Here is a 72,089-nt window from a genome sequence, read left to right as displayed (position 1 = left end):
GCAAGGTTCTTCGTCATTTTCCCCTCATTCTCCGCATCAAGCACATGTTCAGCACCAAAGGAACAAGCGAGCTTCTTACATGGCATATGAAAAATTGCTCCACCGATGGGGTTATGAGAGTGCCGGCTGACTCGCCGGCATGGCAACACATCGAGCAGACACGGCCGGAGTTTAGAGAAGAGCCTCGTCACTTGAGGCTTGGTCTGGCTAGTGATGGGGTAAACCCATTTGGGCATCGGTCTACCTCATGGAGTTCTTGGCCAGCGGTTGTTGTGAACTACAACATTCCACCATGGGAGTCAACCAAGAAGGGGAACATTTTGCTCTCTCTTCTAGTCCTAGGAAAACACAAGGTGAAGAACATGGATGTATATTTAGCACCTTTGATTGAAGAGCTTCAAGAGCTATGGAACGGCATAGATGTTTTTGATGTATCAAGACCACTTCGTGATCGGCGCACAATGATCAAGTGCATTCTCATGTGGACCATGCATGATTACCCCGAGCTTGGAGAGATTTCTGGTAAGCTTATACTTTGTGACGCTCTTTAATGTCTTTGCATTGGTCACTTTCATGCGGTTATGTCTTTTCTTTTTGTAGGACTATCGACATCTGGACATAGTGCATGCCCAACTTGTGGACCCTCACTCGTGACAGAGAGACCCACTCTACTTGGTAAGGTGATCTACCCCAATAACCATCGCTTCTTTCCGCCCACACATCAATCTTATGCTCCACCGTGCACTGGGATGGAGCCACTCTATTGGACCATGGCCGATTGGGCAAGCATTGGAACGAGCATCACAACACATTGCCTCCTCCCAATGATCCACCTAGGGGTATGTCTAGGTACTCTATTTTCTTATCACTACCCTATTGGGCTTCATTGAAAATCCAACACCTATTGGATCCAATGCATGTGTTCAAAAATGTTGGGCAAGCTATATGGGATCACATAGTAGGCAAGAAAGATTCATTGGGGGCTAGAGAGGACATGGGGGCCATAAGGAGGCTCCCTGCTTCGGCCACACCTCGCATGGGGCCTTGGGGGAAGATGGTTCTTCCAAAGGCACCTTGGATTCTATCAAGGGTGGATCAAGAGAGGATGAAACAAGTCATTGCATCCATCCGTACTCCAACAGGTTATATGCGTTCGCTCAAGGGTGCCTTCACTAAAACTAAGAAAGGAGGATCCACACAACTGTATGGACTCAAATCCCATGATTGGCAGAAGATTCTTCAAGTAATGTGTGTGTGTGTATGTGTGTGTATATGTGAGTGGGTGTGTATGTGGTTTAGGGTTCTGGATACTAATAAGTCTTTTTTTTTGTGCAATAGTTTGTGCTTCCAATTAGCATTAGTGGATTTGCGGACACGAAGGTAAAGACTGCAATATTCAAGGTGGGAGAAGTTGTCAGGTATAGCACATTTGATCCTCCCTACTAAACTTTACTTTGAAGACTAACTTTACTATGAAGATTATGAAGGGTTTTTTGGTTACAGGTTTGTGAGTTCCAAAGAAATCGAAGTTTCAGCCATTCCAACAGCTCGTCTTCTAGCGATTGAAGCAACTTGTGCTATTGATGCATTCCCACGTTCTATCCTTGTTAGCCAAGTTCACCTATTGCTCCATCTTGTTGAGGAGATAGCCATTTGTGGTGTGGTTCACTCCAGGTGGATGTTCTTTCTTGAGAGGTTACTAAAGACCTTGAAAGAATTTGTAAGGCTACGATCACAACCAGAGGTATTCATCAATCTTAAGCCTTAAACCTTATTAGGATTGGATTGTATTCACAACGCTTTTTATTGGTTACTTTAATCACTAATGGTTTCATGTGTTCAGGAAAGCATGGCAGAGGGTTGGGTTGTACAAGAGGCTTTTGTGTATGTCTCTCAATATCTTTTCACAATAGACCCATCATTGCCTCGTTTAAAGACGGAGGAAGAGGATCCAAAAAAACACGCAAACATTCCAAGTGGGAAAGGTTCTCTCTTGATTTTGGATAGGGAATTTCAAGCCATAGTCAACAACCATTGTCTACTCAATGCTCCAATCATGGGCAAATGGGTGGATATGTATGTGGAGGTGCGTACAACGAGAGAAAGGGAGAGGGAAGCATGGAAGAGGTCGCATGGTGGCAGGCGAGCACCTCCCTTTACTAAATATCTTGCCAAATACCCTGGTCTAATTCCAGTTGGGTGGATACACAATGCCATGGGTAATATACTCAATGTGTTTAATGTGTGTGTGCGAGTGTGTGTGTGTATGTCATATCTCTCTCTCTCTCTCTCTCTCTCTCTCTCTCTCTCTCTCATCTATCCTAATTGGTTTTTGCAGGCCCTCACATTCAACTCTATGTGGTCCGAAGGACGTCATTTTCGAACCCGCAAGATAGATGAGCGTCGAACCACTCACGATAGTGGAGTTATGGGCAACTTTGACACGACAACACAAGAGGTGAGGGAATGTGGAACAATAGAAAGGATAATCAAAGTGGATTTCATAACATTTCACAAATATCTCTTTGACTGTTGATGGTTTGCGGGTGAGGTTAAGAGACATGAGAATGGGCTCTATATGGTAGACTCCGGGCAATTTCATCGCGGGAAGACCGACAACTTGGTGCAACCTAGTAGTTGTGAGCAGGTAAAGTCCATGTGCAACTCACTAAAACATTATATGATACATATAAAACTACATTCATGTTGTTGTTTGCTCTATGACCTACAAGTGTTTTATGTGACTTGTATGTATCGAAGATGACTTTGGTATGTTATTCCAGTCATACCACGGAGCAGATCTATCTTTGCAGATACGAACAGAGAGACTTTGGCAGATCCCACCATACCATCTCAAGAAGACGCCAATGATGATGATGCAGTTGAGGTCGAGGAGAACCAACCATTCCCAACAACCAACCATAGTGAGGAGGAGGACGAGGATGGAGAGGATGATGATGATTCAATAGGAGAGGCTGTAGAGGATGAATCAATAGATTTATTTGTTGATTTAGCTACCATGGGGTTGGACATGGATGTAAGCACTTGTAGAGATCTCTTGGAGGATGAAAATTAATAAATATCTTTTGGATTTTGTCTTCTTTCTCTACTTATGCTGTACAAAAGGGCTATTTGTTTATGAACGCAAGACAATACTATTTTGATCATCGTTCACTTGCCATTTCCATATGAGTTCATAGTTGACATAAGATTTTGAGGTGGAAACAAAATATTTTTTGATATACAATCTCATGGAGTGAAAATGAGTAGAGTAAGAGAATCATACCAATAGATGAGGCAAGCAAAGAGCAGAGAGGTACTAAAAATCCCAATGAGAATGGGATTTCTTACACTCCATCAAAAAAGGGGGTACCAATTTCTGAAAAGTAACAAAATAGAATAGGATTTATAGAAAGGGAAAAGTGGGAGAGGAATGGGGGCGGGGCGGGGATTCTTTTTTTATTGTAGTAATATGGGCGGCTATATGTGCGCTAATACATGCAGTAATACTCACGAAAAAGTTGGAAAACGCACCGGCGGGGCTGAAGCATACAATCTCTCTCTTTCTTGAACCTCTCTCTCTCCTGTTATGCGGTAATGCTATGTGGTAACAACAACATTCTCCCATAGTGATCATAAATCTTACATTTCAGATGAAGAGTTCAAAATTTTAAAATTAATTCTGAAGTTTATCAATGGGGTATATTGGAGAGATTCTCAACCGTCCAATTATAGAGTAGAATATGAGTCGTTGTAAACACAAAAATTGGAATGTTGTAAAGACTTTGACCTAATGAACCTCTGGACACTTTTTGGCATGACAATTACTAATTGAAGTGTTCGTATTGCACCTATACTTTTTTTAAGTGTTTAAGTGGCCATGTTGATCATCTCTCTCTCTCTCTCTCTCTCTCTCTCTCTCTCTCTCTCTCTCTCTCTCTCTCTCATTTTAAGCTTTGCGTACTAATGTTGTCTTCTTTTCTTGCAGCCAATTAAATGGCCCACGAAATTGTGAATATTTTTCCAAGTGTAAAATTTTTTATTGTTGATGCCTTTGAAGAAAATTTGTTACCTATTGAACGGGTATGGCAATGGGCATGGGAAGTGATTGAGAAAAACTACACTGTTTGGGGGTCATATGTAGATGAAGAGTTGGACACGATTTACATCAAGTTGCTTGATCCCTATTTCTTTCCCAACATTAGGCTCATGCTCTTAAAGCAAGAGCTTGGGTTGATTCGTCATTACAATATTTACTTGAGGTGGCTTCAAAAAATAGATTTAGAGAAGTTTGTAGAGCTCCAACTCAATATCTTGATCCTGTTGAAATAGCACGACTAAGAGTGCTATGTAGATATGTTCCTGAGCCTTTTTGGAAATAATGTAAACTATTTTTTTATGTAATGTGCTTTAGTCATGTGCTTTTATGTAATCTCTCTCTCTCTCTCTCTCTCTCTCTCTCTCTCTCTCTCTCTCTCTCTCTCTCTCTCTCTCTCTCTCTCTCTCTCTCTCTCTGCGCAAAAGGGGTTAAATGTACAAGGAGTACTCTAAAGGCGCCAAATATAGAAAGTGTTGATCGTGTGAGTGTCGATCGTGTGTGTGTCATGGAGAGATGTATAAAGATGCACACACACACAAACACATACAGAGTGAGGTGGTAAGAGCGAGCCCCGCTAGGCAGGGCGTGCGAGCTAGTAAAAAAAATGATGACGCCTACTAGCGCTCTCTATAAACAATTCATTACTGAAAGAGATTCCGTCCACCCACCCTTTCAATTTTTACCCTAGATACCCTTCTTTGCCTGAGTTGCTCCTCCCCTACATCCATCGCCTCCTCAATCCCTTCCTTCCGCCACCTTATCTCCCCTACCTCCTCATCGTCATCCATATCACCGCTCCTCCCAGATGACAAGCTAGTCCAAGGATTGGGTGACAAGGCTTCACCTAGGTGACTTGATACAAATCCTTTTTCTAAGCGCATGCAGTAGAGTTCGGTTGTTGTTGTTGTTGTGCTAGCTGACTTGCTACAAATCCTTGATGCATGCCTCATTGGTCTCTAAGGATGGCGATGGATGAAGAAAGAAAAAGTGCAATTCAACAGCATGAAATCGATTGTCATGCTTCTGTTGCCTCGTGGAAGCCATGCCCTCTTTTGTTCTATGGTGGTTTTGAGAGAAAGAAGGGACAGGCTTGAAGAGAGCTCTCAATTTCCAAGAGACCTCCTATCATCCCTTGGGCCCTTGCAGGCAGGCAGGCAGAGAGAGAGAGAGAGAGAGAGAGAGAGAGAGAGAGAGAGAGAGAGAGAGAGAGAGAGAGAGAGAGAGAGAGAGAGAGAGAGAGAGAGAGAGATAGCTACAACATGTTGCGTAGCTTCAAAAAAGGGGAGAGAGGCGTAGCTCGACCTGCTGCAACAAAGCGCAATGCAGCAAAGAGAAACATGCATGGCAGTGGGTGTATCTTGACTTGCTACAACAAAGCGAGAGAGAAAGAAAATTGTGCATGGCAAGTCGCAACACTGGCTTCACTGCCACACACGCCAAGCAAGTTTTCAAACCCAACTGTAGGTCATAGGCCAACTTTCCTTGGCCTATACACCTTCACATTTTTTACCTCAAACTAATGAGAGATTTATTAATAAAATTCAGTTGGATTCCCTACTAGTAACCTTTTAGTAAAAAAAAAACACATTAATTTATCGTGGAAATTTCAAGATGTGAAGACCCTCTTAAACCCTAATAGCATTAAAGCCACATCAACCATCACAATGTAGTAAGCCTAAGACCATGGAGCACGTGCAGGGTCACACTTCCTACCTTCCCCTTACCCTTTCGATGGATGCCTCCGTGGACTTGCCATATCAGTCTTCCCCTTCCTTTGCTCTTAGACAAAACCAACTAGTTCGCAAGCTCGTCTCCCTTTGGCTCTCCCTCTTTTGCGCAAGCCATGAAAACAGTCCCTCATTGCCCTGCTCTCCCACGAAAAGTTTGGGAATTACAAAGTTGTGGAATGGCAACGGGCGAGAGAAAGAGAGAGAGGGAGAGCCCTCAAAGACATAGACCTTGCATACAATTCTAATGCGCAAATCTTCTCCCCACACTCATGACTCTTGAAGGTGGATCCTTGGCGGTAAAGCAAAAAGAGACATAGAGTGCCTCCATACCAACATATCTCTTAAAATGTGTGTGTGTGTGTGTGTGTGTAAGAGAGAGAGAGAGAGAGGTATCAATCCCATGCAAAAGTCATGCAAGAGCAAGAGAGAGACACTTGAAGGTGACAATTGGCCTCCATCTATATATATATTTATGTATATGTATATATATATATATATATATATATATATATATATATATATATATAGAGAGAGAGAGAGAGAGAGAGAGAGAGAGAGAGAGAGAGTTGGTTCCCCTCTTGCAATTGAAAGAAGAGAGAGAATCTGCAAAAGATTGCTTATTTTTCATCTTTTAAAGATCGGTATCCCTCTAAAAGAACATAAAGAGCGATGCTAAAAAAAACCCTAGATTTAATGTAATCCCATCTAAATTTTTTGAGATTACCTCTAAATTTTAAATTTCAAGTCTGAAGGAGAAAATTAACCATTGCTAGCTTGAATGTGGATGTGAGACTAGGGGAACTAGTGCCTTGGAGTCCACCTCCCAACTTCCCACTATATAGCATGGCTCCTAGCCCTTTTCCCTAGTTGGACTCCCTTTCCACACTGCCTAGCCCGGCCTTGCCCTAGTCTAGTCCGGCCTTGCCCTTGTCTAGTCCGGCCTTGCCCTTGCCCTGACATTACTCCCCCCTTAAAGAAGAGTTTTCGTCCTCGAAAACAAAAGTGGGAAACTTCTTCTTAAGAACACTAATGTTTTCCCAAGTGGCACCTTCCTCAGGTCGATCTTTCCACTTGATTAAGGCTTGTTGACGGTACATGATGACGCGTACATAAATCATGATAGTCAAGAATGCGTTCAAGTTCATGCGGTGAGGTAGGAGGTTCAACAAAATCAACCAAAATCTATTGGTCAATGACATTGTCATCCCCATGTAACCGCTTACGTAAACGGCTTACATGAAACACCGGATGAATACGAGAATGTGTGCGTAGCAATAATTTGTAGGCACGATCACCTACTCGCTTGAGTATTTTGAAAGAATATCATGGAGATAATTTAGGTGTTGGCCCAGTTTTCAGACTTTTTGAATGTGCTAGCACACGTAAAAATACTTCCTCCCCTTCCTCAAAGGTAACTTGCCGATGTTTCTCATCAGCGTACTTCTTATACCGATCCTACGCTTGTCAGACATTCTGACGAGCGAGTTTCAGCATATCCATGTGGTCCTGGAGAAAATCCTTAACCTCTTGGAGTTTTTCGGTTGCCAACCCCACCGTAACAGGTGATCTAGGTTGAAAACCATACATAAGCATGAGAGGACTAAATCCAGTTGTGACATGCTTAGCAGTATTGTAGGCAAACTCAAGAATAGGTAAATATTCTTCCCAGTCTGACTGTTTCTTGCTAATGTATGCTCTTAGCATATCCTCTAGCACTTGGTTAACTCGTTCAGTCTGACCATCTATTTCTGGATGATCGACTGTATTGAGGTTTAGTTGTGTACCCAATCATTTGAACACAGCCCTCCAAAAATGATTATTAAACTTGGAATCACGATCACTGACAATGTTACTTGGCAAACCTGGCTAGTTCTGTAGTCTTAATCGTTGTTTTGGTTGGAATAAACTTACATAGTTTAGTCAACCGGTCTACGACCACCCATACCAAGTCATGACCTCGTACAGTGGTTGGTAAACCCACAATAAAATCCATAGAGATACTTTTCCATTTACCATTGGGAATCTCCAAAGGATGTAAGAGTCCTCCTGCTTTCAAGCGCTCTGCTTTGTTAACTTGACAATTTTGGCAATTCTAGACATAAGCTTGAACAAAGCCATGTAAACCTGACAAATAAAACTGTCGCCGTACGAGAGCATAAGTCTTTCTAATATCGGGTGCCCTACACTTGGACTATCATGACATTCATAAAGAATTTGGTGCCTAATGTCTGTGTCCGTCGGTACACAAACTCTCCCCTTATGGAGTAGGTACCCATTGTCGATGGTGAAATGCTTCCATCATTGTAGTTCATCACTCAATAGAGGAGAACTATGTGTGGAGGTTAACGCTACACTACCATTATTGGAGTGACAAGGATCCCTCATTTGTACATGGCTCCACACTTTGAAATATGCATCATCATGCTCATATTTGCCCTTTATAGAATCCAAAAATTCACTACGAAGTTTTGTGAACAAGAGAGAATTGATCTTCGGCATACGACTTACAGCATCAACCACCACATTGTATCATCCTCTACGATACCGGAGCTTGGCGTCATATTCCTGAAGAATCTCGGCCCTCCTTGCTTTCCGATCCTTCAAATTAGTTTTTTGTGTAAACCATTTGATGCTTTCATGGTCAAACACAATCTCAAACTGAGCACCATATAAATAATGTTGCCATGTTTTTAAGGCAGACACTATTGCATAGAGTTTGCATTCATAAGTAGAGTAATTCTGTTGTGCTGCATCAAGCTTCTTGCTTTCAAATGCAATTGGCCGCCCATCTTATCAGAGGAGTGATCCAATAGCACGGTCACTGGCATTCGTTTCCAAAATGAATGGTTTCAAAGGATCTACAATAGCTAGTATTGGAACTGTAGCTAATGCATCCTTGAGCGTATCGAAACTATGCTATTGAGCGGGTCCCCACTGAAAAGCTTTTCCTTTTCCTTTCAGTTGGTCCGTCATGGGAACAACAATATTAGCATAGTTTTTAACGAACCTTCGGTAAAAACCTGCAAATCCTAAAAGAATCTGTTCCTGATTTTTAGGAGAAGGCCACTGCCGGATTGTATCCACTGCCGGATTGATCCATATGTAACCCATTAGCTGAATTAACATGTCCAAGATAGTGAATTTCTTCTTTCAGATAATTACATTTAGATTCCTTGGCATATAATTTATTTGTTCATAACAATTCGAACACCTGCCTTAGATGTTGTAAGTGTTCTTCTTCAGAAGCACTGTAGACTAAAATGTCATCAAGAAAAACGATGACAAATTTTCCCAAGTACGGCTTCAAGACACTATCCATAAGTGTCATGAATGTTGCGGGCGCATTGGTTAACCCAAAAGGCATAACCAAAAACTCATAGTGTCCAAACCTTGTTCGGAATGCAGTTTTGGGTATATCAGCAAGTCGAATACGTACTTAGTAATATCCTGACTGCAAGTCTATTTTTGTAAAAATACGAGCATGAGTGAGTTTGTTGAACAACTCATCCAAGCGTGGCAATGGGTACTTGTTCTTAACAGTAACCATATTTAAGCCACGGTAGTCTACGCACATGCGCATACTACCATCTTTTTTCTTCACTAATAGGATAGGACAAGCCCATGGTAAAGAACTGGGTTCGATAAATCCTCTGCTAAGGTAGTCAGCAAGCTAACGTTCCACCTCAACAGCTTCAGAGTAACTCATGCGGTAGGGTGGTTTACTGACAGGTTTAATGTTTGCAAGCACATCGATGCTATGTTGCACCGATCGTGTCGGCGGTAATCCTGATGGAAAATCATTAGGAAAAATATCGTGAAATCCCTTTAATAAGTTTTTTTACTCACTAGCAACTTTTGCTTGTTGGGAAGTAGCCATTGGTGGAAGAGATGAGAGAGAAGCATGCGGCATTGAGGAATGTTCAGCACATTCAATGTTAGAGAGAGACAATGAGTAACACAATAAAACTTGATCTATTTCATTATCAGAAATGAGCTGCATAAGCTCAGTTGTACATATCAATGGTGAAGAAGGTACATCCTTCTCTCCTAACAACAACACATGTGCGCCATGGGATTCAAATATCAACCTGTTGTGCTCATAGCTACGCTTCAGTGATGGTCCTAAGCTATGCAACCATTCCCTACCAAGGACCACATCTTCCCTCTCCATGTTCATAACCTGAAAATCCAAGGATGTGGAGTAGCCTTGTACTTCACGGAACAGCTCAGACTTGAGTATCCCATATTTCAGTATCATGTCCGTCATCATTGCTACCTTGTAGCGGTGGGTACTCGGAATTTGAGGCAATTTGGGCTTTCCACCAATCCATAATTGATAAAATTATGAGTAGCACCATCATCTACCAAGATGTGCACCTTATGCCCTTGCAGAGTTCCGTGCATACGTACTAACTCATGTGGTCCAAAGGTCTGTTGCCACATGGAAGCTGTGAGACAGCATTCATGCACCACCTCGCTGTGTGTTACTTCCACTGTAGAGAATTGTGAGGAAGACTCAAGAGGCAGCAGTTGCATCGTGTGTACTACTTTCTCCTTGCCATGAGCAGCAGACTCCCCCTTAGGACAATCCTTTTTGCCATGACCGCTTCCTAAACATTGAAAACATAATTTCTCTTTCTTAGCTTTATCAAAGTCCTCAGGAGAGAGAGGACCTCTAGACCCCTTGGGTTTTTTAGATGCTTCTGAATTGGCTACTATAAATTTTCTTTTATTGTGCCCATACTGTGTGCGTGTATTACCATGTGTATTAGCAGGCACGTGATTATGATGTTATTTCTTTTCATCTTGATCATCGTGAACATGTGCTTTCATTATGGCTTCCTCAAGTGTTTTAGGGTCGTGCTTCTTAAGCTCTGGTGTTAGCCCACGGATAAACCCACGTACTTGCTAAAAGGTGTCTAGGCATTCCAACTTGAGGATAACATCCCGATAGTGAGATATATATTCAAGTAATGATGGGTATTGGCGCATGGAACACGTGTCCCAAGCCGTCCAATTCCGATCTGCCTCATTTGTAGGCAAGAATTCTTTGTGAAACATAGTTTAAAAGCCGCCCAACTCTGTGGTATGATATTCTTCTCCTTGACAGACATCCACCATTGGTAGGCTTTGCCTTCCAGAGTTAAACTTGTTTGTAGTGCTTTGACTGCGTCCGGAGTACGTTGTCAATCCCACTTGTTGAGAAAGATAATCACTGCATCCTTATTGCGATCTCGGTCCTCTTCCTTAAAAGTCGGTGGTTTGGTGTTTTTCAACAACTCATCCACCTCTTTTGCAGTGAGAGTGTGCAAAGCATCGGCAGATGGACCTTGTCCATGATCAGAAGGGCCTTGCCCCTGTGTAGCAACGTGCTCATGCATGTGCGTGTTAGCAGGACCCTTGGACTACTGTTGCATTAATTGGATCACTAACGTGGATAATTTAGTGACGTTTTCATTTGAAGATGCAAAATTTCCTTCCATGACTGATATGCGTGTCTGAAGTGCACGAAATTCTTGAATATCAAGCAGTTCATAAGTGTCGTCACCCGTCGTAGCGTCGCGGGCACTCTCCATGAGAGCATCCAGCCGCGAGCCATCATGGGCAGGACTCAGTGTATTATGCTCAAAATCAAAAGTCATATTGATATCGGAATCCATGGCGACACAGTGTAGTGGAAGGAATAGCAAGAAAAATACATGATGTCGATAAGATGTTCCATAGATATGGGATGTATCGCAACCGGTAATTATCGATAAGGAATCCCGTAGACACCGGTAATTAGCCTTGCTAATTTCATTCGTGCTCCACCGGCAATTTCGTTGATAGTCCATTTTGCTTGAAAGCACCTACCACAAAGATTGTTGGTCGTCCGGGTGGCTAGTTTGCTTGAAAGCACCCGCCACAAAGATTGTTGATCGTCCGATCTTTAGGAGACCGTAAATTTACCCGTTGAATAGCACCAAGTTGATTTGACACAGTCGGCAGCAAATTTCAAAGCCCCTATTTGCAGTTCTACACCATCATGTCGTTACCACGAGCTTACGGTGCCTGGGAAACAATCCCGTTCTTTCATAAGCAAAAGGGGGAATCCCTGCTGTGGGTACTGACCCCTAAGTTGATTTGACACAGTCGGCAGCAAATTTCAAAGCCCCTATTTGCAGTTCTGCACCATCATGTCGTTACCAAATTTGGCCACCAACCCTAAGGGTTGGGCGCCCATGTGTGTGAAAAAAAACGCCTATACAGTGATGGTTTTCTTCATAGGCAGCGCGAGATGCAAGAAGCTCTCAGCCCGCCTTGGTTGTTGGTTGAAACCACCCGCCACAGAGACGTAAAATGCCCAGCAGGCCCGCGCGCATTCGGCAAACCCGAGAGCGAGGGGTTTGACGCATGTGCGGATCTCGACCCTTCTCCTCGCAAGCGGGGTTGCTCATCGAAAACTATCTCGTCGAGGACTCTCAAGGAGAGAGCTCCATGGCCTTGCCCTCATGCACATGCAAAAAGTTATCCATGCCCTCCCCAAAATTAGCTGGCTCTTGATACCAATGTGAGACTAGGGGAACTAGTGCCTTGGAGTCCACCTCCCAACCTCCCACTATATAGCATGGCTCCTAGCCCTTTGCCGCAGTTGGACTCCCTTTCCACACTGCCTAGCCCAACCTTGCCCTAATCGCCCTGAGAGTGGAGGGGCAATATTATGGCATGAACAATGAAGGAGAGTACCTTTTTATATGAGGAACATTTATCCACCCTAGTAGGTGCACAACTTGAACTCAATAGCATTTATTTTGACTCGAAAGTAGTGTTGCAAAAGGGGCCACCAATAGAGAGACTCTCGAGTCTCAACACACACAACCTTGACTCAAAAGGATTTACATACATACTACTAGTCTACTACTAGGATATAATAGCAAAGTGAGTACACAACTACTTGTCAAAAGGAAGGTCACATCGGCATTTAAAAACAAAACAAGTTCAAGAATGACCTTTTTTAAAACAATTTAATGAAATGGCTCCAGTAAGGTAGTACCCATTTCTCGATCATCAATTAGTGACAACATCGATGTTCTGTTTGAAATGGATCCATATGAAGCTTCAAGTTGTTTAAGAGTGTTTTTGGACTTTTATGTGGTAAGTAAAAGGTATAGCTCGGAAGACTGGCTTTTGGCAACCCTCGCCATCCGGTCGAGTTCTGCACAATAGTAAGTTTCTAGGTACTTGTAACTAAGTCCGGTTGTAACCTTCTATCCCTTAAGGCTCGACTTCAGCTTGAAGCTGATTTGTATATCTGTTGACGAGTTTACAATACAATCACTCACAATTGTGAGTTTTGAAAAAAAAAAACAGGGAGTGTTTTTGGACTACATAAGTAGTTCTTTGTAAAGGGTTAGATTTTGGGTGTATCTTTGGACCATTGGATAAAACTTAAGGATTAGTGCCACGGCCCACACATGCAAGTTAATCATAATAAAAAATAATAGTGCTATGGCCCACATCATTTCTTTTAGGCCTTTGTGAGAGGGTGTTGACATTTGTGTACCTCTCTTTGTAAAGAGGGCATTGAGTATTGTGTCAAATATTATTTTTTATGCCTTTGGAATATATTGATATCTAAATAGTTTACGAAAATTTGTAAAATAATTGATAATTTTTGCAATTTAACTCTATTTTCGTAAATTTTCTATGCGGATTTTCTCCTTCTCCCGCTCCGCTCCCTTCAGGTTTGGTTTTCCAACCAGCTCAAGGCTAACCTGAGCCACACTTTTCCTGAATTGAGGAATGGCGATGGCGAGAGGGGAGCAGGTCTGTGTCGTGCACGGGGCTAGCTGTTTGTGGGTGGATTGCGTGAGTGGTTTGAAGGTTGCTCGCAGCTTTGTTGTACGATCTTGCTCCATTGCCTTGCTATTGGGCCTACGTTCAGGAGAGAGGAGAGGGAAGTGAGTGCGGGCAAGATTTGCTATTGAGAGCCAGCGTGGGCTCTGCTTTGCTTCTACCTACTGGAACGAGCGGCGATCTATGCCCTGCAGTTATTTTTTCAAGCTCTGAGTTTGGATCGCGATCCATCTAACTTTGGATCGCAATCGACCGGATAACTGTTTGGAATTTGTAGCATCGGGCTCGATCGTGATCGAGGCTCTTGTCTTCTCTTAGGTCCAAAGCCGGCTGCCATATCAGCCTCGATCTAGTGTGCTTCGGAGCGGACTCCTGTCAGCTAGGATAGAAGGCCACTCCATAACGGATCGTGATCCGTAGGCGGGAAAAAAAAAATAAGAAAAAAAAAAAGAGAGAAAGAAGAGAAAAGTGAGGAGTAACCTTACAAGAGCCCTAGGTATCCCTCTATTTATACCATCTAATAGATTAGTGGGCACTCACCAACAAGGTGTGTATATGGTGGAATCTCACAAAACATCAGCCTTAGAATCTTGCAATGAATGTAGGGGCTGAGTTGATGGTTATCGCTCTAACCTCTGACACTTTTTTTTTGCCATGCTTCAAGTGTCACAAATTCAAACATTTTGCTAGAGCATGTCCAGCTACTGTAGTTACAACCCAAACTCAGTTTTCGGCGATAAAGACAACCCTTCAACGAGACACATGGATACTGAGGAAGAGACTCCATAGAAGGATGCTCAAAAGACCCCTGCAGAAGGGTAGCATAGCTCCAACATGGGATCAATACGAAATTTGGAGAAACCAGCTAAAGACCATCTTAGCAACATTAAGACCAGCCCTTGCTATTGCTTTGCATAAACTGCCCAAAAATAATTAGCATTCTCTCTAATTCAGAAGATTGTTCTGTCTCGCACATCTAGAAAGAAAGAGGAAGAATGGCATCAAGTCCTCCACATCTCATGTAAGCGATTCAAATCCAAGGTGCGGGCAGCGAGGCTGCCTAAAGAAGCCTTGCCGAATATTCCCAAATCGTTCCTCCTCTATGATAACATCTTTGAGGTTCTTCGGGATGCTAACTCTGAAAACATCAACATTACAGAGGATAATGGGATTGATTTAATGGAGGAGAACAACCGGAAAGAGGGAACAAAAGTAGAATTTCTGAAGGTTGAAGAGTTTGTACCCCTCTCTCAATAATGGAAGAGCTTGTATTGCAACCATGGAATGTGAAGGGGCTTAAAACCAAGAAAAAGAGCACCCTTTTCTGGGATGAAGTCAGGAAAGACAAGGGAGTTAACTGCTGGTCTATCCAGGAACATCACTTGGATGCTTCTATCAAAATATAGCAAGTTGTAGGAACAAAATTTGTCTTCTTTTCAAAATCAGCGAACATAACTTCATCTGGCTTACGGGTTGGACCTTGCGTTGCAAAATGAAGAAACCCTTGAGTATGCTGCATCACATCAGAATTTGAATCAAGTCCTTGCGACATTGTTTTCGGATAATCTCCCACTTTGAAATTGTTCCCCTGAATAGTTGAAAGATGTTCTGAAACAAAGCCAGAGTTTTGCAAAGCCTCCTTGTCTGATATTGAAGCTCGGCCTCTGCAAAATTCTTGTTGAATGCTGAAATTTGTATCAAAAAGTGTAGAATCTGATTTTGATCCACTCCACCTATCAAAAAATTTGCATTCTGATCCATGGGATCATTTCCACAGTTATTCTCAATCTTCAAAATTGGAGCAAAAACTTGGTCAGCAGCGATGAAATATTAGCAGTGATTTCATTTCCTTTGCTTGAAATATGAAGTTCTGGATATTCAAGGTGACTTCCTTCATCTGATTTTTGTTGATTTTCAGCCCTGTCTTGGTGAGTTGAAGCATGCATGGAGGTCAAAAAATTTTGCAAAAATAATGACTTTTGCAACATCAGAGTGCTCTCTAGGAGGGCTTTGAACTAAAATCTGATTTGATTTACAGGCTAAATTTCAAAGTTGAGACCGTCTGATGCAAAAACAGTGCTTTCACTAATGTTTTCATCATCGTGTTGGTTGTCTGAATGTGTATGGTGAAGAATTTTCCCATTTGGTGGAATATCTGATACCGGCTTAGGGGTATCTATGGGTCCTTGGTGGCTCCTTTGGCTCACTCCTCCCACTAGTACTCCCTTTCCCTGACTTGTTGACACTCCCGTTGGGTATCTCCACTCCTCTTCCTTATCAACACTACTCTCATCAACCTCAAACGCCTCTTCAAATTTCTCTCTCAAATGCAAACATGCCTTTTGCAAACATTTGATTCCCTTCTTGGTAGAACAAGATTTCAGTCTTCTACCCTTATATTCATAAATATACTCCATTGCATCTTCAAGTAGACATTCCAAATCATCTAACTACTCCTCGGCTACCCGAAACTTCCCCATTGATGATGCTTTATGACAACGCTTGAAAACTTGCAAGACCTTTGTGCACAAATCAGCCATACAAAAATACTTGCAAGCATCTCCCTTAGTACAATCTACACTCAAATAAGGACAATCACCCATGATAGAGTCATGCTTCCCACAAAATTTCACAACACTTTTTCTTCTTCTTCTTACCCATTTCCAACAGTCAGAAATCACATAACAAGTTAGCCCTCATATTCAATGCATCACACTGAATTGACACTACATGTAATCTGGAAGTGGAGAGCATAGGATCATACAGTACCTAGATCCACTCCCATCTTGACATATAGTTGCTTCATCATCCTATACAACTTCTAAAATCTGATATTTAGAAGCTTGATCACCCAAGCTTGTAGATGCAATAGGACACCTTTTCATGCCTTCGATGTAACCTTTGGCCTTACAGATACCATTTTTGATGGTTTGTTGCTCAAATTGCATCTTTTTTGTGATGAGATTGTCAGCGATGATATTCCTCGGTGTTTGACCATATGTTTTGGTGGTCAATGGTATGTTGATGATGCTCGTGAAGTTTGGTTGCAAACGGAGGCACCGTTTGGCCATGAGAGCCAATTGATTCTTTGCATGTTCAAAGCCTAGCTCGATGTTTTGACCTACTTGTGGTATCTTGACCATGGAGACAATCACATGGGGTTTTAGATAACCTTAAGGAGTGCCTACTCATGTAGTTTGATGCCAATCTGACGATTTGTTCCATTTTGACTTTTGTAGGCTTCGAGAAGTTAGGGTTTTTCTAGCTAACCTAAAGCAGCATAGGAAGGACACAGATGTGTTCATCCAGCCTAGCATTAACCTCCTATCAAGTCTTGTAGCTATTGGGTTAGCAGTTGTTGAGCTACAATGCCATTTTGGTTTCTTCTCGATGATGCCATGTTGTAGCTTTTGTGAGCTTTTCGCATTAAAGTTAGCATAGAACAAGAAAAGTACATGGTAATGAGCTATCTCTCATGTCTGGTGCCGGTCCAATATCCCCTGTGCGTCATATAGAGCCGTAGAAGATCCACGCGCTCTAGGTCTCTCTAGCTCTCTCTAACTGTGAATAATGAAAATAATCGGTAGTAAGTGGGGTCCAAGCTATCTTATATCGAGGGTCCTCATGCCACTTGCCACAAAATTTAACATGTTCTCCTATCTTGTCATGAAATGCACTTTAGGCTCCAAAATTTCACCATTTGGAATCTGTTTTCCCTATTTCCAAAACAATCGCCATTTCGTTCAAAAACTGGTCCAATCGGGTTTTTTGCAACTTTTTTCATAATTGCACTTAGACTTCACCACATATTTTTCTTGACATACTATATTTTTATTTTGTCATTCTGTCTCCATCTCACTTGATTTTTCTATTTTTCTTTGTTTTTGTCCAGATAATTAACAAAAATAAAAGGAAAATAACTAGATTAACCCCAAAATATCAATAAATAGAAAAAACACATTAAATTGCTATGTACAATCATTGGTAATATTTTTGGCAAGTTTTTCTTATTTTCTTTCATAAAAACTATTAGTACTATTTTTACATATATATACACACCTAGAGGCTCGTTTTTGGCATTTGTCCTCATATCTCTATAGAGTCACATTAGATAAGGGCATATATACTTGGGGTTCACTACAACAAAAAAAGATTCCTTCGACGGAGATTCGACGTGAGACGTTGAAAAGTGCGTCGAAATATTCGTCCCTGTAAAACCGTCAAAATATCCGTCGATATCTGTGTCGAAAGGCTTTGTTTTCGACGCGTATTTCGATGCCCCTACCGACGCGTATTTTGATGACCATATCAGAAAAAAAAATCTTGGGCAGAGGACAGGCAACCTGGCCTGTGCCTAGTGAAAAGATGGACACAGCCACAGCCACATTGCGTGTCCTCTGCCCAAGAAAGCGACAACACCAAAATCAATCGTGCTCCCGTAGAAATTTTGACAGAGTTCCCTTCGTTTTAACATAAACTTTTCAAAAAAAAAACCATATGTATACGCCTCCTACATGATATCCATGTAGGATCTCACATGAGATTTAAGGCACAACTTGATGGAAGAAATGAAACGAACTTTGTGCAAAACCATAACCAAATTAAAACCATAACCATAACCATATTGATCAAAACCATAACGATAACCATAACTATAAACAAAACAATAACCATAACCATGTCTATACAAGAACAGTAGCCATAACCATAAACAAAACAATAACCATAACCATGTCTAAACAATAACCATAACCATGGCTATACAAGAAAGAAACACAGAGATGTGTCTGTGTCTCACAAAACATATATATATAGAAATCCACTGATGACTCCACGTCACAACCTGCCCATAAAAGGACAAGTCACAAAATTAGTATGATATTACTTCACATATACTTAATTAATTAAAACTCACACATATTAACATCACACCTCAATCGATCAGCGAGACTATAAGGCCTCTCAGTCTACAAGCTCTCATGCCGACAGCAAGATCATTCAATATTTCATAAATGCCTCTCTGATATCCATCTGTTTCCTCGTGGCGTGTCGGAGCTCGATGCATTGCAAGATTCTGCGTTTATACAAAAACCAAAGTAATTAAGAATACATGATTCATCGCATTTTTAAAAAAACGCCATAGCTAGGATTGGATTGAAAATGCACAAACTCATAGCGAAAGGTGTCGAAGCCTTCACTGCCAAGATGAGATGTGCCCCTGGTCATCCATTGTACCTCCGCGGCCTGACGCTACTGTCTGAACCGCATGTCTACTGTCGGCTCATCCTCCCTGATCTACGTCTCGTGTGAGATGCCCGAAGGCTTCGGCGAGCCGGTCCTGAAAGCCCGAAGAGCTGCATCTCGATGATGTTTCACGGTGTCCCGTGAAACACTATTGATCCACCTAAGCTCGGAAGCTCCTCTGAACCCGGAGCAGGCTGATACTCTCTCATGATGGTCTCCACTATATAATTGACTTTGCTGCGATCCTGTTCAGGCCAAGGCGTCATAATGGTGGTCAAAAAGTGCAGCTCCGCGAGCTGGCGAACCATGTTAACCTGTCCATTTGCCCATATAGTATATACCTTGGAGGCACTAGGATCGTGTACCCTCCAAGGTGTCCGAGGTCTGCTAAGAGGTGTGTCCCGAGGTGTGCCTGGGTAGGACGGGGGTTGTGAGCGAGGAGGGTCGAAGCATCTGTGGACCCTCCTCCACAACAACCACCACCTCCACCTGACGACCGTCGAGATCGGCGAGTGCGCCTGTGCTACGGAGATGATGACGTACCTGCCTCTGCCGTACCCCTAGGTGTCGAAGCGGCCGTGATGGAAGACCTCGCAGGCATCGTACCCATAGGCGTCCCTCCTCCCCCATAGGCGTTCCCCCCCCATACATGTCGGAGCCTCGGGTGTGAAGCCCAGAGGCTACCCGTGCCTCTAGCTATCCAATACTGAGACGCATATGCCATCTGACTGGGCGTCATCCGTGTGATGAAGCCCATAAATGCATCCGCACTCATAGAAGCAGGATCTGGATACTGGTCTGCCATACTAAAGTCCTGCACAAAGAAAGTAAAAGAAAGCGTCAGAACACCTTTGTTTAAATTAAGAAAGAGCTTAATTTTAAATCAACGTTGTCACACAAACACTTACAGGCCTCGACTAGTCAGGCATCATCAATAAGATCTTGCATCGTATCATTGTCTATCTCTAACTGCAGACCTAACTCTACCCCAACTCGTTCTGGCAGATTGTATTCATCCATTGCATCTTCATCTACAAGTGTCATATCTGCCTCCTCTGCATCATCCCTCGTGTATCTGTCAGCTTTCTCTGCCATACCTTCCTCCATCTCATCTAATGTCACAGTAGTATCTACGTCGTCTGGCTGACTTTCCTCCTGGAGCTCATGCCATTCAAATACTTGTTTAATTTTGGAGCATCCTGAACCACAAACCACCATTGTCGCTCTCGAGGGTCCGGTACACAGACCACTTGCTCGCAATGTTCGGGGAGAGAAAACGTGTCGCTTGCATCTGTCCAAACCTTTGTGGAATCTATCAGCGCAAGCTTGTTTCCATCTCTGCGTACCTTTGCATTGCGACCAGAAGTAATCACCTTGAACCACTTCACATCCACGGCGGGAGGTTGTAATTGACAAGGCACACAGACCAAGTGCTCCATGACGAGCTTCTCAAGCCAAATGGATTGACTCCATCCATTGCCATGCCCAAACGCAAATTGCGTGGTTCACTCTTAAAATGTGGCCAGGTATCTTCAATGTGCCGCAAGCCTTTGAATCAGTGGGCACCCTAAATGTTGCGTCAGTGGATCTATTCGTAGAATGCCACCGTATCAACTTTGCAATGGAACCACAATGAAAAATCCTTTTTTTCCTCGGAATAATAGGGAAATGCCGCAACACTTTAGCTGGCACTGACTGGCCAACCGCATCTTGTTTGTAGCGCATTGCTCCGCACTTAGGACACGACAGAAAATCTGCGAATTCATTGCGAAAAAGAATGCAATCATTTGGACATGCATGAATCTTGTTGTAGTCCAAGCCAACTGAGGTCAATAGTCGCTTTGCATCTGGCCTGAAGGGGCATTTCATTGCCAGCAGGGAGAAGTTTCTCCCGCAACAACCTGTTTAAGACACATTAAATTAAAAGCTCCCCAAGCACGTCACCGTTGCAATTGGAAAATCTATTTTGTAAGTTACGTACCTAAACAAAGTAGTGACGCTTGCATCTGACCACCCGTACGCTGACTACAGATTCAAAAATGACAGACAAGTACGAAGCACATATATTTTGGCACCTTCATAGATTGGTTGACGTACCAACTTTCTCAACATGTCTTCAGGAGATAGGCGCATGTCTTCTGGTGCATCTTTGTTAGCATTCTCCTCACTTGTCTGGAAGAAGGCATCCAACATCTTCTCCATGCCATCATCTTCTGTCTGTAAGCCCTCTCCGCTTCCATCCTTGGCTCTAGAATGGTCGGACCTTCACGAATAATCCTTTTTCTCTCTCTCTCTCTCATAGATGTAGGTGTTATGTCGCGAAAATCAATGCCCGTTCCGTAGGAGTAGTATCGTAGATTCTTTACGGTTTCTCTAGCAAACTCTCCGTACTTGTGCACATGCTCATTACATATCCTACGCTTGCGCAGGATTTGATACTTGCAGAGCGTGCATGAGCATGCAATCTTTTCCTCCATGTTAATTGATGATGTTGCCATCTACAATGATTATGAATGTTGTTTTAATATATATACTCCTCACAATGTAAACTACCTCGCATTCTCTAGCCTTGCCCGATCTCCGCACACCTCGGTCCAGAGGTGTACGGAGATCAAGACCACCGGGTCAAAATCTCATCTTTATTGGTCAAATCCTATATGGGTAGACACATACGTGCTCTCCCAGGTGTACATGACAATGCATGTAGGGGGCAAAACCCCTTTGTCTCTTTTAGTTCCATAGTTTTTCTAGAGGGAGAGAGAGAGATAGAGAGAGTTTCTGTCCTTTTCACACAATTGGTCAGCCAAGCTAACTCTTTCACGTCGACTTTCTCTATCTACTAGTATCTCTCTCTCTCTATATATATATATATCCATCTCCGTAGCTATCTCTAGTTAATGCTCTCTCTCTCTCTCTCTCTCTCTCTCTCTCTCTCTCTCTCTCTCTCTCTCTCTATCTATCTATATATATATATATATATATATATATATATATATATATATATATATATATATATATATATATATATATATATATATATCACTCTCTATCTCTCTATTTCTCTCTCTCTCTACGTACCCTATCTCTCTTTCTGTGTGTGTGTGTGTGTGTGTGTGTGTATTTCTCTATTTCCCTCTCTCTCTCTCTCTCTCTCTCTATCTATCTATCTATCTCTCTCTCTCTCTCTCTCTCTCTCTATTTCTCTCTCTCTCTCTCTCTCTCTCTCTCTCTCTCTCTCTCTCTCTCTACTTCCCTCTCTCTCTCTCTATCACTCTCTATTTCTCTCTCTCTCTCTACTTCCCTCTCGCTCTCTCTCTCTCTCTCTCTCTCTCTCTCTCTCTCTCTCTCTTTAATTTCCTACACACACACACACACACATCTCTCTCTCTCTCTCTCTCTCTCTCTCTCTCTCTCTCTCTCTCTCTCTCTCTCTCTCTTTAATTTCTTACACACACACACATTTCTCTCTCTCTTTCTCTCTTTAATTTCCTACACACAAACACACACATTTCTTTCTCTCTTTCTCTCTTTAATTTCCTACACACAAACACACACACATTTCTCTCTCTCTCTCTCTCTCTCTCTCTCTCTCTCTCTCTCTCTCTCTCTCTCTCTCTAGTTTCTTACACACACACACACACACATTTCTCTCTCTCTCTCTCTCTTTGATTTCCTACACACACACATACATTTCTCTCTCTCTCTCTCTCTCTCTCTCTCTCTCTTTCCTACACACACACACACACACACACACACACACGATGTAGCTTGAGAGAGAGAGAGAGAGAGAGGGGGGGGAGGGGAGAGATCAATAATACCTACGTTGCAGGTTTCCTAGGGCAGATCTGTGTGCGCACTCGCGCAGCCAAAATGACCGCCTGCGTATGGATTTGGTTTTTTTTCCCCAAATTTTTCCCGTCAATATATGCGTGGAAATACGTGTGGAAATACGCGTGGAAACACCCAGCTTTTGGCAGACATTGCCACGTGTATTTCCACGTCTGTATCAACGCGTATATCGACGAGCAGTATGCCCGTCGAAAAGCGTGTGGAAAGGTATGGTGCGTCGAAAGCTGGGTATTACGTTGTAGTGGTTCACAAAAAAAAAATCTGCAATCAAATGCAATAAAACCCAAAAACATAGAAAAAATGCCCTTTTAGTACTTTCTAAGTCTGTCAGGTTCGCATTGAGAATGCCTCCCCCCGTCCTAGTTGGAGTCCTCCCCGACGACGGTGTATCGACCTCGGGTTTGTGTTGTGCTTGGGTATCAATCTATGATAGTGTAGGCCATGTAATGTGGTACTATATGCATACTCGGTCAATGCATGTGAAAAATTAATGATGTGTGAGAGGAGGGTATAAGCGATCTGCTTATTGGAATTCTATGTTGAGTTTTTTAATTTGTTATTTTAGTACCAATACTAGAGTGGTGAAAAAAGATCGTGCTAATTGTACCGCTTGTTGTTTGTTTGATAAGGGATGCTCTTGTACTTCTGGTCCGTCTTGCCACTTTTGTTCACAATCTTGTTTGAATCTAATATGCGCATCTGGCATTTGTGTTGGCCTTTGTTTAAGTACCCAAATTTGAGTTTGGTGTTTTTGAGCATGCCATAATTGATTGGGTACCCAAATTAGCTTCACATGTTTTTGTGGCTGATATGGTTTTGGTGTTGGTGGGACTTGAAGGGTTTTACTAAAGGGAGTTCCTTGTTGTGTCTCTTTGGAATCCAGATTTAAGTTTGATTATCTTGTGCAGTAATCAACTTCTTTGGCACCCAAACCTCATCATACTGTTGGGTTTGTTTTTAGGGTTTATCACTTGTCTTTATTGAGGTAGCTTTAATCTTGGTTTGATAAATTGTGCAACCTCAGCCTTCTTAACTTAGCCTTCTTGTGTTGTTTGTGATTGCAGTGGTTGATGTTTCCTAGCGGGTTTTCCGGATAGATTTCTTATACTATTCTTGGTGCTCGTCTCTGTAGTGGTAATCTCCTTTGTTTGCTCTTTGTAATCCATTACTAATGTGTTGAAAATAAGGATTGTTTTCCCTTAGATCTTAAAACCGTTACCAATTGTTTGTTGTTTGGTTTTTTCGTAAATGGAACCACTTGATTTTCTTTTGCATATAGAATGTTGACTGTATTCAAAGCGTCAATCAATTTTTACATTGTATTTTCTCTGCCATGGCCAACTAAGCAATAACGGATGTTGCACTCGCTTATCTTCTACCATATAAAACTTATGTGGATAGAGTTATTGATTATTCTAAACATGTATCACTGTCCATCCCATTGCTTTGATTGAATTCTCTGAATAACTTTGAATGTACTATTGTGTTGGTTGAAGCTCTTCCTAGATTTCCTTGAGCTTCAAAATCTAGGATTGCATTGGCCTCTACTTGATTGCCTCCAAGATTGATTTTTATTGTCGGATCCAGTGTATGCTTCTCTTCAAAATTTGTCACTTTGATTAAATTGATTCGTAGTGGTTGTCCTGGCTACTATTGTTATTGTAGAAGCTTCCATTTTGCCATGTGCTCCTTGGCTTTGTCTAGAGATTCTTTGACTATGTGCTGCTTTTCTTGAGATCGTTTCTTTTTCGCATGTATTTGTTGAAGCATGTTGTGGGATAGTGATAGATGATACTTTTTAAGCCAAAAGTAACTAATCCAATTAGGAATTTCTTCACCATCCAATGTAGCAAGCTTGACAGCCCCACTTGGTGATATATTGGTGATCAACAAGGGTCCCATCCCTCGCTTTTTAAGTTTTTTTGCATGTTGTTCCAATGTATAAACCAGGACATAGTCTCTTGTTTTAAACCCTCTCAAGCATACATGCTTATCAAAAAGTCTTCTTTTATGAGCGTAGATAGAAGCCACATCTTTCAAGCGAAGCTTATCTAGTTTCTCTAGGTCATCAAGCGAAGATAACTCATGGCATGTCTAGTCAAGTTGTTGAGCCACTCTTAGTGTTGGGATCAAGCATTACATAGGAAAGACAACATTAACAACAAATACCATGTTGTATGGTGTTGTTCCAATAGATATTTTGTAGGCTACCCTATAAGCCCACAATGTAGAGTGCAACTATTGGTCCAAATCTGCTCTTGAATTTGATATTATTTTGGTCAAGACAGTGCATACAGTTTTATTTGTAGCTTTAGCCTGTCCACATTTTTGAGTGGTTAAGATAATTTTTACCGTCTTATCCCCTGAAAAATGGCCTCCATTGAGTCCTTCATGTGCTTGCTCTAGGAATGGTAAATACATGCTTTTGGTCATACATATCCTGAGTTAATTTTCCTTTCCTCTCTTATACATTTGATTCTCCATTAGTCCAAACTCTTGAACCTCTTTTTCTATGGCTCTTTGTCGTGCTCTAGAGGTATTTTCAAGAAACTTCCTCGTTGTTAGGTAGTCAATTATATATTGGCTCCATTTTGGTGAAATTGTTACTTGAAACAGTGTTGTATGTTCTACCGCTGTTTTTAGACCTCCAGGATGCACAACTTAATAATGTACATATGAACATCAATGCACATATTTGGCCAATAAATTCCTAACAGTGCTCTATCTTTGCATAGAGACGATACGACATCGTATATAAAATGTATATCTATATACATCAAAATGTTATGTCATCTCTATGCAAAACAAGGAGCACCTAGACATCTATTTGAGTGCTTTGTTTTTTAGTAGAAGCAACATTATATGCTATATGGAATGTTTTTACTTGAAGACATGATATATGAAATTTCCAATGTGTTGCGTTGCCTCTATGCAAAAATAGAGAACATGGAAATACGTTCACCGAGTGCTCTATTTTTGCATAGAGAGGAAAAGATATGGTTGCGTTGCCTCTATACAAAAATAGAGCAAGCGGACAGCCTTCCGGGTACTCTATTTTTTCACATAGGCGACATATTATCATGATAATTAAAGACTCAATGTTATCAACCTTTTTTCCAAGTATGTGATATTTTTAATTTATTTTTTTCCTCCTTCTGCAAAAAAGGCTTCAAGGAAAAGTTTAGAGAAGTTAAAGAATTATATGATGATAGGTTGATGGACTTTTTATATCGAGTGAAGCAATTGTTAAAGTTTGCCTATGTGAAAGAAATGTTCAATGTTCCTTTTGATATGAAAGGTTTTTTGCAAGGCTTTAGCAATGAAATTATTGACTATTATAAGGTTTTTTCTGACATTACCAGGGGCACAAGATTGACAACTTTCTGCACTTCAATGATATTTTTAAAGCAGGTAGCTTAACACCACACACGGGCTCAAAAAAGTTGGCACTACTCCAAGATGATTGGAAGAATGTACCAAACCCCTGTCAGTGGCATGGAAGGCATGGATGCAAGATTGTGGTTGAACATATTCTCTTTTTTCTCTTTTTGACTCTTATTCTATGAGAGGAGGGAGAGTCCAAATCTCCGCAAAATAGAGTAGTTGTGAACGTTCAAGATGTAAAGGAGACACCTAAAGATTTCAGAGAGAAGATGAGGAGGCTTGAAAGCAAAGAGATGGATGTTGTAGAGTTCAAGGCAAGGAATATCACTAAGGTGGAGGACCCCATCTATATTCTAGAGAAAGAGCTTGATCCCTTGATCTACATAGTAACCATGCCCACCTACAAAATAAATATTTGCTCCTACATGATATACAAAACCTCTTTGATCTAAGAGAGGACTACTACCTTGCTATTTTGGCAGAGTGGGTAGAGCATGATAAAGGCTTTGTGGACTACAATACACCATGTCCATTATCATTACTTGAAAGAGAATCTAAGAATTTTATTGATTATCCCATGTGGGGGATATGCACTAGATATTGTTCAAAGCTATGGAGAACAAGGGTTACCCACAGATGAGGAGTTCCAATAAATTCAAAAATATTGAAGATTCAACACATGGGCAAAGAAGTTTCAAGGGAGAGTATAGAGAATAAACTAATATTTTCCATTGACCTTTGGAAACAGGACATTTTTGAAGATGATGAAAACCCTGAGGTAAAATGGTACATTATTTAGGATATTGATACTTCACTGAAACTTCATTTCTATTAACCGATTTGATATGTTTTTTTGTACAGATTGATATTGTAGATCTTGACAAGTTTCTAGGGAGAGGGAAGGGCTCCTGACCTTTGGATCTAAAGAGGGATCAGAGTTTGGTCTACCTACCATAGGAAGCTTTCCCAATCACCCACTCTCCCCATACTTGCACTAGTGGCTCTATCAAGGGTGGTAGGTTCACATCCAATAGGATTTGGATTGGACAAGATCATACTTCTTGAGACTCAAGAAGCCATTAGAGTTGCTGGAGTTGCTCCAAGATTTATGGGCTCAAGAAGTGCATACTTTGGCACAATGGCAAGTTATATCCTTGCCTCTTTTGGTGGCTTGCCAGCATTTGCAGGGTTACAAGAAGCAGGAGTACTTGAAGTGGAGGGGGAAAAATGAAAAGCCTGATGTTGGCACAAGCAACCATAACTGGTCCTTGTATTATTCTCCATTTTCTTCCTTGCCTCTCTCCAGTGGAAAGCCATTGTAAAAACCTCTGACTTGCAGATGGTCTACTGTATGCATCCTTCATTTTTTGTATACTCCTATGTATAGCTGCAACAATATCAAAGTTGTCCTATTAGCTTTCTGTTCTCTTGTAATCTTGTTCTAAGCCACAATTGTCTGTAAAACCACTAGAATATCTCAAGCAAGCCATTAGCTTTTTGAGCTCCTTCAGCATGTCATGTGTCTTTGAAAAACTTGGTTCTTGCCTAATATTGGGACTTCTCCATACGTTGAGTAGACCAGATTGACAGGCTTCCATATTTCTTTACAAACCATGGAGTGTGATTGTAGATAATGTGTTGCAAAAAAAAACCAAAGATAATCTATTTAGCAACTTATGCAAGTATTGAAGCAGATTAGTAGAATCAAAATTTGTAGTTATTACCATGTAGTGTGTGAAGTGCTCTGAGCTCCAAGCACTTGTCATAGATTTTTTAAATTTGTTCAACTCTTCTTAAAGTTAGAGAGGTCCTTCTTTCCTCACTGACTTTTGTTGTAGTAAGAAAAGACTGCATCCAGAGCTTCCCACACTTCTGCCTTCTCATTTCTTTCCCCATCATCACCCCCATGGTCCTTCATAGCACTGTGCATAGCCTTCCATTGGTTGTATTGAACTTTAGATTCACCCCTTCCAAACTTTCCATGAAATCTCAAGAATTTTCTTGCCTTCATCCCACCAATAGGAGCTTTCCTAGGGACACTATTTCCACCAGATGATTTCTTGGGGTCTGACTCAAGCACAACATTCCCCCCATGAAGTCCAATATCATACCATACCCTCACAATGCTTTTTATGGCAGTTTTTCTCGCTGATAAAGATTATAGTTTCCAAGAAAACCCTATATATAGGTGCACAAATTTCTTAATGATTCTACAAAGTGCATGCAATTTGCAGAGGTGGACATTTGAAAGAGGAATATCTAAAATAGCTTGACACATTTTATATGTACTTTGATGTCATTAGGTCCCTCCATGTGCCATTCCAAGCATCTCCATGACCTTGGAATCAATTCTGAGCCTGATGGTTGAACAACTGGTGGCTTTGAAAGCAAGGCCCCCTTACTCTTGATTGCTTCTTGTTTCTATTGCTGAGCTTGAATAGCTTTCGATAACCTAATTTTGACTTTGTCCAAAGTTCCTTGAACTTCATCTTTGTCCAAAGTAGAGCTTCACAAAAAACCATTGATGCCTTTCGTCCTAGCAACCCTAATTGTTTTTTCATTCAATAGGTTGCCAACAAGAATAGGTGGAATCTCTTCACAAAATGATTGTGAAGAACCTCTCGTGTTTCCTTGTGAGCAGTCTCTGGCTGAACCAAGGACCTACTAATAAACACAAGAAAAGACTACAGCACCCAAAGATACCAATTACTTGCAAAACAGATATCAATTTTTTAATAAAAAACAATTTTACTTTATTGCTTTGATTCTTCTGCTAGAACAGCCTCCACCTCCTCACTTCAGACTCTCAATATTCTTCAACTTCCGTTTTCTTTGTTTAAGTCCAAGATTTTTCTTCTTTCTTCTGACTATATTCAATAATGATTGGAGGTTCTTTACCTTCTCATTGATTTCTTGAAATGGATGACTAAGAGAATCCTTGAACTGTAGTAGTAAATGGTTTTTTAGCTTAAGAATGTCCCTCTCTGCTGCAAGGTTTTGTATATAGCTTAATAGCCCTTTCATACCATCTCCTACAAATCTCATGAATGAAGAACAATTGAAGAATGGTAGGGTGCATTTGGTGATGAGGTCTATGGGATACAATCTACCATCTATTTATAGATCAATGTGCTCCTTTTGTTCCAATCTCAATGCTTCTATGGAAGGAGGAGGAGTTTCACAAAGCCTATTTCTTTTTCGGAGAGGGGAATATATATTCACCTTCCAACTCGACATGGAGATGGTAGATACCTCTTTCATTAGGATCAATGGAGATGATGCAGAATATATGATGATTTGGATATGGTGCAAGGAAAGATGCATAGAAAAGTGTAGAGAGGAAAAAATGAGCAGAGAAAAAATTAAAATTGGGACCAAAAGAGAAAAATGGTTCATTGGGAGGGAGAATTTTTGGAAAAGGGACATATTCTCAAGAGATTTGAAAACAACACTACATGTGGGGCTCTGAAAAGTAACATCCGTCCGCTCATTTTTTCAAATATAAAAAGTATTTTCTCTCTCTACCATTTCTTAGAGGCAAATTTGAGACCTCAAACTTCCCGTAATGAAAGTCTGAATCTAAATATGGACAAATTAAAATGAAAGGCAATATGAGAATCTGATCAAATAGAGAAACCTTCCAAAGAGGCTTTCCCCACTGGTTACCATTGCTTTCTAAGCATCGGCCTCCACTTCCATTATACTTGTAATATTCCCTCTCCCCCCCCCCTCAACACACACACACACACACACACAAATTCACATACACACACACACACACACACACACACACACACAAATTCAGAACTTAAATCCATGAGGACCACGATTTCCTCCTTACAATAGCACAACAATGCTTGTTCAATTTTTAAAGATCAACCACCGGTTTATACATTAATGGATATTTCAAAGTGAGCATTAAAGTCGTATTTAGCTTGATTTCTCAATAAACAAGATACATTTTGATACATGATGTTAGCAATACATATGTGGCGAGTAGTCCTATATATATACTTGCCATTTTATCAATAAAAGCGATGAATTGGCTTTGATCGTTAATCTTTGGAAAGGGTGATTTTGGGATTGGGACATTAAGAAACTCACACAACTTGTTCCACCCATGGTCTTTTTCAATGTCATAAATCAGAAGATTATGGGGTTCCACTTGGTCTTTTACATCATGAATATGTCGGAGGTAAGCTTGAATGCATATCTCTCTATCATTGGGCTTACCATTGAAGAACTTATCATAAAGTGATAGTTGAATACATTTGGTTTGCCATGGAGTAATAAGTTTAAATATAGCATACTCATGTGAGCATGTGATTCGTACTATCGTTCGGAAAAAGCTATCATACCACTTGTTAGGATCCCGTATGTTCAAGATAATCTTTGCATTTGGAAAGATCCTCACTAATTGTTTATAAGAACAAGTTCCAGGAAAATCAGCTATGGAAGCATAGCCATCTAAAAGTTTCTCCCAATATTTTGGATTCTCTGCGTAAAAAATAAAAAAATAGTTAAATTGAACTTGCTCATACTAAAGGCTAACAACTTCAATCTAAAGATCATGTAAAACATACCTTGCTAATGTAATTAAAAACCTATTAAACCAATCCTAATGTTTCCATTTAGACAAGACATTCACAAATTTTTGGTTTCACCAATTAGGTTTCCCTAATCTAATCTCAGAAAACTCAAAATTCTTTCAAAACATATTGAGTGCATAAATGAAGGGTGAGTTTAGGAAATGAAAAGAGATGAAGGTGGAAAGTCGAAAGACAGATAAAGGTGAAAAGTAAAAAGACCTTTTGTGTCTATATAAAGAGGTGTTTTTTTTCTCTTTCATTTTTCTTTTAGCGTTTTCTTCTCTTTTCTTTAACGTTCTCCTTGCACACTCTCTCTCTCTCTCTCTCTCTCTCTCTCTCTCTCTCTCTCTCTCTCTCTCTCTCTCTCTCTCTCTCGCGTAACGTTATATCTGTCCTTTTGAGCTAATACTATTGCAAATCTACATGCTTCGTCATTGCCCATTGCTATGTGCTATAGAATAGGGTATCATTGGTTTTTGTGTTAAGGGAATCTTTGAATCAAGAATACCTTTTAATTTTTGGTTTTACCAATTAGATAACCTTCCCAAAAGAACAAAAAAAAACTTCTCAAACCATCTAAAATTTAAGAGTGAAGGGTGATGGTGTAGAAACTTAGAAACTAGAATTAAGTACCCCTATCACCGAAGTGAAAATTGTATGTTGTACATAAAGAGGTTTTGTAGCATGTGTACAATGTGTATGGATTTTAGAATCAATTTCTGTTGTAAATGGGTCATGTAATTAAAAAGCCTTACAACTTCCTTCAATTTTTTGTTTTTAAAAGACTTATTTCAATTTATAAATGGTGTCGTCATAGAAATTATTTTTCAATGTCTCTATGGTGCTTCTCCTTTGTTTTCCCTAAATTTTCTAGATTAAATATCCACGATGAAAAGATTTATATGTACCAAGTAAAGACACAAAAGACATTACCAGTCATAAATGCTTTCATAAAGAGAGTTGCAGTTGTTGGCTTTGCAAGGTGCATACCATGAAAGCATGGAAACCCTAATAAATTCAAAGCTTCCATCAATGACAAGGTGCCCATTCTTGGAAATCCAAATAAGATCACTTGCAAATTTTGTGCTTCCTGCCGCATGGTAGGTTCTAAGTAAAGAAAAATTACAAAGATGTTTTAAATTTCCCTCAAATAGGATCTCTTAATACAGATTGTGTCACTTGTGTGACCCAATACTTAATGGCTAATCTTAATGAATTCTAGAATGAAACTTTTGTGTCATTTAAAACTTAATTTTATTGTTATAGTTGAAGATTTGTCCAAAAACATTTATGACAATGACGGTTGGGTACTTTGAAAAGCTACGTAGTCCATTGTCGGCATTAAAAGCCACAAACCAAGGAAAAAAACTGTCGCATCTCGTGGCAACTCCCACTAGGGAGAATAAGGAAATTGAAGAAAAGAATGGAAGTTTTTTTTTGGGCAAAACTCACGGAGATGTGAGTGAGATTATATCAAGAATAAGAAAAATTTACATTACAAGCTCTGCTCACAATCCCAGCCAGAGCAACCCAAGGATCATAAAGTAGCAAAGTAGACCATCAAAACATCATGGGACCGTACAACCCAGGTCGAATAGTGGAGGCCATCCCCAACATACCAAGAAACAATAAGCATAACAAGAGCCAATAAGCATACCATATACAGCCGATAGGATGGGGGCCATAATCCCCATCAATAAGAAACTTCTTGAGTTTCCACCAACGATGCACCACTGCCACCAGTACACCCAATTCCTCCAGAGGTACTCCATAGAGCTAGAGAGAAGCCATAAAGCCGGGAAGATGAATGGAAACCAGTGCACATGACACACCACCATCCAGGATAGTGCATGGAAGATGAAAGAACTGCAGAAAATAAGCAAAAAAGAGTAGATCTCAATCAGAAGCCACCATCAGGGCCACATCCTAGCAGTCTCTTCAAAGGGAACCAAGCCCCAGCAATGGAGGACCGCAAGAGCACCCGGATCCAAAGAGGAGCACTCCACCTAGCATGGGCAAGACGACGATGCCGCCGTATTGTTCTTTTTTGTGTAGAAGTTTGATAACCCCCGTATTGATCTGAATTGGGAGGACTTCATAGGACACTGCTTCTTCCCAGACAATAGCCAAGATGGGAGACATTACTTCCTTGAAGGCTTGGTAGAGCTCAGCAGGCAGGCCATCCAACCCTGGGGTTTTCTTGGTTTTCAGAGAGTCAATCGCCCGTTTGATTTCCCAAGTCGTGAGGTATGAGTCCAGTTGAGAGGCTACTAGGGTTATCACTCTAGCAACGGAGCTAGAGTCCTCAGGTTTTTCGGTAGGGCTGAACAGGTCAGAGAATTGGGATCTAGTGATTTTCAAGTTTTTGACCTCCGACATAGCTTTTCCAATGGCACCCTGAAGGTAATAAACCTAGTGAGCTAAATCATCATTAGCACTAGCAAACTATCACTCTCTAATCTAAGAAATCTGTCTATGTCTCGTGTCACCACTATAGGTCATCACGTTAAGAAATAAACCTAGTGAAATAAACCATCATCAACACTAGCAAGCTATCACTCTCTAATCTAAGAAATCTGCCGATGTCTTGTGTCACCACTATAGGTCATCCCGCCAAGAAATAAACCTAGTGAACTAAACCATCATCAACACTAGCAGAGTATCACTCTCTAATCTAAGAAATATGCCCATGTCCTGTGTTATCGCTATAGGTCATCACGCCAAGAAATAAACCTAGTGAACTAAACCATCATCAACCCTAGCAAACTATCACTCTCTCATCTAAGAAATCTTTCTATGTATTATCTCACCGCTATAGGTCATCACACCATTTTGTCCATCAAATGAATTCGAAATACAATGAAACTGTATGAGGAGTTATAATTGGCATGGGGACACTTTCCTACAAAGTGTGGAGGCCATCTACCAACAAGGTACCAAAATCATGATTCACCATGATTCATATCTTGAAATTGCAAAAACAGAACAATCTGGTGTATGTTCTCTTTTGTTTTGGAAGGTGGTCATTCTCACGGTGGCACCCTTTATCAACCGATATATCTATGGAGTGGAAGTTAGCTACTTTATGATGCTATGGCTCGGTTGGAACATGGCTGCCTATGTCATTTATTTTGGTACTTAATACACAAAAACTATTGTAAGTTTGGGAAAAGAAAAAAAGAAATATGAGTGATGAGCCAATTACAAAACCAACTCATGATATTGATGACACGCCACTAGGTCCACTACATGCGCAAGTTTTTATTAAATTTTGGAGAACAAGAAGAACAATTTTTAATCGATGTAGATAAAATCTCAAGAGATCTCAAAGATACATCCCATTAGGAAAATTTTGAACTCATTTGTGGGCATTTTAAGAGTGCCACATCATCAAAGTTGTACAAAAGAAAGAAACACGGTAGACCCCTCTAAATATTGCTTAGAACCCCATGATATGACCTATCATTGGAAAGTTCTTGAAAAATGGATTCTAAAGAGCCAAGGTCCGAAAAGTTTGGATGACTTCTATGAAATTTATGCCATTTTTTTTCAATCAGCGAGGTTTTGTTACCGTTATGGTAATCTAAAATCACCTTTTTCTTGATCTACATGAAGGCAATGTCCGATACATGGGAAGAGTAGATTCTAAATATCCAACCTCCGACAAGTTTGGATCTTATTTGCAAAAATTTACCGATCCCCACTTTTTGAAAGCTATGCCACATCAACAATTCTTACAAGGCCCATTTTTGAGTCCAAACTTTTCCTAATGGATGAGTGGTGAGTTCGAGATCTTTTACTTCACAAGGAACCGGGATAACTGCAAAGAGAACTAGTTCAACGACCATATTTATACGAAGGTTTAGGCAAATCATTGAATTTGTTATGGAAAATGCAATTCACAAAACTTGTACATTAAGATGGGACAATTAATTTCAGGAGTGGCAGTAATCTATGGCCTGATAGGGAAGATTTGCAAATGGGTGCAAAAGACTTGGAACATAGGATTCTATAAGAATGACCTTTTCTAGGGAGAGAAGGTGTATAGGAACCAAGTGCTACCTAATGCGACTCAAATTGTTAAAATTTGTTATTTTAATTAGGTTTGAAAGGCTAGAAACTGTCACATCTTCGAAAACACCATGGAACCTGCTAAACTTGTAAACTATTGCTAAAGAAAACTTATCTAGGTTAAGTGTAATTGTTACCATATACATGTGGTAGTGATGTGTGTGAACACACTAGGACCGCCGGGGCATTTTTTCCCTCTTTAGGCGGTTTTTCCCCCCGTGCATTGTATATACGCCCATCACTCTAGGGTTATCTATCTTTCCATTGCACACTAAGTAACACACTCTCTATTGTGTGTCTTGAGCTTCCTTCGTCTTCTCCAAGCTGTGTGTGTTTCTCTGCAACCCTAATTCCAACAATTGGTATCAGAGTAGGTCACGTCCTCCCGGGCTTAGTCACCAGCTGCTCCAGCACACGCCTGCTCACTTTCTCCGATTTCAGTGAGCTTTGGCGAGCGTTCACAGGTTGACAAATATTTTGGGAGAGATCAAAGAGCTCGATCTGCTCAGAATTTTGATTTGGGCTTATTTCGGCCTCCGTTTCCACTACAGGCAGTACTGCACAGGCTATTTTGTCATTTTGTGCAGAATTTTTGTCAATTCCATTTTCTGCATAACAGGTGCCTTATAGTCTTCTACGGTTTGTGCTATATAGCACAGGTTGTTCCCCCTCCGTTTCTCCTATTTTCGGGCAGTTTTCACATCAGGTGCAGCATTTACCATGGCTGACAACAACAACACAGATATGCTCAAGATGTTTGCTGCTGAGGATAGGTTGGATGGGGACAACTACCCTATGTGGGCTTATATGATACAACATGTTCTTGTGTCAAAGGGTGTCTGGAACATTGTGCAGGGCATTGATGTACGTCCTGGTTCTGAGGATGTAGGCGATGTTGAGGATGTTGCAGGTCTTGCTGCAAGGATTGCAGCTGTTAGAGTTGTTTTGCCTACGGCAGAACAAGCTCGTTGGGATGTTAAGGATGCGCAGGCTCATGCATTGATTGCGTTGTCTGTGAAGCGCACCATTGTTCCTCACATCCGTTCAGCAAAATCTGCAAAACAGGCTTGGGATATTCTAGCAGGTCTTTATGCAAGCCACAATGAGGCTAAAATTGCTTTGCTTCGTAAAGAGCTGGAGTCGAAGATTATGCATGAGGAAGATGATATGGACACTTTCCTTGCTAGTGTCAAGGATATCAATGAGCATCTTATTTCTGCAGGTGAAGTCATTTCAGACAGTTCGCTTGTGCACACTGTTCTTGATGCCTTACCAGATTCCTACCAGACTTTGGCTAGTACTTGGAGACTGATGATCCAAGGAAATCCTGAAGCTGTCAAGTTTGATGCATTATCCACATTGCTGTTGCAAGAGTCACTTTCTAGAAAAAACAGGACTAGGCAGCGTGCAGTTGAACAGGCTTTTATTGCTTCTCAAAGAAAAGGTGGTAACAGTAATGCAGCCACTTCTTATGGTTCTGCTGCGAGTGGCAAAAATTCTGTTCCTAATGCTTCTGCTGGCAGTACTTCGTCTGGCAATTCTGGTGATAAGGGTAAAAAGAAGATGCGTTGCCATTATTGTAAAGCCAATGATCACTTGATCAAGTCGTGTCCTAAGTTTAAGGCCAAAGAGGCTAAGAAGAAAGAGGGTGGTTCCACTGCAAATGATGGTTCCACTACAAATGCAACCATTGTTGAGTCTTCTGTGAAAGGAGACTGTGTTGCTGATGTTGATGCAGAATGGGCTTTTAGCGCACTTTATGTACTTTATGCACTTTATGTACCTGGGATCAAGAAGAATCTCTTGTCTGTATCCACACTTGCTAGACTTGGAGTTGTAGTCAAATTTGTGGATGACAGATGTACAGTTCATGATCTCAGTTTTGGTGATGAAATTGTTGCATCTGGCCTTTTGTGCCGTGGGCTGTATAAGCTCACTTTGTATGACAAGTGTGGACAAAATTTTACAAATGCTGTTGGAGATTCAAGGGCTATTTCAGATGCAAAACTTTGGCATGCACGTTTTGGTCATCTGAATTTTGCCAATTCGCTGCGTTTGCAGAAATCTGATATGGTTGCTTCTTTGCCGCCTCTTGAAGCACCTGTCAAACATGTTTGTGAAGGCTGTATTTTGGGTAAGATGTAGCGTTCTAAATTTCCAAAGGATGGTTCAGTTTGGGCCACATGCAGGTTGCAGCTTGTGCATAGTGATGTTTGTGGGCCCATGCAAACTCCGTCCTTGGGCAATTACCTGTACTTCGTGACTTTCATTGATGATTACTCCAGGCATGCATGGGTATTTCCGCTTAAAGCGAAGTCCGAAGTTTTTATGTGCTTCAAACAATTTCTGGCTATGACTGAAAATGTCTCAAAATGTACTATGGGCACCCTCCGTTCCGATCGAGGGGGGGAGTATATGTCTCATGAATTTAATGCATTTCTGGCTAGTCGTGGGATAAAACACCAATGTACAGTGCCTTATACACCTCAGCAAAATGGTGTTGCTGAGAGGAAAAACAGGTCACTGACGGAAATGGCACAATGTATGGTCAAAAGTCAAGCTTTGTCACATTCTTTTTCGCTTGAGCTTATGCATCAGATTGTTATGCTTTGGTTGTGTCTAGCTTACATGATGTTGAGGAGCCTCTGTCTTTTGATGAAGCATAGAATTCAGAAAATTGGATGGCTGCCATGCAATCAGAATATGATGCACTTATAGAAAATGACACATGGACTTTATGTCATTTGCCTCCTAGCAAAAAGGCCATTGGTACAAAGTGGGTTTACAAGTTGAAACGCAAGCCGGATGGTGAGATCGATCGCCATAAGGCTCGACTTGTTGCTGATAGCCGTTTTTCGGCTCTCTGTGATTGCCATAGTGAGTTATCTCAAATCACTCAAACATTGTGGTTACCCTCACCCTTTCACTGTATATAGGTGCGTGTGAGTTAGGGGACTTTTCCCATATCTCCTTACTGAAATAAAAAACCCTCAATTAGCTAGTCATTGGGCTAGTTAGGCCAAAAAAATAAAAAATATAAAAAATATAAGTATATTATGGCCCATGCGCATGTAAATATTTCTTTGTATATAGGGCCTAAATAAAAGATTTTTTCATAATTATTTTGCTATTTATTTAAATATTTCTACCTAGGTGTGTGTTATTTATGCTCTGTACATTGCCTCACCATTACCACAATTTTTCTTACCATTTTTCATACTCTTATTTCCATATAGAAATATTTTCATGTAAGCTTCTCTTATATTTGGTGTAACTCCACCCCAACAAAAATCCAAAAAAACTAGTTTTATTTATGTGTATATTTTTTCACTATTGTGATTTTTTCCTTCCTACATGTATTTTGTTTTTTTTCTAAAAAATTAGAATACCAAAAATATTTATCTTTTTATGGTAGCCTCATAATGAGAGAGATTTCTTTTGACCCCTTTATATTTTTTCCACTTATATTATTTATATTTGACATGTACATATTTTTTAGACCCCTCAATATTTGATTTTCTTAGTTGTACTATTCACTTATATCATGATCTCAACAATATCTTCAATTATAGACCTACCAAATAAGGTCAAGGGTAGGTGGCATGCATACATGCACTATGGAGGGCTCACTCTTGGAGGTATTCAAAAGAATCATCCAAAGAAGGACCCCACAAGGACCTTGTGCAGTGGAAAAAAACGGTCGGTTTTGCTGAATTTTTAAAGTTCACTTGCTCTCCGAATTTGAAAAGGTGATACAAATAAAAGTTGTAGCTCGTGGGCTGAACTTTTGCCTCAAATTTTTCATATTTGTTTGAGCTACGAGCTGTGAGCTATGATTTTATTAGTGGACCCCAGTTTTCCCATGCTATGCAGACACACTCTCTCTTCCACTTTATCATTTTCCTCTTTCACACACACTTCTCCACTCATCATCCTCACCTCTCTCACCACTCCTCTCTGCACCCTACTCACCTTCTCCTCAACCTTGAAGAATAAGAGAAACCATGGTGAACTCATACCTCCCACACACAATTCCATTCCAAAATTGACCACTTAGTCTCATTTTTCCTCCTCCAAATTACCCATATCTATCAAAAAAACCACAAAATTCAGTCTCTTCTCTTAAAAGACAGCATCATGGTGGTTGATTACTCAGCTTCAATTACCTTGTCTCTCAAGGAAGGTCAAGAGTGGAGAAAAAATGTACCGTCAAAGCTAGTGGACCGTCAACAAGCGTCAAAATTGGCCCTACTCAAGACACTTGGAGCATCAACCTTGTAAGAAATCCACCTTTTCTTACCTCTTAAGAGTTTTTCTTCCTTATTTGTATCCTACATGGATACTCCCATTGTAAATATCCAACTCCATTTGTAAATTAATACTAACTCTACTAACACTAACCCACTATGAAAAGTCCTATCACCTCCATTTCTCTCCTCTCTCTTTCCCCACGAACTTCTTGATAATTCCAAGCAAAAGAAATTAGATAAATTGCTGAAAATCTAACCCAACCATGGTTAGAGAAGTAACCCTAGCCTTCAAAATTGCTATAAAAGGAGGGTGTAGCTAGCACAAAAAAGGGGGGGAGAAGAAAGAGCACTATGCTATAGCTTGAGAAGCCAAGCTCAACCTCTTGAGAAGGAGCTCTTGAGTGGAATCTCATTGGCATTAGGCATATGTATGTGTTGTATTAGGGGTGATTAGCAAGGGAACTCTATGCCATTTGTAAGAGAGTGATCATTAAATTGAGAGTAGGAAATCTATCATTTCTCCTACTAAAGTAAGCCCAACATTTGCTGAATCAAGGAGGGTGAAAAGCATGGATACCTTGTCTCCCTTCCAACGTGAAGTCATGGACAATAATGATGTGTAAGTGTCTTGGTGTTTTATTTAAGTTCTTGATAGCTTGTCTCCGGGTATTGTTATCAATTTAGCCATAAATCCCACATGCTGTAAGAGGGCGACAGGGTGGAGAGGACTCCCCTGGCCTTAAGACAGTGATTGGGGTGGCTTTTTTCTTGTGATGTGTTGTGGTGTAATTTACTCAGGCTATGTTGAACAAATACTAATCTCACTTTGATTGGTCATGACAGATTTGTAAGAACACATTAGTGCAATAAGCACCCCCTTCTCCCTTCTCTCTCTTTCTTACATATATATATTTATGTTTGCTTGATCATTAACGATACACTTCAAAGCAGCCCGAGCACTCTCTCTCTCTCTCTCTCTCTCTCTCTCTCTCTCTCTCTCTCTCTCTCTCTCTCTCTCTCTCTCTCTCTCTGTTTTAGTGTGTGAGAGTGTTCCATTGATGTTAGGGTTAGTGTAAATTCCTTGCTTGTTTGTGGGTTGCTCTAACGATTCTCCTCTTTTGCGTCCTAGTTCGCTCTTAAACTAGGTGGTGCCCCTTGTGTAGTTGGGATTTGGCTGTGGGTTTGTTGTTTTGGTTTGTGTTGTGTTGTGCCCTAGCCCCATTGAGCAGCACGGGAGCCTTGAAGGGTGTCTAGAGGTTGCTCTTCTTGTTGCCCGCCCCGGACCGCCTCATTGCAAAGGGTTATGCACAACAAAAAGGCATAGATTATGAAGAGACTTTTGCTCCCACTTGTTGTATGACTACTGTGCGTTTTCTATGTGCATTGGTAGCTCATTTTGGTTGGGATGTACATCAATCAGACATTGTTACTGCTTTCTTGAATGGTGACATATTTGAGGAAGTTTATGTAACGCAGCCTCGCGGTTTTGTCATAAAAGGACAAGAGGATAAAGTGTGCAAATGTAACAAGGCTTTGTATGGGTTGAAGCAATCTCCTCGTGCTGGGTATGAGAAAGCTGACACTCATTTGGTCAAACAAGGCTTTCATAACAGTCCAACAGACAGCACATTGTATGTAAAGCGTGAGGGTGATGTATTTCTCATCGTGGTTCTTTATGTTGATGATTTGCTAATCACTGGACCAAATGAGAGACATATTACTGAATTTAAGGCTGATTTGAATGCTACTTTCAAGATGAAAGATTTGGGGCTGTTGCATCATTACTTGGGTATACAGTTTAAGCAGTGTGATGGTGGTATTGCCTTGTGTCAGAAAAGTTACATAGAGACATTGCTATGTAAGTTTGGACTTGAGGGTTGCAAACCTATTGCCACTCCCATGGAAACAGGTTTGAAGTTGAGTCTACATGATGCTGGCGATCCTGCTGATGTCACTCTTTACCAAACTGCTGTTGGTTGCCTCATTTATGTATGCAACACGAGGCCGGATATTTAGTTTGCAGTCTCACAAGTCAGCAGATTTATGCATAGCCCAGCGTCTAAGCATTGGCAGGCTGTCAAGAGGATTTTCCACTACCTTAGTGGCACTTTACATCTTGGCTTGTTTTATCCCAAGGGGGGATCATTGCCGCCAGACTTACATGCTTTTTCGGACTCAGCTTGGGCTGGTTGTTTTGACACGCGAGTGTCCACAAGGGGTTTTTGTTTTATGCTTGGCAGTTCATGTATATCATGGTTGAGCAAGAAGCAACCTACTGTGGCCACTTTGAGTTGTGAGGCTGAGTACAGGGCAGTCTTCACAGCTACGGTTGAGTGTGTATTGCTCAGACGCCTTATGGCTGATTTGGGTGTTAGACAGGACACTGCCAACACTATCTACACTGACAGTCAGAGCGCATTGGCAGTTGCGAGGAACCCAGTTTTTCATGCTCGCACAAAGCACATTGAGGTGCATTACCACTATGTCAGGGAGAGGCTCTCAGCAGGAGAGATCAGCTTGGTTTATGTGCCAACACAGGACAACCTTGTAGATCTTTTCACAAAGGCATTGTCTCGTGAGAAGTTTGAAGCTTTCCGCAAAGCTTTGGGCTTACTCCCCTTTGTGGATTGATCCTGTCCTCAGGACATGGCACTTCCCTTTACTCATGTGCCAACTCTTGTTCACACTACAACACTACATGAAGATATCGACGCGTATATATCAACGGCCATGCTTTTCCACGTGTATATCGACGTAATTAGCGTGCGTCGCTATATGCGTCGATATATGCGTCGCAGTGTACGTCGATATACGCGTGGAAAGGCTTTATTTTTCACGCGTATATCGACGCGTATATCCACGCGTATAGCGACGCAAAAAAATTTGGGGGAAAAAAGTGAAACCCGCGCGCAGGGGCCATTTTCGCCTGCTCAGATCTTGGTTGAAACCTGCTGCGCAGGTATTATGTCCATCTCTGCCCCCCCCAACCCCTCCCTCTCTCTCTCTCTCTCTCTGTCTCTACATCGTGTGTGTGTGTGTGTGTGTGTGTGTGTGTGTGTGTGTGTGTGTGTGTGTAGGAGAGAGAGAGAGAGAGAGAGAGAGAGAGCGGTGTGTGTGTGCGTGCATGTGTGTGTGTGTAGGAAAGAGAGAGAGAGAGAGAGAGAGAGAGAGAGAGAGAGAGAGAGAGAGAGAGAGAGAGGTGTGTGTGTGTGTGTAGGAAAGAGAGAGAGAGAGAGAGAGAGAGAGAGAGAGAGAGAGAGATAGAGAGAGAGAGAGAGAGAAATGTGTGTGTGTGTGTAGGTAATCAAAGAGAGAGAGAGAGAGAGAGAGAGAGAGAGAGAGAGAGAATTAATGTATTCTTAGGAAATTAAAATTAAAGAAAAAAAATCAAAAAGAGAAATGAAATGAAATGTTATATTAACGTCTTCGAAAGGCCAAAGTGACCTATGAGACATGAGACAAGAAAGTTACAATGGGATGGATCTGATTCAAAGTCAGAGTAAGAAGATGACAAAATAAAATATTATGGAATCCTAAACTGCTGGGTGTGGACTAAACGGCTAAACCAGCTAGCTGGGATAGGTAGATCATAGGAGATCCAGCATCTGTCGTTGGCGGATCACATCAATCTCCTCCATGGTCAGTAGTCTGACAGGGCGTTGTGCATGTCGAGCCTAAGTGACCTAGCTAGATCCTCTGATGCAGCCTCTGTCGATGTTGTGTAGTCCTCCGCAGTCATGGGCGTCTAGATCTCCCTAGCTCAGTCGCTCGTTCGATCAGTAGAGAGATAGGGAAGTAGAGAGCGAGAGAGAGAGAGAGAGAGAGAGATACGAAATAGAGAGATAGAGAAAGAGAGTTATATATATATATATATATATATATATATATATATATACATATATATATATATATATATACATATATATATATATATATATATATATATATATATATAGAGAGAGAGAGAGAGAGAGAGAGAGAGAGATAGGGAAGTGGAGAGCGAGACAGAGAGAGAGAGATAGGAAAATAGAGAGAGAAAGAGAGATAGCTAGCGAGAGCGAGATCGAGAGAGAGAGAGAGAAAGAGAGATAGCTAGCGAGAGCGAGATCGAGAGAGAGAGAGAGAGAAAGAGAGATAGCGAGAGCGAGATCGAGAGAGAAAGAACGAGAGATAGGGTACGTAGATAGAGAAGAAACTATGGAACTAAAAGAGGCAAAGGGGTTTTGCTTGCTACATGCATTGCCATGTACACCTGGGAGTGCACGTATGTGTCTACCCATATAGGATTTGACCAATAAAGACGAGATTTTGACCCGGTGGTCCTGATCTCCGTACACCTCTTGACCGAGGTGTACGGAGATTGGGCAAGACTAGAGAATGCGAGGTAGTTTACATTGTGAGGAGTATATATATATATATATATATTAAAACAACATTCATTATCATTGTAGATGGCAACGTCATCAACTAACATGGAGGAAAAGATTGCATGCTCGTGCACGCTCTGCAAGTATCAAATCCTGCGCAAGCGTAGGATATGTAATGAGCATGTGCACAAGTATGGAGAGTTTGCTAGAGAAACCGTACAGAATCTGCGATACGACTCCTACGGAACGGGCATTGATTTCTGCAACATAGCACCTACATCTGAGAGAGAGAGAAAAAAGATTATGCGTGAAGGTCCGACCAATATAGATCCATGGATGGAAGCATAAAAAGGCTCACAGACAGAAGACGACGGCATGGAGGAGATGCTGGATGCCTTCTTCTAGACAAGAGAGGAGAACGCGAACGAAGCAGCACCAGAAGCCGTGCGCCTATCTCCTGAAGACATGTTGAGGAGGTTGTCACGTCAACCAATCTATGAAGGCGCCAAAATATTTGTGCTTCGTACTTGTCTGGCGTTTTTGAATCTTCAGTCAGTGTACGGGTGGTCAGATGCAAGCGTCACTGCTTTGTTTAGGTACGTAATTTACAAAAGAGATTTTTCGATTGCAACGGTGATGTGCTCGGAGAGCTTTTTAATTTAATGTGGCTTAAACAGGTTATTGCGGGAGCAACTTCTCCCGGCTGGCAATGAAATGCCCCCCTCTAGGCCAGACGCAAAGCAACTTTTGACCTCAGTTGGCTTGGACTACAACAAGATTCATACATGTCCAAATGATTGCATTCTTTTTCGTAATGAATTCGCAAATTGTCTATCGTGTCCTAAGTGCGGAGCAATGCGCTACAAACAAGATGCAGTTGGCGAGACAGTGCCAGCTAAAGTGTTGCGGCATTTTCCTATTATTCCTAGGATAAAAAGCATGTTTCGTTGTGCTTCCATTGCAAAGTTGATGCGGTGGCATTCTACGAATAGATCCACTGACGCAACATGTAGGGTGCCCGTTGATTCAAAGGCTTGGAGGCACATTGAAGATACTTGGCCACATTTTAAGAGTGAACCACGCAATTTGCGTTTGGGCATGGCAATGGATGGAGTTAATCCATTTGTCTTGAGAAGCTCGTCATGGAGCACTTGGCCTGTGTGCCTTATCAATTACAACCTCCCGCTGTGGCTTGTCATAAAGAAGGGTCATTTGATATTAAGCTTGATTGTACCTGGTAAGTTCAAGGCAAAACACATGGATGTTTATCTAGCTCTACTAGTTGACAAGCTCCAGGAGTTATGGCATGGGATCGACATAGCAGATGCGGTTGAACCAGTAGGACAACAGCATGCAAGGATCCATGGACTTCTTATGTGGACTATGCATGATTGGCCAGGATACGGAGAAGCTTCTGGTAATGGTTATTGATTTACAAAATTCTCCCTATTCACAAGCCCTTTGCCTTGGCCTGATTCATGCTTTAATATATGCAGGGCTAACAACTTCGGGATACAATACATGTCCAATTTGTGGGCAGTCCTTGGATGTGCGCTATTCTGCCTCTCTTCGAAAGACAATTTATCAAGGCAACCATCGTTATCTTCCAGATGGCCATCACTTGCGCGAAGGTCAGCTTGGTCGCGTCGAATGTCGTCCTATGCATGTACAAGAGTGGCGTCGTCGATGGGAGCAACATGAGGGGCAACCTGTTCCAGGAATGAAACCTTGGATGTGCGCTATTCTGCCTCTCTTCGAAAGACAATTTATCAAGGCAACCATCGTTATCTTCCAGATGGCCATCACTTGCGCGAAGGTCAGCTTGGTCGCGTCGAATGTCGTCCTATGCATGTACAAGAGTGGCGTCGTTGATGGGAGCAACATGAGGGGCAACCTGTTCCAGGAATGAAACGTTTGTCCATTCTCCATACATTGCCATACTGGGGTGATCTACTAATTAACCATTTGCTGGATCCAATGCATATATTCAAGAATGTGGGAGAGCTCCTCTGGAAGAAAATCATGGGAATGAAAGACAATCGAGCTTCACGAGATGATTTGCAGTCAGTTGGAAAGATGCCAGAGCTATGGCCTTTTACCAATGCAGCTGGACAAAAAAAACTTCCAAGAGTGCCATGGGTACTGCTAAAAAACGAAGAGCGACAAGTGAAAAGGGTGATTTCAAAGTTCAAGACACCAACAGGGTATATGCGATGTCTCAAGACAGCATTCACCTGTGACGATCAACTGTCAGGATTTAAATCGCACGACTGGCATAAGTTCTTGCAATTCATTCTTCCAATTGCGATCAAGGGGTGTTTAACGGAGAAAGTGCCGACCTGCATCACAAGATTTCAGAGCTAGTGCGGTGGATCTCTTCCAAGGAGATACGAGAGCTGGAATCTATTGCAGTCGCAAGGGCTAACTCCATTGAGGCAGTTTGCATGATTGAGAAGTATCTACCCACAAGCTGCCTAACTATCCAAATACACTTGCTTGTCCATGTAGTAAATGAGGTTGCAGTGGCAGGTACAGTTCACAACCATTGGATGTTCTTTCTAGAGCTGTTCATGAAAACACTTAAGGGTTTTGTTCGCCAAAAAGCGCGTCCAGAGGGGAGCATGGCAGAAGGATGGCTGGTGCAAGAGTCTCTTGTATTGACGACCGAATTTCTATCCATTTTTGACCTAGAAATGCCTCGACTGTGGAGCGATGAGGAGGATGCAAGACTGGTGGGAGAGGAGCCGCAAGGGCAAGGGGTGCCGAAGAAAATGAACCTGGCCATGCGAGAAAAGATCATGAAGTTCTGTATACTAAATTCAGCGCCAATGCAAAAATGGCTTGAAAGGTACGAAGAAGAGAAAGAGAGACGCAATAGGGAGTGACAGGATTTTAGGCGAAGTTGAACGACTAGAGGCTTACCCTTGCCAGACTATCTCGCTCCTCTACCTGAATTCCCTACAATGACATGGTTGGACAAGACAGTGAGAGCAGCTCGACAGATCGGAAAACCCATATCTCTAGAAGAGGAAGATCTGGCTATTGGATGTGACTGGAAGTATCATACATACATGGCACTGTGGTCGCATGGAAAGCATTTCAGAACACAAAAAATTGACAGCAGAAGAAACACGTTTGACACTGGGGTAATGGTTAGTTTCATGCAAAAGAACAGGGCCAGTGCTAGAGACACAAATGAAAGCACTAGCAACCTGGATTACTGTGGTCTGGTGTCAGATATCCTGAAAGTAAGCTTCAGGCGGTTTGAGATGTTTTTGTTGGATGTGAAGTGGTTCAAGGTGATTACTTCTGGTCGCAATGCAACGGTACCCAGAGATGGACGAAGGTATGGCACATGAAGCTGACAGATATATGAGGGATGACGCAGACGAGCCAGAATTGACACTTGTAGATGAAGATGCAATGGATGAAGACAATCTGCCAGAACGAGTTGGGACAGAGTTATGTTTGCAATTAGAGATAGACGATGATACGGTGCAAGATCTTATCGATGATGTCTCACTCATCGAGGCCTAGGACTGTAAGTGTTTGTGTGAAGACGTTGATTTAAAATTAAGCTTAAAGTTAATTTAAACAATTGTGTTCTGACGCTTTATTTTACTTTCTTTGTGCAGGACTTAGTATAGCAGACCAGATTCCAGATCCCGCTTCCATGAGTGCAGATGCATTCATGGGCTTCGTTACACGAATGACGCATGCTCAGATGGCAGACGCTTCTCAGTACTAGGTAGCCAGAGGCACGGGTACTACATCTCCGGGCTTCACACCGGAGGGTCCGACGCTTAGGAGGGGGATGCCAACGAGGGGGAGGACGCCTATGGGTACGACGCCTGCTTCTCCCATCACGACCGCTTCGACACCTAGGGGTGGGACAAAGGCGGGTACGTCCTCATCTTCGCAGCACAGGCGAACTCGCCTATCTCGGCGATCGTCAGGTGGAGGTGGTGGTTGCTGTGGAGGAGCGTCCACAGATGCTTCGACCCCTCCTCGCTCACGACCCCCGTCCTACCCAGGCACACCTCTCGACACACCTCTTGGCACACCTCGAACACCTTGGGGGGCATACGATCCTAGTGCCTCCAATCTCTATACTGTACAGGCAGATGGTTCTGTTGACATGTATAGAGTCGGAACTGAGATGCAACAACGGATTTGCCAACTCGCGGAGCTGCAATTTTTGACCAGCCTTCTGACGTCTTGGGGTGATCAGGATGGGGACAAAGTCAATTACATAGTGGAGACCATCCTGAGAGAGTACCAGCCTGCTCCGCGTTCTTCCGTTGTTCCGAGGATGTGGATCAAGGATGTTGCACGGGACACCGGGAAACATCGACGAGATGCAGCTCGGAAGGCTTTCAGGACCAGCTCGTCGAAGCCTTCGGGCATCCCACACGAGACGTGGCTGCAGATCAGGGAGGATGAGCGGATAGCGGACACGCGGTTCAGACAGTAGTGTGAGGCCGCGCAGGTACGACAGATGACCAGGGGGACATCTCATCTTGGCAGCGGAGGCTTCGACACCTTTCGCTATGAGTTTGTGAGTTTCTAATCCAATCTTAACTATGGCGTTTTTTAAAACGCGATGAATCATGTATTCTTATTACTTTGATTTTTGTATAAACGCAGAATCTTGCGATGCATCGAGCTCCGTCATGTCAGGAGGAGTCAAATGGATATCGCAGAGATATCTATGAAGTACTGAATGATCTTGAAGCTTCAGGAGAGCCTGTAGACTGGGAGGCCTTACAGTGTCGCTGATTGCTTGAGGTGAGACGTTAATATGTGTGAGTTGATTTAATTAAGTAAGTATATGTGAAGTAATATCCATACTAATTTTGTGAGTTGTCCTATGTGCAGGTTGCCACGCCTAGTCATTAGTGGACCGGATTTCATATATATGCTTTGTGAGACATAGATACGCTTCTGTGTCTCTTTTTTGTACAGACAGTTATTGTTTTTCTTATGGTTATGATTATTGTCATTGTCATTGTATAGACATGGTTATTTCTCCTATTCTTGTATAGACATAGTTATGGTTCAGGTTTTGTTAATGGTTATGTTTAACTTTCTGGTTATGCTTTTAAGTTATGGTTATGGTTCATTATGGTTATGCTTTTAAGTTATGGTTATGGTTCGTTATGGTTATGCTTTTCAGTTAGTACGGTACCTGTCTTTCATTGGCCTTAAATCTCATGTGAGATCCTACATGGATAGCATGTAGGAGGCGTATACATGATATGGTTTTGTTTGAAAAGTTTATGTAAAAACAAAGGGAACTCTGCTGAAATTTTTGTGCGTGGGAGCATGGTTGATTTTGGTGTTGCTCGCTTTCTTGGGCAGAGGGCAAGAAGTCTGGCTGTGGCTGTGTCCATCTTTTAACTGGGCACAGGCCAGGCTACCTGCCCTCTACCCAAGAAATTCTTTTTCTGTTATGGTCGTCGCTATCTGCATCGCTATGTGCATCGCTATGTGCGTCGCTATCTGCGTCGCAAATAGCAACAGGTTCACAGGGACACGGATATCGACGCACATAGCGATGCAGTGCGTCGATATCTGCGTCGATGACACCTTTTTTTGTTGTAGTGTCACCGCATCACTCCAGGGGGGATTTGTTACCATATACATGTGGTAGTGATGTGTGTGAACACACTAGGACCGTCGGGGCATTTTTTCCCTCTTTAGGAGGTTTTTCTCCCCGTGCATTGTATATACGCCCATCACTCTAGGGCTATCTATCTTTCCATTGCACACTAAGTAACACACCCTCTATTGTGTGCCTTGAGCTTCCTTCGTCTTCTCTAAGTTGTGTGTGTTTCTCTGCAACCCTAATTCCAACACTATTCCCCGTTACAAATTTTGAAATTCAACTCTAAATTTTAAATTTGAAGGGGTAGGGAATGGTCATTTAACGACCATTTCCCATAATATTAATGACCACATGGTGACCAGTGGAGGTCGAGAGTTATTGTGGGAGTCATTATTATGGGAATGACCACCATTCCCAGCTGGCAAGGTCGCTTGGAGGGAGGATAGGCATAGACAATGGTTTACATGCAGAGATTGCACTAGCTGAATCTACAAAGATTGACTACAATAGTTTACTGCAAAAATTACATTCCGTAAGTTGACCTGGCAAACGTTGCTTGGTCGTTCCATGCAATCGTTTGCAAAAGATTAAACAACATTCTGCGTACTGATATGGCATGCATACGAGGGTTGCAACACTTCATTCCACAGGAGAAGTAACAGGGGAGGAGAGCCTAGATCTTCTGCTCCCCTAGCTAGAGACCTTGACGGTGACAAAACTTGCAAAATTTAATGAAATTTAGTGACTGTAAAATCTTCCACTTCCATGTGTTTTCCAAGTTTCTAGAAAAGAAGTGACTTGAACTAACTGCAAAGAACCGATGGAATTAATTAGCCTTGGGATTCCGATGGAATCTACAGATTTGAGAGCAAAAGGATCAACGGCTCTGTGCATCCCTCGGCTAATCCCCTTTCTCGCCATCATTTGCTACTGGCCATCATCATCCTCCATCCATGCTTTGCTTTCGTTGTCTATCGCACCCCACCATCGCAAGATCCTCCTCTTCTTCGAGCATCGTAGAATCCTCCGCTCGATCTCATGCAGGCCATGGAAGCACTCCCTATGTCATGCAGACGACGAAAGCTCTCTCTCTCTCTCTCTCTCTCTCTCTCTCTCTCTCTCTCTCTCTCTCTTTGCTGCCTCCCATGGAATTTTTCACCTTGCAGTGTTTAATCCTTGTCTACAACCACCCAAGAAAGAGAGACACAAAGAGGCCTTCAAAGGGATAACTCAAGATGCCTGCAAAGTTTGAGGCATGTCACTGTCATCGCCTCTACGCCATTGTTGCCTCTACGTTCTCTCCTTGCGGGGGAGTGGACAATGTAGAACAAGCGAAGATGTTTGGGAGATAGTCACACAGGGAGACAATGGGAAGAGCACCCTTCCCCTTTTCTCGTTGCGTAGACCAACTCCCAAAGCCAAGATTTACTCACAATAGAGAGAGAGAGAGAGAGAGAGAGAGAGAGAGAGATGTAGAGCACACATGGAACGTTCAGCCCTGCATCCGATGGCAGAGTGAACGCATTAGGCAGGTCGTCACATTGCGCACATGAGCTGCTCTGGCCAGCGAGCGTTGCCAGCTGACGTATATGGTACAGAGCGCAGATCAACCAAAGAGCTCCACGTAAAGCTGTTGCAGCTTTTGCAGGCCTGGAAGTTCTTCAGGTGATCTCCCGCCATGCGAACGCAGCAAACTGTTGTTGAACGGGTTGAAGGGGGGGGGGGGGGGGCTCCATTGCGGCCACAGCATTGGCTAGCCGTTTCTGTACGCGCAGGGGCGTGGTGGGCCTTGCTGTGCTGGAATGCCCTTTTTCATCGAACCTCCCTCGTGAACGGCGCATGTGCGCACCATAAGAGTCCGCACACAACAAATCGAAGGAGAGAATCCGAGGGAAGGGGCTCGCGCAGAGAAACATTTGAGCATCCACAACTAACTACCCGTTTCCCCAGATTTGCATCCGTTGCTGGTCTTCTCGTCAAGCATACCCCCCCTTTCCCACCTCAAGGCTTTGATCAAGAGCATCTCCTCAGATCCCCTTAATTAAGCACCTCCAAAAATATTGGGCGCAACCTACTAGGGGCACATGTGAATTTTTAAAGAAAACGCAGAGTACTCTGATGTACACGAAAGACGGGAACAAACTCAACTGCCTTTCCACGAGTGAGGCAACCCATTATATTGATAAGTAGAACTAACTACACACTATCTTGGCACATAGGACATGCGTTCACACCCGGTGGGGGGGGGGCGGCGGTCCCCTATCCCCAATCATACCTAGATAGGTATGCGGTGCCTCTCGAGCATAAGCTCATGATGTTGTGCATTGTATGGAAAACATTGTGAAAGACTCCCTTTTCCTACATGAGAAAATTTCTAAATCTTCTTGTGGGGGCTCAATATGTCACACGCTAACTTAGGAAGGCGTTCAAGGCAACCGAGGGGAACGTAGAACATAATTAGAGAACCGCAGGAGCATCTAGCGTGTATCAAACAAGAAAGCCATGGAAGACGGAGACCAAACTCAAGTTCTCTCCACGAGTGAGGCAGCCCATTATGTTGATAACTAGAAGGAGTAGCACACTATCTTGGCACACAGGACATCAAGGCCATCCGGGCACACACCACAGTTTACAAGGAAGAAAGCATGCGCACCAGTTGGAAATTGCTTTGATCGTCCTCCAATCCAATGAAAAAGCTAGCCTCCAACGTAAGTGCACACCTTCCTTGCCAGCAGCTGCGCCATGCCATGCATCATACTGATCAAGAGCAATCCTTATTCACAAAGTCTCTCAAGATCAGCAATGCCCTCACCAAGCTTAGAAGAAGGAAAGCGGAAGCCCGGAGCCACGCCATGGCCGCCATCTACACCTCCGCTGTAGAGAGAGAGAGAGAGAGAGAGAGAGAGAGAGAGAGATTGCCCTCTCTAAAAGAGTCTCTGTATGCAGGTCAAACTGGGCCACAGAGATGGAGATGGCGAGAGAGAGAGAGAGAGAGAGAGAGAGACTGTATCTAGATAGTCACGTCTGCACGGAAGTGAAATCAACTCGGAGTCCCCGTCCACATAGTACATTCATTAATGGGAGATGAAAGTACAGGTTTAGAGAGAGAGAGAGAGAAGAAGAAGAAGATGAGAAGAGAATTTTAACGTCGTAGGGATCTATCCCAAGAGACCTCAAAGATCTATCCCACTAGAGTTGAATTCAAGACCTATTATTCAAGAGAGAGAGAGAGAGAGAGAGAGAGAAATGCCATAACCAATTTACCACACTTGGGTGATAGAAATCTTATACCATTTTCCTCCTCTTATTAACACACTCACATACATACCCGAGAAAAAGAGAATTTTAACGTCGTAAGAATCTATCCCAAGAGACTCAAAGATCTATCCGACGAGAGTTGAACTCAAGACCTCTTATTCAAGAGGGAAATGGAATAACCAATCTACCACACTTGGGTGATAGAAGACTAGCCGTTCTCTCTCCTTGTGTTTTTTTGTTGGAGAGAGAGAGAGAGAGAGAGAGAGAGAGAAGACTGGCCGTTCTCTCTCCTTGTGTTTTTTTGTCGAAAAGAGAGAGAGAGAGAGAGACACAGACATATAGGGAATCTGAGTGGATTTTACTCTCAATTTCTTTTTCAAAATGGGTATCTCATTGGTCGAAGATGCTTTCTCTCTCTCTACATCTGCTACTGTAGGCTTCTCTCTGTCATGCGATAACTGCAGCTAGGGGTCGCCCTCGTTTTTCCTCAGGACTATATGACACGGGCATGGGGACATGGGATCTATGGTGAGAACATCGAGCGTCATAGATCTTGTCGGTACCACAAAAAGTAATCTCGGGTATAAAAAGTAATCTCGGATACCCGAAATTACTTTTGGTCACATTTGGTATAAGAGTAATCTCAGGCCCATACCATCACAATAAACACGCGGGTGCTCGTGGTTAGGGCATGGGAGTCGCAAAGGTGAGGTCAAGGGTTTGAGGGTCGGCCGCGAAGTAATCTCGAGTACCCGAGATTACTTTACTTTGCCGCGCTCGAGATTACTTTGCCACGATCTACGGCTCTCCTTCATCCCATCGTAGATCCCACCCCCTCAATGCCCGTGTTTGATAGTCCCCAGGCTGGTCTTTACGCGAGAAGCACTGCAGATTGTCGAACTGGTGCAAAAGGGGAGTAGCCTTAGTGTGTGTGTGTGTGTGTGTGTGTGTGTGTATGTGAGAGAGAGAGAGAGAGAGAGAGAGAGAGAGAGAGAGAGAGAGAGATGAAAATGGAAAGAGAGAGAAAGTGTTTCCACGGCTGCTTCTTCCCTTTTTCCTTGGCCCTCTCCTTTTCATGATTTTTTTATTTTCTATCAGCTAGCACCGCCTTCTAAAAACAAATGATAACGCCTACTAGCGCTCTCTAAAAAAAGCAAATGATGACGCCTACTAGCACTCTCTAAAAAAAATTCATTACTACAAGAGACTCTGTCCACCAACCCTTTCATTTTTACCCCTGGATACCCTTCTTTGCCTGACTTGCTCCTCCCCTACATCCATCACCTCCTCAATCCCTTCCTTCCGCCACCTTCTCCTCCCCAACCTCCTCATCATCATCTATATCAACGCTCCTCCCAGATGACAAGCTAGTGCAAGGATTGGGCGACAAGGCTTCGCCTAGGTGACTTGGCACAAATCCGACTTCTTCTGAGTGCATGCAGTAGAGTTCAGTTGCTGCTATTGTTGCGCTAGCTGACTTGCTACAAATCCTTGATGCATGCCTGATGGGTCTCTAAGGATGGCGAGGGATGAAGAAAGAAAAAGCGCAATTCAAGAGCATGAAATCAATCTTCATGCTTCTACCACCTCGTGGAATCCATGCCCTCTTTTGTTCTTTGGTGATTTTGAGAGAGAGAAGGGACATACTTGAAGAGAGCTCTCGATTTCCAAGAGACCTCCTATCATCCCTTGGGCCCTTGCAGGTAGGCAGGCAGGCAGGAGAGAGAGAGAGAGAGAGAGAGAGAGAGAGAGAGAGAGAGAGAGAGAGCTACAACATGTTGCGTAGCTTTAGCGAAGGGGAGACAGGCGTAGCTCGACCTGCTGCAACAAAGCGCGATGCAGCAAAGAGAAACGTGCATGGCACTGGGAGTAGCTCAACTTGCTACAACAAAGCGAGAGAGAAAGAAAATTGTGCATGGCAAGTTGCAATGCTGGCCTCACTGCTACCCTTTACTGTCACACACGCCAAACAAGTTTTCAAACCCAACTGCAGTTTGCATAACAACTTTCCTTGGCCTATAAACCCTCACATTTTTTACCTCAAACTAATGAGAGATTTATGAATAAAACTCACTTGGTACCCCTACTAGTCAAAAAAGAATACATTAATATATCGTGGAAATTTCAAGATGTGAAGTGCCTCTTAAACCCTAATAGCACTAGCCACATCAACCATCACAATGTAGTAAGCCCAAGCCCATGGAGCACGTGCAAGGTCACACTCCCTACCTTCCCCTTACCCTTTGGATGGATGCCTCCGTGGACTTGCTATATCAGGCTTCCCCTTCCTTCGCTCTTAGCCAACACCAACTAGTTTGCAAGTTCGTCTCCCTTTGGCTCTCCCTCTTTTGTGCAAGCCATGAAAACACTCCCTCATTGCCCTGCTCTCCCACTAAAAGTTTGGGAATTACAAAGCTGTGGAATGGCAACGCGCGAGAGAAAGAGAGAGAGGGAGAGCCCTCAAAGCCATAGACCTTGCATACAAGTCTAATGTGCAAATCTTCTCCCCACACTCGTGATTCTTGAAGATGGATCCTTGGCGATAAAGCAAACAGAGACATAGAGTGCCTCCGTACCAACGCATCTCTTAAAATGTGTGTGTGTGTGTGTGTGTGTGTGTGTGTGTGTGAGAGAGAGAGAGAGAGAGAGAGAGAGAGGTGTCGATCCCATGCAAAAGTGGCGCAAGAGCAAGAGAGACACTTGAAGATTACAATTGGCCTCCCTATATATATATATATATATATATATATATATATATATATATATATATATATATATATATATATATATATAGAGAGAGAGAGAGAGAGAGAGAGAGTTGATTCCCCTCTTGCAATTGAGAGAAGACAGAGAATATGCCAAAGATTTTGCTTATTTTTCATCTTTTAAAAATCGGTATCCCTATAAAAGAACATAAAGAGAAATGCTCCAAAAAAAACCTAGATTTAGTGTAATCCCATCTAAATTTTTTGAGATTACCTCTAAATTTTAAATTTCAAGTCTAAAGGAGAAAATTAACAATTGCTAGCTTGAATGGAGGGGCAATATTATGGCATGTACAATGAAGGGAAGTACCTTTTTATATGAGGAACATTTATCCACCCTAGTAGGTGTACAACTTGAACTCAATAGCATTTATTTTGACTAGAAACTAGTGTTGCAAAAGGGGCCACCAATAGATTTACACACACAACTTGGACTCAAAAGGATTTACATACATACAACTAGTCTACTACTAGTATATAATAGCAAAGGGAGTACACAACTACTTGTCAAAAGGAAGGTCACATCGGCTTAATTGAGCTTAAAATTTTCAAGGAAGGAGAGGGTATCCATGTATCACTCTTTCCTTCATTTCAAGAACCTTAAGAAACATTTGGTTTGAAATGTAAAAGTGAAGGGTAAGTAGCAAGTATTGTGATGGTAGAAAATGAAAAGACTTAGTTTGAATTTCTTTGTTCTATCAAAAAGTCACAATACTTAGTACTATATATATATTTATAGTATGCAAATGTTTTAGCAAGAAAGCCTTCAATTTTGAAGGGTGATTACTTTTGTTTTTGTAAAGGGTGACTCTACTTTGTAGCTTGAAAAAATAATGAGCAGCGAGCCATGTCACCCGTCGATCAGTTGGTCTATCTCAAACATGTGTGTGTGTGTGTGTGTGTGTGTGTGTGTGAGAGAGAGAGAGAGAGAGAGAGAGAGAGAGATCATGTTTCATTTCTATGGCATTGTCGTGTGGGTCATAGGTCTTAGAGAGAGAGAGAGACGTCTTCTTTATTTGCTGCAGTTGTGTGTGTGTGTGTGTGTATGTCACACACACACACAGAGAGAGAGAGAGAGAGAGAGAGAGAGAGAGAGAGAGGGTCAATCCCATTTAGTCATGCTAAGGAGTGTGTGTGTCTATTTTTGTTCGAAAGAGAGGGTGCCATTGATTGGCCTAGAGAATGCTCTCCCTCCCCTTCCCCAAACTTGATCATGAACACAACCCACCACTTACTTCATGTACAACTTCTCAAATGTTGCTGCAACAAGCCTCATGTAGTCTCCTTTATCAACACCCCTGGATGCCAACAGTTGATCCGCCACAAGCCCCACACCCTTATACAGCCTCAATCCTCTATTGTCCAGGATGCCAAGAGTTTAGATCCAATACATGTCCCACTTGCCACAAGTGCTTACTGAGCCACCTACTCCTCTATTGCTGCTTGTCCACCACCCTTGATCCCGACGTACTCCATTTTTGCATAGTTGCGGCCCTCCACATCACGAGAGAGAGAGAGAGAGAGAGAGAGAGAGAGAGAGAGAGAGAGAGTTCCACATCCATCTCCACACTTTCTTCATCTTTTTTGGCGAGTCAGTGGATTTTACAATGTTGAGAGCTCCAATGTGATCATCCAAGATTTTCAGCTTTCCATGTTTTTACATCTCAAACTCCTGACATAGGCAAGAAAAAAGGGGTTCTGCAAGGGGACATGTGGCATTGCCTGTTGCTACAATGCTCACGGCAACGGTCGTGCAAGGCGGGTCTTCAATTCAGTGTTTGGGAAAAATGTGTCTCAGATTAATATCATGCCGTTTTTCATTTCAAAAATACCGGCTGAGGGCAAGGGGAAAAGGAGAAATTATGTCCCAAAATAGAGAAAAATAGTGTTAAAACTTGCAAAATAAACCTAATTTTCAAAATTTCCTCTTGGAAAATTAAAGGAAAGCAAATTTGTATATTTGAAAAATTATCTTTCCAAAACACTGATGTGATTGCATTGGAGGATGATCATTGCCAATCGAGGGTATTGGCCTTGGTCTTGGAGTTAGCAATCCTTTACTCATTTGAATCCTCCTTGGTGTTGCATACCTAATGTGAGCCCTTTGCCTCCCCCTAGAAATGATGAATCCGGTCTCTTATTGTAGGGCTGCCTGCATGCATGTGCCTCCATTGTAGGACTGTCTCCATGTCATTTTGCTTTCATTTAGAGCCTGGTCACTTTGGAACGATTAAATAGCCTTCCAGCTTTGTTTGCAAGTCAAGAAATTCGGTGGCTTCAAAGATAAATGCTTGATTTGAGTGAGTGATGAGATAGATCTTGAGCAGGTTCCTGCAAGCCGAGAGTGCCTCAAAAGTCAACCAAGTCAACCATGTGAAAGGCTATGCCCCTTTCGAGGCTCTTAACTACCACAATTAGATAGGTAGAGAGAGAAGATCCGACTCCTGCCCGGCTAGAAAGCAAGCTTGCTGTTATACGTGACCGGGCTCTTAGCCTATCACATGATTCATTTTAATACTACAAACTAGACATGCAGCCCGAGAGAGAGAGAGAGAGAGAGAGAGAGAGAGAGAGAGAGAGAGAGAGAGAGATTTCTTCATAGTGACGTGGTTTGAGACCCGTTAATATTAAGACTGCCTAATCCCAACTCTCAGCTATTAAGTTTAAGCAAACCTTATCCAATATAAACATGTTGGCAACAAGTCATCATGTTGCATAGCAAGTTAGAAGAGAGAGAGAGAGAGAGAGAGAAGAGAAGAAGAAGATCACAAGAGACCTAAAAATTTTAGCCGATGAACATTGATTCTTGAGCTCAAGGGCTTGCATGCTCACATACTTATACAAGGAGAGAGGGACATAAATTTCAATATATAGAAACAATCACAGTGACCTCAAAGGTTAAAGAGAGAGAGAGAGAGAGAGAGAGAGAGAGGTTATCCTTAAAGGTCAGATTGACCTATGGGACCAAGTCCAACATGTAAATTTCTTGAAGACTATGGATATAAGGGTGGCCACTAACAAGTTGAATCCATGAGGTGGCTAGGAGAGAAAGGTATGTAGGCCATGTTATGGGCTAAAATTTGGGTAAAGCAAGTTTGATGTGATCAAAAGCTGAGCACTCATGTAGGGTATGATGATTGCACTCTCAAATAGTTAAGGGATATAATTTGCGTACAAAAAGGGACTCTCCTCCATGTAGTGCCTCAATGCTCTATCTCACATTTAAGGGAGTGGGAGCTAAGCCAAATGGCTGCTATGGTATAAAATATGGGTAAGGGAAAGCATGTGAATGGTTGAATACAGTCTTCTCTTTCAAAGAAGAACGTGCATGTGTGCTCCATGTGTGTATTTTGCAGCACGCTCTTTCTTTTAGCATGATGCCCAAAACTCTTGCGAAGAGAAACTATTGAGTGAACTTTTTAGCTTTCATTGCCCTCACATTTTAAGGTGCCAATGGTGCCCAGATGTACAGAAACAAACAATATGTGCCTTACATGCTAGCTAGATTAAGTGTAATCCAGCCTGTAAATTTTGAAATTTATCCACATATAGAGACAAAGTTGCTATAGCCATGCAATCACCCCCAAGTCACATACCCTGTTAAGTATGGAGCCTGATTTACCCTTGTAATTTTCAGTGGTAAAAGCGCACATTTGTAAGGCCCCCATTATGAGAAGAAGCCATCGTGCGTGAAGGAAAATCACTCGCTGAAAACCAAAATTTTCATGGCCAAAAATCAGGGGCAACTTTAGGGGCCTCGGGGACAGAAGCACCCGAGACTTTTTTTTTCCCTCGTTCATTGGCCGGTGGCCAATAGTCAAGTGGCCGGTGGTCGGAAGTCAATGGCCGGTGGACGAATTCAAAAGCGGACTTGTCTTCTCAAGGGTGTCCACACATGGGCGGATTGGAGGGTCCGATTTGGACTTGTCTACACAACGGCGGCTACACATGGCTGACTCTCATGAGAGAGAGCAGCCCTTTTGGCCTATAAAAGGAGGCCATTTCTACACACATTTCATAGTGTGAAGTTGATGCAACAAGGGGGGTGTCAGGTGGTGAGAGCAAAGCAAGGTGGGAGCTCCAAAAGGGTATAATCCCTTTGTAAACTACTTCTTGTTTTGAAATAGTAAAGCCATTGAGTGGTTGCTTTCCCGTGGACGTAGCCCACATTGGGTGAACCACGTATATCGTGTGTAATCTCTCTCTCTCTCTCTCTCTCTCTACTCTATAATCTCGTGCATGTAGATCTGTCTCTCTCCATTAAGTAATCTACTCAATTATCTCTTTAGCTACGTCTTATTTTCTAACAACAGGTATCAGAGTAAGGTTTGCTCGTAGCTAAATTATGTCAAGGAAAGGATTCCTTGAATTGAGTGGGAGTTATGGCGGAGGAAGAGAAGCTCAAGATTCAGAAGTTAAACGATAAAAACTACCAACATTGGAAGATGCAGATTGAAAATTATCTCTACCAGAAGGACCTCTATTTTTAAGTAGGCGGTCTTGCAAAGAAGTCCTCAACCCTCGCCAGAATATTCCTTTTCGTCGGACAGCGGCCGGAAAGTGGTCAGAAAACAACCGTCGGTTGGCCGGTGGCCGGTGGTCGGAAGTCAATGGCCGGTGGCTGAATTCAAAAGCGGACTTGTCTTCTCAAGGGCGGCCACACATGGGCGGATTGGAGCGTCCGATTTGGACTTATCTACACAAGGGCGGCTACACATGGCTGCCTCTCATGAGAGAGGGCAGCCCTTTTGGCCTATAAAAAGAGGCCATTTCTACACATATTTCATAGTGTGAAGTTGATGCAACAAGGGGGGTGTGAGGTGGTGAGAGCGAAGCAAGGTGGGAGCTCCAAAAGGGTATAATCCCTTTGTAAACTACTTCTTGTTTTGAAGTAGTAAAGCCATTGAGTGGTTGCTCTCCCGTGGACGTAACCCACATTCGGTGAACCACGTATATCGTGTGTACTCTCTTTCTCTCTCTACTCTATAATCTCGTGTATGTAGATCTCTCTCTCTCCATTAAGTAATCTACTCAATTATCTATTCAGTTATGTCTTATTTTCTAACAACTGGTATCACAGCAAGGTTTGCTCGTAGCTAAATTATCTCAAGGAAAAGATTCCTTGAATTGAAAGGGAGTTATGGTGGAGGAAGGGAAGCTCAAGATTGATAAGTTCAACGGTAAAAACTTCCAACATTGGAAGATGCAGATTGAAGACTATCTCTACAAGAAGGACCTCTATTTTCCACTAGGCGGTCTTCCAAAGAAGCCCGCAACCCTCGCCGGCATATTCTTTTTCGCCGGAATATTATGGTCGGAAGTCAATGGCCGGTGGCCGAATTCAAAAGCGGACTTGTCTTCTCAAGGGTGTCCACACATGGGCGGATTGGAGGGTCCGATTTGGACTTGTCTACACAACGGCGCCTACACATGGCTGACTCTCATGAGAGAGAGCAACCCTTTTGGCCTATAAAAGGAGGCCATTTCTACACACATTTCATAGTGTGAAGTTGATGGAACAAGGGGGGTGTGAGGTGGTGAGAGCGAAGCAAGGTGGGAGCTCCAAAAGGGTATAATCCCTTTGTAAACTACTTCTTGTTTTGAAGTAGTAAAGCCATTGAGTGGTTGCTCTCCCGTGGACGTAACCCACATTCGGTGAACCACGCATATCGTGTGTACTCTCTTTCTCTCTCTGCTCTATAATCTCGTGTATGTAGATCTCTCTCTCTCCATTAAGTAATCTACTCAATTATCTATTCAGTTATGTCTTATTTTCTAACAACTGGTATCACAGCAAGGTTTGCTCGTAGCTAAATTATCTCAAGGAAATGATTCCTTGAATTGAAAGGGAGTTATGGTGGAGGAAGGGAAGCTCAAGATTGATAAGTTCAACGGTAAAAACTACCAACATTGGAAGATGCAGATTGAAGACTACCTCTACGAGAAGGACCTCTATTTTCCACTAGGCGGTCTTCCAAAGAAGCCCGCAACCCTCGCCGGCATATTCCTTTTCGCCGGAATATTATGGTCGAAAGTCAATGGCCGGTGGCCGAATTCAAAAGCGGACTTGTCTTCTCAAGGGCGGCCACACATGGGCGGATTTGAGGGTCCGATTTGGACTTATCTACACAAGGGCGGCTACACATAGCTGCCTCTCATGAAAGAGGGCAGCACTTTTGGCCTATAAAAGGAGGCCATTCCTACACACATTTCATAGTGTGATGTTGATGCAACAAGGGGGGTGTGAGGTGGTGAGAGCGAAGCAAGGCGGGAGCTCCAAAAGGGTATAATCCCTTTGTAAACTACTTCTTGTTTTGAAGTAGTAAAGCCATTGAGTGGTTGCGTTCCCGTGGACGTAGCCCACATTGGGTGAACCACATATATCGTGTGTACTCTCTCTCTCTCTCTCTCTCTCTCTCTCTCTCTCTCTCTCTCTCTCTCTCTCTCTCTCTACTCTATAATGTCGTGTATGTAGATCTGTCCCTCTCCATTAAGTAATCTACTCAATTATCTATTTAGCTACGTCTTATTTTCTAACAACTGGTATCAGAGCAAGGTTTTCTCGTAGCTAAATTATGTTAAGGAAAGGATTCCTTGAATTGAGTGGGAGTTATGGCGGAGGAAGGGAAGCTCAAGATTGATAAGTTCAACGGTAGAAACTAGCAACATTGGAAGATGCAGATTGAAGACTATCTCTACGAGAAGGACCTCTCTTTTCCACTAGGAGGTCTTGCAAGGAAGCCAGCAACCCTCGCCGGAATATTCCTTTTCGATGAAATATTATGCTCGGAGAGCGGCCGAAAAGTGGTCGGAAAACAACCGTCGATTGGCCAGTGGCCGGTAGTCAAGTGGCTGGTGTTTGGAAGTCCATGGCCTATGTCCGAATTCAAAAGCGGACTTGTCTTCTCGACGGCCACACATGGGTAGATTGGAGGGTCTGATTTGAACTTATCTACACAAGGGCGACTACACATGGCTGCCTCTCATGAGAGAGGGCAGCCCTTTTGGCCTATAAAAGGAGGCCATTTCTACACACATTTCATAGTGTGAAGTTGATGAAACAAGGGGGGTGTGAGGTGGTGAGAGCGAAACAAGGCGGGAGCTCCAAAACAGTATAATCCCTTTGTAAACTAGTTCTTGTTTTCAAGTAGTAAATCCATTGAGTGGTTGCTTTCCCGTGGACGTAGCGCACATTGGGTGAACCACGTATATCGTGTGTACTCTCTCTCTCTCTCTCTCTCTTTCTCTCTCTCTACTCTATAATGCCATGTATGTAGATCTGTCCCTCTCCATTAAGTAATCTACTCAATTATCTATTTAGCTACGTCTTATTTTCTAACAACTGGTATCAGAGCAAGGTTTTCTCGTAGCTAAATTATGTTAAGGAAAGGATTCCTTGAATTGAGTGCGAGTTATGGTGTAGGAAGGGAAGCTCAAGATTGAGAAGTTCAACGGTAAAAACTACCATAATTGGAAGATGTAGATTGAAGACTATCTCTACTAGAAGGACCTCTATTTTCCACTAGGCAGTCTTCAAAGAAGCCCGCAACCCTCACTGGAATATTCCTTTTCGCTGGAATATTATGGCCGGACGGCGGCTGTAAAGTGGTCGAAAAACAACCGTCCGTTGTCCGGTGGTCGGAAGTCAATGGCCGGTGGCCGAATTCAAAAGCGGACTTGTCTTCTCAAGGGCGGCCACACATGGGAGGATTGGACGGTCCGATTTGGACTTTTGTACACAAGGGCGGCTACACATGGCTGTCTCTCATGAGAGAGGGCAGCCCTTTTGGCCTATACAACGAGGCCATTTCTACACACATTTCATAGTGTAAAGTTGATGCAACAAGGGGGGTGTGAGGTGGTGAGAACAAAGCAAGGTGGGAGCTCCAAAACTGTATAATCCCTTTGTAAACTACTTCTTGTTTTGAAGTAGTAAAGCCATTGAGTGGCTGCTTTCCCGTGGACGTAGCCCACATTGGGTGAACCACGTATATCGTGTGTACTCTCTCTCTCTCTCTCTCTCTCTCTCTCTCTCTCTCTCTCTCTCTCTCTCTACTCTATAATCTCGTGTATGTAGACTTGTCTCTCTCCATTAAGTAATCTACTCAATTATCTATTTAGCTACATCTTATTTTCTAACAACTGGTATCAGAGCAAGGTTTGCTCGTAGCTAAATTATGTCAAGGAGAGGATTTCTTGAATTGAGTGGGAGTTATGGCGGAAGAAGGGAAGCTCAAGATTGAGAAGTTCAACGATAAAAACTACCAACATTGAAAGATGCAGATTGAAGACTATCTCTTCCAAAAGGACCTCTATTTTCTACTAGGCGGTCTTGCAAAGAAGCCCTCAACTCTCACCGGAATATTCCTTTTCACCGGAATATTATGGCGGGAAGGCGGCCGAAAAGTGGTCGAAAAACAACCGTTGGTTGGTCGGTGGCCGGTAGTCAAGTGGCCGGTGGTAGGAAGTCAATGCCCCGTGGCCGAATTCAAAAGCGGACTTGTCTTCTCAAGGGCGGCCACACATGGGTGGATTGGAGGGTCCACATTGGATTTATCTACACAAGGGCGGCTACACATGGCTGCCTCTCATGAGAGAGGGCAGTCCTTTTGGCCTATAAAAGGAGGCCATTTCTACACACATTTCATAGTGTCAAGTTGATGCAACAAGGGGGGTGTTTTAAAGTACTAAAGCCATTGAGTGGCTGCTTTCTCGTGGACGTAGCCCACATTGGGTTTACCACGTATATCGTGTGTACTCTCTCTCTCTCTCTCTCTCTCTCTCTCTCTCTCTCTCTCTCTACTCTATAATTTCGTGTATGTAAATCTGTTTCTCTCCATTAAGTAATCTACTCAATTATCTATTTAGCTAGGTCTTATTTTCTAACAACTGGTATCAGAGCAAGGTTTGCTGGTAGCTAAATTATCTCAAGGAAAGGATTCCTTGAATTGAGTGGGAGTTATGGTGGACGAAGGGAAGCTCAAGATTGAGAAGTTCAACGGTAAAAACTACCAACATTGGAAGATGCAGATTGAAGACTATCTCTACCAGAAGGACCTCTATTTTCCACTAGGCGGTCTTGCAAAGAATCCCGTAACCCTCGCCGGAATATTCGTTTTCGCCAGAATATTATGGCCGGCCGGCGGCCGGAAAGTGGTCGGAAAACAACCGTCGGTTGCCCAATGGCAGGTAGTCAAGTGGCCGGTGGTTAGAAGTCAATGGCCGATGGCCGAATTCAAAAGCGGACTTGTCTTCTCAAGGGCGGCCACACATGGGCGGATTGGAGGGTCCGATTTGGACTTATCTACACAAGGACGGCTACACATGGCTGCCTCTCATGAGAGAGGGCAGCCCTTTTGGCCTATAAAAGGAGGCCATTTCTACAAACATTTCATAGTGTGAAGTTGATACAACAAGGGGGGTGCAAGGTGGTGAGAGCCAAGCAAGGCGGGAGCTCCAAAAGGGTATAATCCCTTTGTAAACTACTTCTTGTTTTGAAGTAGTAAAGCCATTGAGTGGCTGCTGTCCCGTGGATGTAGCCCACATTGGGTGAACCACGTATATTGTGTGTACTCTCTCTCTCTCTCTCTACTCTATAATCTTGTGTACGTAGATCTGTCTCTCCATTAAGTAATCTACTCAATTATCTATTTAGCTACATTTAATTTCTAACAACTGGTATCAGAGCAAGGTTTGCTCGTAGCTAAATTATCTCAAAGAAAGGATTCCTTGAATTGAGTGGGAGTTATGGCGGAGGAAGGGAAGCTCAAGATTGAGAAGTTCGACGGTAAAAACTACCAAGATTGGAAGATGCAGATTGAAGACTATCTCTACCAGAAGGACCTCTATTTTCCACTAAGCGGTCTTGCAAAGAAGCCCGCAACCCTCCCCGGAATATTCCTTTCACCGGAATATTATGGCCGGATGGTGGCCGAAAAGTGGTCGGAAAACAATCGTCGATTGTCCGGTGGCCGGTAGTCAAGTGGCCGGTGGTCGGAAGTCAATTCCCCGTGCCCGAATTCAAAAGCGGACTTGTCTTCTCAAGGGCGGCCACACATGGGCGGATTGGAGGGTCCGATTTGGACTTATCTACGCAAGGGCGGCTACACATGGCTGCCTCTCATGAGAGAAGGCAGCCCTTTTGGCCTATAAAAGGAGGCCATTTCTACACACATTTCATAGTGTGAAGTTGATGCAACAACGGGGGTGTGAGGTGGTAAGAGCGAAACAAGGCGGGAGCTCCAAAAGGGTATAATCCCTTTGTAAACTACTTCTTGTTTTGAAGTACTAAAGCCATTGAGTGGCTGCTTTCCCGTGGACGTAGCCCACATTGGGTGAACCACGTATATCGTGTGTACTCTCTCTCTCTCTCTCTCTCTCTCTCTCTCTCTCTCTCTCTCTCTCTACTCTATAATCTCGTGTATGTACATCTGTCTCTCTCCATTAAGTAATTTACTTAATTATCTATTTAGCTACCTCTTATTTTCTAACAACTGGTATCAGAGCAAGGTTTGCTCGTAGCTAAATTATCTCAAGAAAAGGATTCCTTGAATTGAGTGTGAGTTATGGTGGAGGAAGGGAAGCTCAAGATTGAGAAGTTCAACGGTAAAAACTACCAACATTAGAAGATGCAGATTGAAGACTATCTCTACGAGAACGACCTCTATTTTCCACTAGGCGGTCTTGCAGTGAAGCCCACAACCCTCGCCGGAATATTGCTTTTCGCCGGAATATTATGGCCGGACGGTGGATAGAGGATGGTGGGAAAACAACCGTCCGTTGGCCAGTGGCAGGTAGTCAAGTGGCCGGTGGTCAGAAGTCAATGGCCGGTGAACGAATTCAAAAGCGGACTTGTCTTCTGAAGGGCGGCCACACATGGGCGGATTGGAGGGTCCGATTTGGACTTATCTACACAAGGGCGGCTACACATGGCTGCCTCTCATGAGAGAGGGCAGTCCTTTTGGCCTATAAAAGGAGGCCATTGCTACACACATTTAATATTGTCAAGTTGATGCAACAAGGGGGGTGTGAGGTGGTAAGAGCGAAACAAGGCGGGAGCTCCAAAAGGGTATAATCGCTTTGTAAACTACTTCTTGTTTTGAAGTACTAAAGCCATTGAGTGGCTGCTTTCCCGTGGACGTAGCCCACATTGGGTGAACCACGTATATCGTGTGTACTCTCTCTCTCTGTCTCTCTCTCTCTACTCTATAATCTCGTGTATGTACATCTGTCTCTCTCCATTAAGTAATTTACTTAATTATCTATTTAGCTACCTCTTATTTTCTAACAACTTGTATCAGAGCAAGGTTTGCTCGTAGCTAAATTATCTCAAGAAAAGGATTCCTTGAATTCAGTGCGAGTTATGGTGGAGGAAGGGAAGCTCAAGATTGAGAAGTTCAACGGTAAAAACTACCAACATTAGAAGATGCAGATTGAAGACTATCTCTACGAGAACGACCTCTATTTTCCACTAGGCGGTCTTGCAGTGAAGCCCGCAACCCTCGCCGGAATATTATGGCCGGACTGTGGATAGAGACTGGTCGGAAAACAACCGTCGGTTGGCCAGTGGCAGGTAGTCAAGTGGCCGGTGGTCGGAAGTCAATGGCCGGTGAACGAATTCAAAAGCGGACTTGTCTTCTGAAGGGCGGCCACACATGGGCGGATTGGAGGGTCCGATTTGGACTTATCTACACAAGGGCGGCTACACATGGCTGCCTCTCATGAGAGAGGGCAGTCCTTTTGGCCTATAAAAGGAGGCCATTTCTACATACATTTAATATTGTGAAGTTGATGCAACAAGGGGGGTGTGAGGTGGTAAGAGCGAAACAAGGCGGGACCTCCAAAAGGGTAGAATCCCTTTGTAAACTACTTCTTGTTTTGAAGTACTAAAGCCATTGAGTGGCTGCTTTCCCGTGGACGTAGCCCACATTGGGTGAACCACGTATATCGTCTGTACTCTCTCTCTCTCTCTCACTCTCTCTCTACTCTATAATCTCGTGTATGTACATCTGTCTCTCTCCATTAAGTAATCTACTCAATTCTCTATTTAGCTACGTCTTATTTTCTAACAATTGGTATGAGAGCAAGGTATGCTCGTAGCTAAATTATCTCAAGGAAAGGATTCCTTTAATTGAGTGGGAGTTATGGCGGAGGAAGGGAAGCTCAAGATTGATAAGTTCAACGGTTAAAACTACCAACATTGGAAGATGCAGATTGAAGACTATCTCTACGAGAAGGACCTCTATTTTTCACTAGGCGGTCTTGCAAAGAAGCCCGCAACCCTCGCCAGAATATTCCTTTTCGCCGGAATATTATGGCCGGACGGCGCCCGGAAAGTGGTCGAAAAACAACCGTCGGTTGGCCGGTGGCAGGTAGTCAAGTGGCCGGTGGTCGGAAGTCAATAGCCGGTGGCCGAATTCAAAACGGACTTGTCTTCTCAAGGGCGGCCACACATGGGCGGATTGGAGGGTCCGATTTGGACTTATCTACACAAGGGCGGCTACACATGGCTGCCTCTCATGAGAGAGGGCAGCCCTTTTGGCCTATAAAAGGAGGCCATTTCTACACACATTTCATAGTGTGAAGTTGATGCAACAAGGGGGGTGTGAGGTGGTGAGAGCGAAGCAAGGCGGGATCTCCAAAAGTGTATAATCCCTTTGTAAACTAATTCTTGTTTTGAAGTACTAAAGCCATTGAGTGGCTGCTTTCCCGTGGACGTACCCCACATTGGGTGAGCCACGCATATCGTGTGTACTCTCTCTCTCTCTCTCTTTACTCTATAATTTTGTGTATGTAGATCTGTCTCTCTATATTAAGTAATCTACTCAATTATCTATTTAGCTACGTCTTATTTTCTAACAACTGGTATCAGAGCGAGGTTTGCTCGTAGCTAAATTATCTCAAGGAAAGGATTCCTTGAATTGAGTGCGAGTTATGGTGGAGGAAGGGACGCTCAAGATTGAGAAGTTTAACTGTAAAAACTAGCAACATTGAAAGATGTAGATTGAAGACTATCTCTACTAGAAGGAACTCTATTTTCCACTAGGCGGTCTTGCAAAGAAGCCCGCAACCCTCACTGGAATATTCCTTTTCGTCGAAATATTATGGCCGGACGGCGGCGAGAAAGTGGTCGGATTAAAACCGTCGGTTGGTTGGTGGACGGTAGTGAAGTGGCAGGTGGTAGGAAGTCAATGGCCCATGGCCGAATTCAAAAGCGGGCTTGTCTTCTTAAGGGGGGCCACACATGGGCGGATTGGAGAGTACAATTTGGACTTATCTACACAAGGGCGGCTACACATGGCTGCCTCTCATGAGATAGGGCAGTACTTTTGGCCTATAAAAGGAGGCCATTTCTACACACATTTCATACTGTCAAGTTGATGCAACAAGGGGGGTGTGAGGTGGTAAGAGCGAAACAAGGCGGGAGCTCCAAAAGGGTATAATCCCTTTGTAACTACTTCTTGTTTTGAAGTAGTAAAGCCATTGAGTGGCTGCTTTCCCGTGGACGTAGCCCACATTGGGTGAACCACGTATATCGTGTGTACTCTCTCTCTCTCTCTCTCTCTCTCTCTCTTTCTCTCTCTCTACTCTATAATCTCGTGTATGTACATCTGTCTCTCTCCATTAAGTAATTTACTTAATTATCTATTTAGCTACCTCTTATTTTCTAACAACTGGTATCAGAGCAAGGTTTGCTCGTAGCTAAATTATCTCAAGGAAAGAATTCCTTGAATTGAGTACGAGTTATGGTGGAGGAAGGAAAGCTCAAGATTGAGAAGTTCAACGGTAAAAACTACCAACATTGGAAGATGCAGATTGAAGACTATCTCTACCAGAAGGACCTCTATTTTCCACTAGGCGGTCTTGCAAAGAATCCCGTAACCCTCGCCGGAATATTCGTTTTCGCCAGAATATTATGGCCGGCCGGCGGCCGGAAAGTGGTCGGAAAACAACCGTCGGTTGCCCAATGGCAGGTAGTCAAGTGGCCGGTGGTTGGAAGTCAATGGCCGATGGCCGAATTCAAAAGCGGACTTGTCTTCTCAAGGGCGGCCACACATGGGCGGATTGGAGGGTCCGATTTGGACTTATCTACACAAGGACGGCTACACATGGCTGCCTCTCATGAGAGAGGGCAGCCCTTTTGGCCTATAAAAGGAGGCCATTTCTACAAGCATTTCATAGTGTGAAGTTGATACAACAAGGGGGGTGCAAGGTGGTGAGAGCGAACTAAGGCGGGAGCTCCAAAAAGGTATAATCCCTTTGTAAACTACTTCTTGTTTTGAAGTAGTAAAGCCATTGAGTGGCTGCTGTCCCGTGGACGTAGCCCACATTGGGTGAACCACGTATATTGTGTGTACTCTCTCTCTCTCTCTCTCTCTCTCTCTCTCTCTACTCTATAATCTCGTGTATGTACATCTGTCTCTCTCCATTAAGTAATCTACTCAATTCTCTATTTAGCTACATCTTATTTTCTAACAACTGGTATGAGAGCAAGGTATTCTCGTAGCTAAATTATCACAAGGAAAGGATTCCTTTAATTGAGTGGGAGTTATGGCGGAGGAAGGGAAGGTCAAGATTGATAAGTTCAACGGTTAAAACTACCAACATTGGAAGATGCAGATTGAAGACTATCTCTACGAGAAGGACCTCTATTTTTCACTAGGCGGTCTTGCAAAGAAGCCCGCAACCCTCGCCAGAATATTCCTTTTCGCCGGAATATTATGGCGGGACGGCGCCCGGAAAGTGGTCGAAAAACAACCGTCGGTTGGCCGGTGGCGGGTAGTCAAGTGGCCGGTGGTCGGAAGTCAATGGCCGGTGGCCGAATTCAAAACGGACTTGTCTTCTCAAGGGCGGCCACAGATGGGCGGATTGGAGGGTCCGATTTGGACTTATGTACACAAGGGCGGCTACACATGGCTGCCTCTCATGAGAGAGGGCGGCCCTTTTGGCCTATAAAAGGAGGCCATTTCTACACACATTTCATAGTGTGAAGTTGATGCAACAAGGGGGGTGTGAGGTGGTGAGAGCGAAGCAAGGCGGGATCTCCAAAAGGGTATAATCCCTTTGTAAACTACTTCTTGTTTTGAAGTACTAAAGCCATTGAGTGGCTGCTTTCCCGTGGACGTACCCCACATTGGGTGAGCCACGCATATCGTGTGTACTCTCTCTCTCTCTCTCTCTCTCTCTTTACTCTAGAATTTCGTGTATGTAGATCTGTCTCTCTCTATTAAGTAATCTACTCAATTATCTATTTAGCTACTTCTTATTTTCTAACAACTGGTATCAGAGCGAGATTTGCTCGTAGCTAAATTATCTCAAGGAAAGGATTCCTTGAATTGAGTGCGAGTTATGGTGGAGGAAGGGACGCTCAAGATTGAGAACTTTAATGGTAAAAACTAGCAACATTGAAAGATGTAGATTGAAGTTTATCTCTACTAGAAGGACCTCTATTTTCCACTAGGCGGTCTTGCAAAGAAGCCCGCAACCCTCACTGGAATATTCCTTTTCGTCGAAATATTATGGCCGGACGGCGGCGAGAAAGTGGTCGGATAAGAACCGTCGGTTGGTTGGTGGACGGTAGTCAAGTGGCCGGTGGTAGGAAGTCAATGGCCCATGGCCGAATTCAAAAGCGGACTTGTCTTCTCAAGGGTGGTGACACATGGGCGGATTGGAGAGTCCAATTTGGACTTATCTACACAAGGGCGGCTACACATGGCTGCCTCTCATGAGAGAGGGCAGTCCTTTTGGCCTATAAAAGGAGGCCATTTCTACACACATTTCATAGTGTCAAGTTGATGCAACAAGGGGGGTGTGAGGTGGTAAGAGCGAAACAAGGCGGGAGCTCCAAAAGGGTATAATCCCTTTGTAAACTACTTCTTGTTTTGAAGTAGTAAAGCCATTGAGTGGCTGCTTTCCCGTAGATGTAGCCCACATTGGGTGAACCACGTATATCGTGTGTACTCTCTCTCTCTCTCTCTCTCTCTCTCTCTCTCTACTCTACTCTATAATCTCGTGTATGTACATCTGTCTCTCTCCATTAAGTAATCTACTCAATTATCTATTTAGCTACGTCTTATTTTCTAACAACTTGTATCAGAGCAAGGTTTGCTCGTAGCTAAATTATCTCAAGGAAAGGACTCCTTGAATTGAGTGGGAGTTATAGCGGAGGAAGGGAAGCTCAAGATTGATAAGTTCAACGGTAAAAACTACCAACATTGGAAGATGCAGATTGAAGACTATCTCTACGAGAAGGACCTCTATTTTCCACTAGGCGGTCTTGCAAAGAAACCCGTAACCCTCATCGAAATATTCCTTTTCGGCGGAATATTATGGCCGGAGGGCGGCCCGAAAGTGGTCGGAAAACAACCCTCGGTTGGCCGGTAGCCGTTGGTCGGAAGTCAATGGCCGGTGCTTGAATTCGTCGGAATATTATGGCCTGACGGCGGCGGGAAAGTGGTCGGATAAGAACCGTCGGTTGGTCGGTGGCAGGTAGTCAAGTGGCCGGTGGTCGGAAGTCAATGGCCGGTGGCCGAATTCAAAAGCGGACTTGTCTTCTCAAGGGCGGCCTCACATGGGCGGATTGGAGGGTCTTATTTGGACTTATCTACACAAGGGCGGCTACACATGGCTGCCTCTCATGAGAGAGGGCAACCCTTTTGGTCTATAAAGGGAGGCCATTTCTACACACATTTCATAGTGTGAAGTTGATGCAGCAAGGGGGGTGTGAGGTGGTGAGAGCGAAATAAGGCGGGATCTCCAAAAGGGTATAATCCCTTTGTAAACTACTTCTTGTTTTGAAGTACTAAAGCCATTGAGTGGTTGCTTTCCCGTGGACGTAGCCCACATTGGGTGAACCACGTATATCATGTGTACTCTCTCTCTCTCTCTACTCTATAATCTTGTGTATGTAGATCTGTCTCTCTCCATTAAGTAATCTACTCAATTATCTATTTAGCTACGTCTTATGTTCTAACAACTGGTATCAGAGCAAGGTTTGCTCGTAGGTAAATTATCTCAAGGAAAGGTTTCCTTGAATTCAG

General features: G+C 42.8%; 1 protein-coding gene and 1 pseudogene across 5 annotated transcripts; one reads left to right on the top strand and one right to left on the bottom strand.

The window, feature by feature from the left end:
- The window catches only part of LOC147459744 (uncharacterized), a 15,261-nt pseudogene extending 339 nt beyond the window's left edge, over positions 1-14,922 (top strand).
- A 15,132-nt stretch (positions 14,923-30,054) lies between these two features.
- Positions 30,055-52,093, bottom strand: LOC147459743 (ava biosynthesis cluster protein M-like). Of its 5 annotated transcripts, none has more exons than XM_086510959.1 (4): positions 51,840-52,017; positions 51,681-51,762; positions 31,665-31,838; positions 30,055-30,639 (listed from the first exon to the last, which is right to left on the bottom strand). In XM_086510959.1, exons 3-4 carry the CDS (start codon positions 31,828-31,830, stop codon positions 30,086-30,088), a joined length of 720 nt encoding a protein of 239 aa, XP_086367085.1. In that variant the 5' UTR covers positions 31,831-31,838; positions 51,681-51,762; positions 51,840-52,017; the 3' UTR covers positions 30,055-30,085. The 5 variants fall into 5 exon arrangements, 1 of the variants encoding a protein (XP_086367085.1); XR_015187907.1 differs by having other exon boundaries at positions 30,579-30,639; positions 31,665-31,739; positions 51,840-52,093; XR_015187904.1 differs by lacking the exon at positions 31,665-31,838 and having other exon boundaries at positions 30,501-30,639; positions 51,840-51,999.
- Positions 52,094-72,089: the final 19,996 nt, after the last annotated feature.

Source organism: Adiantum capillus-veneris, chromosome 4 (assembly GCF_014529385.1).
Source record: "Adiantum capillus-veneris isolate H3 chromosome 4, ASM1452938v2, whole genome shotgun sequence".
In the NCBI taxonomy this organism is placed as follows: Eukaryota; Viridiplantae; Streptophyta; class Polypodiopsida; order Polypodiales; family Pteridaceae; genus Adiantum; species Adiantum capillus-veneris.
Note: the sequence above shows the minus strand (reverse complement) of the source record. Positions and strands in the feature narration are given on the sequence as shown.

Excerpts from the sequence above, each read along its gene's own strand:
- LOC147459743 (XM_086510959.1), bottom strand. The coding sequence starts at position 31,830 with ATGCGGCAGGAAGCACAAAATTTGCAAGTGATCTTATTTGGATTTCCA. Across the intron at positions 30,640-31,664 it reads TATGAAAGCATTTATGACTG|AGAATCCAAAATATTGGGAG; the intron begins GTAATGTCTTTT and ends TTTTTTACGCAG.